This window comes from Ochotona princeps, chromosome X, assembly GCF_030435755.1.
Source record: "Ochotona princeps isolate mOchPri1 chromosome X, mOchPri1.hap1, whole genome shotgun sequence".
Lineage (NCBI taxonomy): Eukaryota > Metazoa > Chordata > Mammalia > Lagomorpha > Ochotonidae > Ochotona > Ochotona princeps.
Window position 1 is genome coordinate 93,645,412 of NC_080865.1, and position 71,674 is coordinate 93,717,085.

Here is a 71,674-nt window from a genome sequence, read left to right on the forward strand (position 1 = left end):
GCCAGAAGTGAGGCTGCAATGACCACACTGCTCTCCATTCAGTCCTTCAAATGTCACCAGAAGGGTATTTTTGTCATAGGGAAAGTAGAGCCCAGAGTGCCAAAGTAACTTATCCAAATTCAAACAGCTAATAGGCGGCAAAGGCCCTTTATAACAACTGCACAAGTTGACATTGCTGGGGCAACACTGCCACCCTGTGGATGCCAAAGGCAATCCTGCATGGTTTACGCATTTGATGGGTGGAGGCGGAACATCTGCAGGATGAATGTTCCAGACTAAACTATATTTACTTTATATATATATAATATATATGTATATATTTTTTATTAATTATTTTGCATTATGTGACAGTTTCATAGGCTCTGGGAATCCTCCCATCTCACCCCCTCCCCTCCCCCCTGGTGGATTGCTCCACCTTGATGCAGTATTACAGTTCAAATCCAATCAAGATTCTTTCCTTGCAAACATATACCAAGCATAGAGTCCAGCTACTTATTGTCCAGATGGGTTGAACAGTTTCTTGGGGAGACCATTTCTGGTCCGAAGTTAGAGCTGGTGGAATATCATCACAGTCAATTAAGAGTCCCAATATAACATCAACAACAATTTGCAATATTATGGAATTGACATGGTTTTGAGTAACCAGTATGTTAAAAAAAAAAAAAAGCAAGTCCTAACCACAACCTATGATTAGCTCATTGACATTTCAGTTTTAGTTTATATACAGGACCGTCTGCTATATACCTTAAAATGGCTATAAGGTACCATTCAGCTGTCTCGTGTCTATTTCATTTTCGTATTTAGCCATTTGTTGTGTTGAAGTATAATTTTGCTGATCTTGGCAGATTTTAGTATAATCTAGACTGGCTTGTAACTCTAACAAGACATTTGTCGACAATTAAGGTGCAGAACATTTTTCTGGGGGGGTATGTGCAGGAAAATCCTCAACACCATGGTGAGGAGTGACTAATCTTTGTGTCCCACCCAGCTAGGCATGAGCCAATCTACGCCAGCTCTTTCCTGTCAGATTCCAAGCTCTACTTTTTGTTGTTTGTCTATTTATTTTAGGTTTTTTTTAGTTTGTATGATTGTTTGTTTGCTATGAGGGGTTTTCGGAGCGATCCCGATGGTCACTGCGAGGGAGGGCGGGGGTCCAGAGGTGGAGCCAGGCTCGGACCAGAGAAAGCTCTCCTCCCTGGTCCCAAAGGACGTTTATTGTTCTTCTGTTTCTGTGGAACGCTCAGGGCTTCTGGTTGTCTTTCCGATGACGTTGGTTTCTGCACGGTAGTGTTTGGACTTCTTCCATCCCCTGCGGAAGCTCCGGTTGGGGGTAGGTGACCTCAGAGCACTCGGCCTCCTAGGGCATCCAATTCCCTGTGGCCTCCTTGGCAGTTGGGATATAGTCCTTGTTGCTCATATTAATAGTTTGTGGTGAAGGTCTGGGAGTCTTCATGGTTGGGATCCAAGCTTCCTCCTTACCACCTGCTCCACTCTGGAGTACCCCCCAACTACATTTACTTTTAACATATTGGCTACTTATTACTATGTCAATTAATTCCATAATGATGTAAATTTTTGCTGATGGTATGTTGGAGCTTTTAATTGATCGGGATGATACTCTGCTGGCTCTGTCTTCAGACCAGAGAGGGTATACCTAAGAAGCCGTTGAACTCGACTGGACAATAAGATGCTGGACTCTATGTTTGGTATATGCTTGCAATGGGGGAATCTCAACTGAACTTGAACTGTGGTCATGCAACAAGGTGGAGGAATCCACCATGGTGGGAGGGTTTGGGGAGGGGTGGGGAGAATCCAAGTACCTATGAAACTGTGTCACATAATACAATGTAATTAATGAATTAAAAATAATAAATAAATAAAAGAAAAAAGGAAAAAAAAGCAAAACTTGCAGATTTGAAAAACAATAAAAATAAAAACAAAAAAATCATTGGTCCAGATGAGGTCCACTCTGGTCAATCAAGAAAATCCTCATGGAGGGGAAACTAGTGTTGTGGGGCAATGCGATAAACTGGCTGCCTATACCAGCATTCCAAATGAGTGTGGGTTTGAGTTCCAACTGATGAATTACAAATCCATCTCCCAGCGAATGTGCCTGGGAGACTAGAAAAAGACCGTCCAAGCCCTTGGGCACCCACAACCGATGTGGGATAACCAGATGGAGTTAATCCAAGCTCTTTGGCCTTTCCTAGTCCAAGCCATTGTGGCCATTTGGGAACGAGCCAGTGAATAGAAGCACACTGTTTCTGTGCGTCTCTCCAACTCTGTAACTCTGCCTTTCAAATAAATAATACATCATTTTCTTTCAAAAATAAAATGTGCAAGAGAAACCAAAAAAGTCATCCCAGTGATAGGTCCAAATCAACTTCAAATAAAACCTTCATTTCACTCACCTCTTCCTTCAGTCTCCTGAGCTCTCTAAAAGAATTCCACAACTACTTTTCAGAAGCAGATTCTTCACAGCTCTCTACACACAGTTTCTATATCTGGCTGTGAACTCCTGCAATAAGATAGTGTCCCGGGTCCAGGATCTGCTCCACTAGCCAAGGCCACCCATGGCAAATTTCCAGGAGCTGCCGAAAGGTTTTCCTAGAACCAGCAGCCTTTTAGAAGCAGAGCATTCAGAAACACAAGTGGGAGGCCGCTAGGCTACACCCTAGATCACTTGGGCCAGGCACTGTCTCCACCAGCAGGAGGAACTCCTTGGTTTCAGTGTCACAAGGGTTCTTTCCCCCTTGGTAACCTGAGCCACAGCCTGTTGTCAGGTTCCTAGATCGCTTTGAGCCTGAAACCAGATGCAATTCCTGACAAAGGCACCTGAGGGTCCAGCAAGATAAACAAGCCTCAGCAGGAATCAGAGTTCTTGGGGCTTCAGGACCAAGTCGGTGAGCTCAACTTCATGTTGGGAAGAGCTGTCTCCAGTACATTGACCTCAGTGGGCTGAGTCACTGCAGCCTCTACCCCATCTTGCTTCCACCAACAGCACCCCAGAGGCCCAAGAACAGATAGGTTTTTTTTTTTCTCTCTGTATTGGACTCACATATGACTAGGTCCCAGCTCCAACACTATACTCACATAAAAGGGTTTTTTTTTGTAAGGTTTATTTATTTTTATTAGAAAGGCAGATTACAGAGAGAAGGAGAGACAGAGAGGAAGATCTTCCATCCGATGATTCACTCCCCAAGTGAGCACAACGGCCGGTGCTGCGCCGATCCGAAGCCGGGAACCAGGAACCTCTTCCAGGTCTCCCACATGGGTGTAGGTCCCAAAGCCTTGGGCTGTCCTTGACTGCTTTCCCAGGCCACAAGCAGGGAGCTGGATGGGAAACAGGGCTGCCGGGACTAGAACCGGCCCCCATATGGGATCCTGGCGAGGACTTTTAACCATTACACTATCGCGCCAGGCCCTAGCGTAAATATTCACAGAACGGTGCCAGCCTGAGACCAAGACGAGCACTGCCTTTTCGGGATGGCATCACTGTATGCAATGGTATCAAATGAACACTTGCCACAACACAGATGCAGAACTCAAAAGGAAAATCTTCATCTAAGGGGCAGAACTAGTAAGGAAACAATTGGAAAACAAGGGGGATAGAGCCAATGTGAGAAACTTTGAAACACAAGAGACCTCTGGTAGCTGTGGAATGTGGAGAAGAATGGGTGGAATCATTAGACTGGAACACAAGTAACCAATACAACAAATCATGCAACAAACCAAAGGCAACTGACCTGTGGACAGATGGCTGAAGTCAAAAGCCCTAGAAAATTTTTATTTAAAATGTAAATTCCTGTATATTGAAAAAAAAAAAAACAGTCCACCAAAAAATCTGTTAGAATACGCTGCTTTAGTAGCTTCCAGTTCCAAAGTGAACATACAAAAAAACAAGCTAAAATTTTTATGTAAATAATGAACCATCAAAACAGAAATGAGAAATTTCATTCATACTAGCCATAATAAACAAATATTTAGGAATAAATGTAGAAAAAGAAACAAATATCTCTATAAGGAAAATTACGAAGCATGGGTGAATGAAAACATCAAGGACAAAGGAAAAATGAGAAGCTAGTCTTTGCTCACTGATCGCAATAATTGATATAATTTAAATGTTTATACTAGCTAAAGCGATCTAGAGATTCAACGCAATCTCTGTCAAAATACCAATGACATTCTCTACAGATTTAGAGAAAAACATCCCGGGGCCAGCGTGAGGGTGCAGCAGACTAAGTCACTGCCTGCGACACCAGCTTTCTATATTGTTGTAGGCTAGGTTGGGCTTCACATTCCTTTTCTAAGGCAAGCATTCTAAGTATACACAAAAATACTACTAACACAGTTAAAAAGTTTACTTGATTTTTAAAGATTAATTTTTATTTTTATTTTTATTGGAAAGTCAGATATACAGAGAGGAGGAGAGACAGAGAGGAAGATCTTCCATCCACGGATTCACTCCCCAAGCGGCCACAATGGTCAGATCTGCACGAATCCGAAGCTAGGAGCCAGGAATCTCCTCGAGGTCTCGCACACGGGTACAGGGTCCCAAGGCTTTGGGCCGTGCTCTACTGCTTTCTCAGGTCACAAGCAGGGAGCTAGATGGGAAGTGGAGCCATATGGGATCCCAGCGAGGACTTCAGCCACTAGGCTACTGTGTTGGGCCCTAGATAATTGTCTAAATTAAAAATTTAAAAAGGGAAATGCCTGTGTGCTTCAGTATTGGTGCCAAAATTTGACAAACTTTGTGTCATATCTTTGTTAAACAAATGGCTAAGAATAACGTAGTACTGTAGTTGTAATGATATGATTCCATTAAAAGTTGTATATATGGAGTTCACATTTTATTTGTTTATTGTTTATAGCCCTTGCCTATATTCCTGTTGAAATATCATCCTTTTATCCTTTAATCGTTGAAGTCTTTATTTCGTAGAGCATTAAACTTATGACTTTGATGTAATTTTAAAATGTCATCTCAAGAACAATAAGTAAATAAATGGTTAAACACAAAAGTACCTACTCTATCATTTCTTCTTGCTTCATGGCTGCAGCACTAGTACTAACTGGGGCAGGAATTTATTCAATCAACTCATTATTTAAAAGCAACAGAATGCAAATTCCTTGGCTTGTGAGATCCAATATATCAGTGTCTTGCTAAGGCCAAAATATTTGAGCATTTAAGACACTCTAGGAAGAAACTGTCCCCGGGGAGGGTTAAGAATCTTTGACCCGGCCATAACATAACTAACGGAGGTTTCCAAATCGCTTTTAATACTCCAAGGCTGGTCCACCACAAGCCCTCTCTTGGCTCCTGACCCCAGGCTCTGGGACGAAGCAATGCTTTGACCGGAAACGGGAGCATTTCCAAAACAGTTTGAATTCGGCAGAGGCCAGAGAGAATCCCAGCTCCTATCGCGTCAGCATCCACAACGCGGTGGGCGGCGCGAGACGCGCCGGGAGCTGTAGTCCGCAACGCGGTCCCGCGCCTGCGCCCTGTGCAGTTGCGAGAGAGCTCGGAGAGCTGTGGGCGCTGAGGCGGTGAGTCCCGGGCGGCCAGAGGGCGTGGCCGTCCCTGGGGCGCGGGCGCGGGTAACGGGGCTCCCTTCACCGACCCGAGCTGTGCCAGCTGGTGAACTGCAGCTGTGCCCCGGGCGGCGGGCGCCGGCGGCTCTCGGCGGGTGCCACGAGGAGCGAGGGGGCTGCGGGCCCCTATCCGGGCAGGGTCTCGCCGCTGCTCCTCGAGACCTGGCGAGGCCTTCCCGGGAGTCCCGTGAGACTGGGCGCACCCCTCGGGGTGGTGGGGTCGTTATAGCTCAGAAGCACTCGGGGACCACGCCCGCGACGCCGGCTTCGAATTTTAAACCCGCTTTTAAGGTTCTTTAGGGACGTGTCACTCTTGCTGTTCCCCAAGCCCTCTTCGACACAAGGCTTTACTCATAGGGCCTGTGAAGGGGTTCATTACAGGGTGGCTTGGGAGATAAACCACTGGCCTTGTAGTAGAATGACCTTTTCATTGGAAAGGGCCCGTGGAAAGAAACGCGGAGTTTCCTCCTGGCTGGCGTGGGGGTGGGGGGTCTAGGTTTTGGGTTAGTTGCAGGAGAGCCGGCCAGTTGTGAAACTGGAAGGAATTAATGGGTGGATCCGCAGCCAAAACCAGCAGTTCCTGGACATTCTCCGGGCGACGGTTAGAAGCCTGGGCTCCGGAAATAGAAGCTTCCTAGGAAGGAATCCTGGGCGGGAGTGAACGTTAGTTCAGCATTTCCTGTGTGCCAGGTTTACAACTACTGGATTGCCATGCAGTTGCATTGGAACAGGACATTTTAGGAAGTAGCTGCATTGATTTTCCTAACACTGCAGGCGGGGTCCTGCGTGTCAGGATACACGGCTGGGCAGGTTATCAGACTTGAACTCATCTGCCTCTACAATTGGTCATGAAATGTGCTCAAGGGCCATGTCGGGGAACAGAGTGTGCAGTTTAGTAGAAAGCTTGGGAGAATGGGAGTCATGAATATTTTTTTGTCCGTAGTCGCCTTCAGGGGAAAGACACCAGCCTGCCTCAGCAAGTGCAGAGAGAGGAGCCACTGCGCAGCAGCAGGTACAGGTGTGCGCATGTGCTTTGCACTTTCGATGATTTCAGACATTTGATTGCAGGAGACTATGGTTTCTTATCTCTGCTTCATTTCTTTTCTGGCATGGTCTATGTGATCTTGGACAAATTATTCAATCTCCCTAAGCCTCAAACCTCAAATTCCCTGTCAGGATTCAAGGGATGATACTAGGACCCACAGGTAAAGGGAATTAAACTAATATAAGAAGATGCTTAAAAATAATACCTGGCTGGTGGTATAAGTGTCTTTCATTATGAATGAAGAGTAAATTCCTCATGGCCTGGTCTGCTGCAGTATGTTTTTATCATAGCAGAGCCTCTTGAAATACTATTGCAGAATGAGGAACTGCACATGCTTTACATGCAGACAAATGAAGACTTGGTGATTTTTCTATCCTTGCAAACATGAGTATGCCTAAATTCATTGTAATTGAAAACTATAAAGGGATATTTAAATGAGAACGCTTTTGGTCTAATAGTTAAGATACTCCTATCTGTATCGGAGTCCATGCTTTTTCCATTTCCTTGAGACACATACATTCCCAATACAAGACAGCTAGAACTAGACTGGGAGTAGGTTAGATGCCAGCAAATCTGTGTTTTATTTCTCAGTAGAGTTCTTAGATGTGCAACCATGAAAATCTGCACCAAGCAGTCCAAGAAAAGGTTCTTAAAGATTTATTTATTGTTTGAAAGGCAAAATGACAGCAGCACAGGAAGATGGAGAGAAAGGAACCAATCTGAAATCCAATGGCTCACTTCCTAAATGCCCGCAACAGCCAGGGCTGAGCCAGGCCGAAGCCACGAATGCAGAGCTCCACCTAGATCCACGCACATGGCAGGGACCTAAGTGTGCTGCTTTCCCAGGCTTATTAGCAAGATACTAGATCAGAAGCAGAGTGACCAGGACTCGAACCAGTACTTGAATATGGAACATGGGCATATGCATATACAGATTTGCAGTGGCAGCTTAATCTGTTCTAACAATAGAACTTTGAAGTGATACCTGTTCACCGTTTGGAATTTGCTTGTATGACTATGAAACTATGTTTTTAATTAAGCCTGAATTGTGACATGGGATGTTTGGATGTAATTTTAAACAGCATAATTTTGGATGGTTTATGGATGAGCTTCGATAAGTAAAACTTTGAAATCATATTTTAAAAATACCATTGTATGTATATTTTTTCGGGAAATAAGTCTGTAACTTGTTAGGTTAACAAAAGCATCAGAAAGATTTTATGAATTGCTCATATGTGTTTGATAAAAAAATACCTAAGTTAAGGACATCAAGTATGCCTTTTATAAAGTCTGCTATTTCCCATTTTTCCCTGTCCTCAGCTGCAGGTGACTCCCACAGGATTACAGAAAGAAATTGTAAGCTGAGACCTCAGGCAAAGATCAACTGTAAACTTCTGGAAAGTGAGAATGGCTGTGGCCCTGGGCTGTGCGATCCAGGCCTCCTTGAATCAGGGCTCTGTGCTTCAGGAGTACGACACTGACTGTGAGGTCTTCAGGCAGCGCTTCAGGCAGTTCCAGTATAGAGAAGCAGCCGGGCCTCACGAAGCTTTCAACAAACTCTGGGAGCTTTGCTGTCAATGGCTAAAGCCAAAAATGCGTTCTAAGGAACAAATCCTGGAGTTGCTTGTGTTGGAGCAGTTTCTGACTATTTTGCCTACGGAGATAGAGACCTGGGTGAGGGAGCACTGCCCTGAGAATAGAGAAAGAGTTGTGTCACTAATAGAAGAGTTACAGAGAGAACTTGATGTACCAGAGCCACAGGTGAGAAAAAAGTGGGGGATCTTTCTTTTGGGGCCAAAGGAAGTGGTGAAGGAAACATAGAGTAGGGCAGACCTTTTGTCTTTGTCTTTACCCAGCCTCCAGATAACGTTCACAGTCCTTTTCCTTTCTCTGTCTTGCTGGAATCAGCATGTCACTCAGTCTCCATACTGTCAGGCCCAACCCCTTTGTAGAACACATGCTGAGTAATGACCTCTTTAGTACCTTCAAGAAGTCTGTAGACTTCTACCCAGCACCTACTTCCTAATTGCATACCTACACCAAGCTGAATGATTACTGTATTGCTCAGTGGCCTGTGCACTGAATCTGAACAGTACCTGTTTGTAAGCATCCTGATAGCTGACAGTGGTCTTTCCTGTTCAAGGTTAGTTTTTAAAAAGTGAGAGAAATGACCTGCAAAGCCTTATGTGTTTACCCTCTGATTACGTACAGAAAAAGGTTGGGGACCCTGAATCATGCATGTATATTCAAGAGGGAACTAACGCAAAGGAAATGTAGTTGGATATGAATTAATACACACTTCTGCAAATATGTGATTGGGCTCAGCTATCACAGGAGAACTCTTGAAAGTTTTCTGTGGCCTGAATTTATGTTTATAGGCACTGCACATGCATAGCCAGTCATTCTGACTGCCCTGCTCCAAAACCGTGAGCGGTGTACCTGCTCCTCATCTGATTTTCCAAAGGGGCAAAAAAGTCTGGGTACATGCGAGCTGTAAGCTGTGAAATGTTCCTTTAATTGTCCTAGTACTACATTGCTAGAAAATTCAAGTCATGCTTGAATTGCTAGAACTAGCCCATCTTTATCTTATCAGCAGGTTGCATTCTTGGGAGGTTCTCATTACCTCCATGGATGTTTGAAGGGGACATTTCACAGTTTGTAGGGACCTGCAACACTTCTGTATTGTGGAAGATACTTGCATCTCTGGTGCAGTATATTCTTATTCTTATAACCTGCCAGTATATCCACAATGCCAAGGAGCTCAGAGCACTTCGCTCTGTTCAGAATACCTGGTGGCATAAGGCCCGGGAGGTTAAAAAAAAAAAAAAAAAGGCCCTCAGCTTCGGGAAAAGCTGGTCTTGCAGAGAACAGAGGTTCTGTGGGAGTTATTACCCTCTGTGCCGACAGCTGGCCTGAATGGGGGCCAGCAGAGGATTTAGGGGTTTCTTTCTGCCTTGTTAGTTTTGTTTTGTGTAGTTTTTATCTTCACATGGGCTAGACATGGATTTCCTACTATAGAAGCCACTAGTCATACATGGTTTTGGAGGAGTACAAACATACAGCACATGCAAAAGAGATAGTAAGAAAGAAAATATAGTGGGTAAAATATCTCACTAATAATTGCTTATGTTGATTACTTGCTGAATTCTTAATACTTTGCATTGGATTAGATAAGACACTAAGGTTGACTTCATATATTCTTTAAATTGTACTCATGTAACCACTGGGCAATATAAAATAATGTGTATAGCTCACATTAAATTTCTGCTAGTCTTAAGTTTCTGAGTTGCTATAAATGAGAGAATGATGGATTTGTGTCTCACAGGTGGACATGCAGGACATGCTTTTGGAAGAACTGACACCAGTGGGAATGGAACCTCTGCCGCCAAGTGTGCACCTGGAATCGCCTGAGCTCCAGGTCATGGCACCTGTCCAGGAGGCCGCAGTGACAGAGCCCTGGATCACACAGGCAGGACCTCAAGAGCTGAACTATGGTGCTGCTGAAGAGTGTCAGCCCTTTCTGGACCCTGGTAAGGCAAGAATTTCCTATCATTTCTTTTGTTTTTGTTTTAAAGAAAAGTCTTTTTATTTATTTGTATAAAGTGAACAGATTTCACATATTTCACAATGCATATTTAGCAGCATAGTGATGCTTCCCACACTGCCCTCCACATAACCCACATAGCTTCACCCCCCCACCAAAGACTTCTCTTTCCTTATATCTATTTGTTTTTTCTAATTTTTACAGTAACATATTTTCATTTTACTTCACAGTCACAGGCTAGACATTCCATTAGGCAAACGTATCAACATATAGCAAGTAGATGATTAAATGTGAAGAAAAATAGACCCCTGCTATTCCTCATGAGTATAGACATATAAGGCTTTTCTTCACAGCTTGTTAATGTGATGTATCGATTTATGTATGTTGAACCATCCCTCCATACCAGGAATAAATCCCACTCGGTCTGAGCGAATGAGCTCTCTGATGTGTTGTTGGATTTGATTACCTACAGTTTTGCTGAGGATTTTTAGATCTATGTTCATCAGGGATGATGGTCTATAGTTTCTCTTTTTATTCTTTTTCTGGTTTAGGATTCAGTGATGCTGGCCTCATAGAAAGAGTTAGGGAAGATTCCCTTTCAGTTGTTTTGAGTAGTTTGAGATGAACTCAAATTAGATCTTGAAGAGTTTACTATAATTCATCAATGAAGCTATCAGATCCTGGGTTTTTCTTTGTTGGGAGTGTCTTTAATATTGACTCAACCTCCAACTTGGTTATTGATCTGTTTAGGTTTTCTATGTCATCCTGACTCAACTTAGGTAGACTGTATGTTCGTAAATCTGTCCGTTTATCTGCATTTTCCAATTTGATGGCATGTAGCTTTCTGTTGTGATTCCTGATAAATCTTTGTATATCTGTGGTGACTGGTGACTGTTGTTTTATCTCTTCTGATTTTATTAATTTTGGTTTTCCTCTTTTTTTCTGGTTAATTTGGGCAATGGTCAATCAATTTTGTTTATTTTTCCAAAAAGCCAGTTTTTCAATTCACTGATTTATATATATATATATATATGTTTTTGTTTCAATATGTGTATTTCTTCTCTTTAATTATTTCCTTCTTCCTACTAACTTTAGGTGTGGTTTTGCTTTTTCTAGGTCCTTGAGATGCCTTGATTGGTCATTTATTTGATGCCTTTCTTGCATCTTTTTTTTTCTAAAGGATTTATTTATTTTTCTCTAGAAAGGCAGATTTATAGAGAGGAGGAGACAGAGAAAGATCTTGCATCTATTGGTACACTTCTCCAGTGGCTACAATGGTCAGAACTGAGCTGATCCTAAACCAGGATCCAGGAGCTTCTTCTGGGTCTCTTTATGTGGGTGCAGGGTACCAATGACTTAGGCCATCCTCCACTGCTTTTCCACACCATAAGCAGCAAGCTGGATCAGAAGTAGAGCAGCTGGGACATGAACTGGCACCCATATGGGATGCCCATGCCCCACTAGGAGATTTTCTACCTTCACAGTCTCTAGTTCTGTGTGTAGCATATCTTTATTATCATTTACAGGCTTGGGTGGGTGGTGGCAAATTCTTTAAATTTCTGTTTGTTTTGCAATGTGTTAGATTTTGTTTTTTGTGTAAATAAGAGATTTGCTAGGATGATCTTGAGTTGTTTTCTTTTCTTTAGGATGGGGACTGTGTCTCTTTATTCTCTTCTAGCCTGTAGGGTTTCTGATGAGAAATCAGCTATTAGTCTAATTAGGGACCTTCTGAAAGTAAACAGCAGTTTCTCCCATACACTTTTTTATAATTTCCTGTTTCTGATCCTGCCTAATAGGAATTCTTTGTGCTTCCTGCACATGGGTGTCCCTTTCTTTCTACATGTTAGGAAAGTTGTCTACTATTTTGCTGGATAGGCCTTCTAGTTCATTCTTTATTCACGTTGAGAAATTCCTGACATATAAATGTTTGGTTACCTGATGATGACCCATAAATCTTGAACACTGCTTTTCAAAAATCTTTTGTGCCAAAATGAACTTACCTTTTAATTCTGTTTTCCTTAAACTTTTTGAGTTCCTATATATGATATTGTTATTTATGTTCCAATCTTTATATCACCTACATTTCAAAGTTTGTTAACACATACTAAAAAATCTTTACTTGTTTATATGCTTTTGCCTGAAGAAAATAGTAAAACATAGCTAGTATTACTTAATTGCAATTCTGTCTGCTTTCAAGTCCGTATTGTTAATTTGCTCTTTTTTCAACATTGTAGGTAACTAAAAAGTATCACCAGTATTTATCTTGGATTAATATTTTGTGCTCTGAAACAAATGGAAATTAAGTGAATTTTAAAAAGGTAGATAGATTTATTAATGAATCAAGGATAAAATATAAATTTGGAGGGAAGGAAATTAACCCTACTGTCATAATTGTTTAAAGTAATATAATATGCTTTACAAAATAATGTAAATCTTGGTGTTCTTAATGTTAGCTTAACCTTTTGAAGTTTTTATTTTTTCTAATTAAAACATCTTTGATTTATGAGATACTTCTCAAAATTCCTGGAAACATGTATTATGGAAAAAGAATGCATGGATTTTGAAAACTTTCTGCACCAAAATAGGCATCTTTTACTTCTGTTTTTTCACAAACTTTTGAAATATATTCATGTGTCACATGAAGTACATTGTATTGTAAAATGAGTTCAAAACACAAGATCCTGAATGAGTAGAAAACAAACTTTTAAATAATTAAAGAAGGCAGTTGATTTTGTGTAAACATGTTAATGTTTTTCTGCCAACACAAATGTGAAATGTGCACACACACATCCTTACGTGTGTATAAGGGGATTTCAAAAACTTTGTGGTTGTTCATGGATTTCAAAAAATGTTTGCACTAAAATACCTATATTTTAATTACATTTCAATGATTTTTTTATAATATACTCATATATTTTTCACTAAATTATAATCATTTAACCTACAGCAAATATACACACATTCATTACAAAACAGAAAAGCACTTAAGTGAAAACTGCAGAGTGATCTGAAGAAATAATATAAAAGCTTCCTCATTTAAATTCAAACCAGATACTGCAGATACTGGATGTGTCCAATAATATTATAAAGTTTGCAGTCAGAAAGAAAAAAAGGACATGGGACACTGGTCTTAAGAATCTAAAATATACCATGTGATCTTTGAAAACATGGAAATCAGTATCAGAGAAGTAAAATTTGCACACATTTTCCATTGTCAAAGCTTTGGGTTTTTCATTTCACTTGATGATATTTTATTTGGCATATATGTGAAATATCATAGATGATATCTTTGGCGATGAACGATGAAAGATAAACATTAAAAAGTCAACCTTAGATCTGACAAATGCTATCTGTAAAACATCAGAATGTTCTTGTAATTTATATTTATTCAGTTTGTAACACCAAACAGTTTCCCATCAGGTAATATCTAACTCATTACTACTACAGTAATGGCTTTCTTGGTGCAGCAGAGACTTCATGATATAATCTCTGTTGATGGGGCTCAGTACATGTCATTCCTGAGCATAGGATACGGGGTGGTAGTCATCAACGAAGCACCTTTTTTGTTAAGCAGCAATTGCTCTTTGTTTGTAGTGAATCACGTAATAAATTACCCCTAAAACTTAACAGCTTAAAGTCATTAGGAATTTGGGAGTTCTGGGTGTTTCTGGCTCAACAGTTTTTCTCATAGTTGCTGTCAACTATGCTGTCACCTGTAACTAGCGAGAACCTTCAGTTCCTTGCCTAAGGGAACTTTATCACAGGCTGCTTGTTTGTCCTCGTGATAGATCAGCAGGCTTGCCCTGTAGGCCAAAAACTTACTCAAGAGGAAAGCAAGGAGCATGCCGCAATGCTGTCTTCTTCTTCTTTTTTTTTTTTAAGATTTTCTTTTTAATTGAAAGGCAGATTTACATAGAGAAGGAGAGACACAAAGAAAGATATCTTCCATCCACTAGTTCACTCCCCAAATGGCCACAACTGCCAGAACCGAGCCAATCTAAAACCAAGAGCGAGAAACCAGGAATTTCTTTCAAGTCTCCCACCTTGGTTAGAGTGGCCCAAGGACTTGAGCAATCCTGTGCTGCCTTCCTAGACCATAATCAGGGAGCTGGATTTGAAATGAAACCAGCCAGAACATGAACTGCACCCATATGGAATGCTAGTGCTTGAAGCCTGTTGATCCACTGCACCGGCCCCACAACAGTACTTCAGTAACTGAGTCATACACCATCGTTTCTGTCATGTTCTATAATTGGAAGAGAATTGCTAAGTCCAATTCACACCCCGGGGGGGGGGGGGAACGTAAAAAATAAATGTCCACCTATCAAAAGGAAGAATATCAATAAATTTGGGAACATGTTTTCATATGCACCCTGTGCTTCCATGGACCTACTGGGTTTTTTTTTTTAGATTGTTTTATTTCATTGAAAGGCAGAGTTAGACAGCAAGAAAGAAGCTGAAACAGAGACAAAGAGAAGTCTTCTATCCACTGCTTTACTCCCCAAATGGCTGTAACACCTGGGGCTGATCCAGGATGAAGCCAAGAGCCTGACACTCTATCCTGGTCTCCCCTATGGCTCTAAGAGGCCCGAGTACCTGAGCCAGCATCAGCTGCTTTTCCAGGTACATTAACAAGGAGCTGTGTCAGAAATGGAGCAGCTGGGCCCGGCAGGGTGGCCTAGTGCCTAAAGTCCTCGCCTTGAACGTGCCAGGATCCCATATGGGCGCCGGTTCTAATCCCGGCAGCTCCACTTCCCATCCAGCTCCCTGCTTGTGGCCTGGGAAAGCAGTCGAGGACAGCCCAATGCCTTGGGACTCTGCACCCGTGTGGGAGACCTGGAAGAGGCTCCTGGCTCCGGATCAGCGCAGCACCGGCCATTGTGGCTACTTTGGGAGTGAATCATCAGACGGAAGATCTTTCTCTCTGTCCCTCCTCCTCTCTGTATATCTGACTTTGCAACAGAAAACAAATAAATCTTTTTTAAAAAGAAAGAAATGGAGCAGCTGAGACTTAAACTCGAGTTCATATAGCATGCTGGCATTGCAGGCAGTTGCTTAGCCAGTGTACCACAACACTGGAAGGAAAGTGAAGCCTTTTGGAAATGGCATTAGGAGTATGATGCTGAGGGTGAGGAACCACAATGAAAATACCCGAGCCTTCTTGTTTGCTGCTGTACAGAAAATAGTAACCCAAAATGGAGACCAAACAGAATGTACATGAGACACACCTGCCTGACATTTTGACTAAGTTAAGTTTCCTTTTATCTCAAGAATCAGGGCTCTGGATCTGGTTTCAAAGCATCATTTAGTGAAAAATGCAACCTGACGACTTCAGTTGGGGAGTGAATCAGCAGATGGAAGATCTTCCTCTCTGTCTCTCCTGCTCTCTGTATATCTAACTTTGCAATTAAAAAAAAAAAAAACTTTGAAGTTATGCTCTGTAGGATAGGAATAGCCATATGGATAGTTCCTGTGATTCCCAAAATTCTTTTTCCTGACTTTTATATTGGTATCTTCTGGACTGCCATGGTTTTCTGCTACTCTAATGCTTTGCTTCTTTTTTTTTAAAGATTTATTTATTTTTAAAGTCAGATATGCAGAGAGGAGGAGAGACAGAGAGGAAGATCTTATGTCCGATGATTCACTCCCCAAGTAAGCCGCAACGGCTGGTGCTGCGCCAATCCGAAGCCGGGAACCAGGAACCTCGAACCTCTTCCAGGTCTCCCTCGTGGGTGCAGTGTCCCAATGCATTGGGCCATCCTCGACTGCTTTCCCAGGCCACAAGCAGGGAGCTGGATGGGAAGTGGAGCTGCCGGGATTAGAACCGGCGCCCATATGGGATCCTGGCACATTCAAGGCAAGGACTTTAGCTGCTAGGCAACGCCGCCGGGCCCCAATTCTTTGCTTCTTGATCTCTTCCTGCCTTCAGTTTCCTCTCCGACTTTACTTGGTAGATTTCTTTGATCCTTTATCCCTCAGTTTACTTTTTAACCTACACCACATGCCACTCTTATTTTTCAAATCAAAACATCTTATTTTTATAATTTGAAAGCTATTGCTTTTTCCCCTTGGAAATATAAAGTAATTTATTTTGAATTACTTCCTTGGATTTACTATAATGTAATTAAAATTTGATTGGGGGAGGGGGGTCCTGCATTGTGGTACAGCAAATAAAACAGCTGCCTGTAATGTTGGCTTCCCATTTGAGTGCTAGTTCAAGCCACAGGCGCCCTCTTCTAATCCAGCTCCCCACTAATGTGCCTGGGAAAGCAGGGGTTGATGGTCCAAGAATGCAGGTCCCTATCGTCCATGTGGGAGACCCAGATGAAGCTCCTGGCTCCTGACTTCTGCCTGGCACAGCCCCTGCTTTTGCAACCATTTGGGAATGAACTGGCAAATGGAAAATATTTCTCACTTTGGCTTTCAAATAAATCTTTAAAATTAACAAAAATTTCTTTCAGAGCAACTTGAATCATTCTGGTTTGCTAATATTATCTAATGATGTTAACATTTAAACATTTTCATACATTTGGATCTTTTTGACAGCTTTAATGAAATATATAATTCACATATCATACATTATCACTCATTTAGATGCATAATTCAATGTTTCCGGTGTATTCAAAGATGTATAGCTATCACCATGGTCAATTTTAGCACATTTTCATCACCTCAACGAGAAACTACTGTTTAGCTGCTACCACTTATGCCCCCATTTTTCCCATTCCAAGCAACTGCTAATCAGTTTTCTTTCTATATATTTACCTCTCCTGGACAGTACATATAAATGGAACCATAAATATGTGAGCCTCTGTGAACAGCTTTTTTACTTACTGTCATATTTTCGAGGGTAATCCGTACTATAACATGCATCAGTAATTTATCCCTTGATATGATTGAATAATCCACTGTGAGATTGTACTATTCTTTGTTTATCTATTTATCATTTGCTGAGCAAATTATTTCCACCTTACAATATCATGAGTGATGCTGCTATAAAAATTTAGGTGCAAGTATTTTCGTGGACATGTATTCTCATTTCTCTTGAGAATATACTTAAGAGATACTCAGTGTAGCTGCTGGGCACACCGATACCTCTGTTTAAACTTCTAAGGGGCTTCCATGCTTTCCAAAATGGTTGCAATCTTTTGTATTTCCCCCAGCAATGTGGGAGGATTCTGATTTCTCCACATACTGGACAATATTGATTATTATTTGGACATTTTTTTTCTATCCTAGGTGTGAAGGAGGTAGCTCATCGTGTTCTCTATTTGCATTTATTCAAATACTCATGATGTGGAACATCTTTTCATGTGCTAATTGGTCATGTGTCTATTTTCATTACATTCCGTTCCCTTATCCATTTTAATTGAATTATTTATTTCTCATTGTTGAATTTTATGTGTTCTATATAATGTAGGTAAATCTTCTGTGCTAGATGATTTGCATTCCACAAAAGTCTCTTAAAAACATGTTATGTTTTTACCATTATGGATCTTTTCGTTTTCTTGATAGTATCCTTTATGGCACAAGTTTTAAAATTGTTTTTTTTTTTTTTAGGTATTTTTTTTTATTGATTACATTGCATTATGTGACACAGTTTTATAGGTACTGGGATTCCCACCACCCCTCCCCAAACCCTCCCACCATGGTGGATTCCTCCACCTTGTTGCATAACCACAGTTCAAGTTCAGTTGAGATTCCCTCATTGCAAGCGTATACCAAACATAGAGTCCAGCATCTTATTGTCCAGATAAGTTCATCAGTTTCTTGGGGAGACCATCTCTGGTCTGAAGGTAGAGCCGGCAGGGTGGTTTTGATAGTTCAACAGCTCTGAATTGCTGCCACTCTCACCACTCCAAGCACGATGCAGTCGTTGGAGAATTGTTGATGAAGCTATATTTAACTGTTTGTCATTGTTGTCTGTGCTTTTGACATGTAATCAACTAATGTTCAATCCAAGGTATCAGAAATTTCCTCCTATATTTTTTCTAAGAGTTTCTTATTTTGTTTTTGTTTTATTTTAGAGTTTACATTAACAATTTTGATCTATTTCTCATTAACTTTTCTGGTGTAGAAGGTAGGAATCCAAATTTTTAATACCAGATCAAGCTAATATAATGTGTTGTTTCAGCATGATTTGTTTTAAGAATTGTTCTCTTCACATAGACTGTCTTTGTAACTCTTGTCAAAAGTCAGTTGACTCTTTCGGGGTCGAGCAGAGAGGCCGAGCGCGCTTCCCTGGTGTCCAGTCGGGGTTCAGCGTGGCCTCAGTGGGCGGCTTCCCGAGGTACGGCTGGGCGGGCCCACGGGGAGCGGCGCGGGGCCCAGCCTGTGATGAGTCGCTCTTTCTGACACCTCGTATGACAGCTGCTCCTGCAGCCTGATTACGCCGTGAAGCTGAGGCTTGAAAAAAAAAAATAAGTCAGTTGACTGCATGTACATGGATATTTTTGGATTGTCACTCCTATAGATGTATTTATTTATTCTTACAGAACTATTATACTGCCTTGCTTTGAAATAAATTTTGAAATCTGAAATCTTACCATTTTAATCTTACAATTTTATTTGGGTATGTGACCATTTCATATTTCATATAATATTTCAAGCCAGTTTATCAGTTTCGTTAAGGAGATAGATTGGGATAATGATAGTAGATATATTATGTCTGTGAATCTATTTGTTCAGTATTGTCATAATAGAAATTTTCAATTTTGTGATGTACAAACCTGAGGTGTTTTTCCATTTATTTAGATTTTTTTGATTTCTTACATTAGTGTTTGTAGTTCTCAGAATATAAATTTTACAGTGATTTTGAGATTTTAAATATTTAATTTTTGTTAATATTATTAATTGTATTCGTAACTTCATTTTTGGATTGTTCATTGGAAGCATGTAGAATTACAGTTGAGTTTTGTTTGTCAGTCTTGTAGCCTACAGACTCACTGAACTTGTTTTTTTGTTGTGATTGTTTCATATGCTAGATGACTTCTGTGAAGAGTCAGCATTACTTCCTTTGCCCCAAACTCAATGCTCAATACCTTTTATTTGTTTTGTCTCAATTTTCTGGTGCAATATTGAATAAAGGTGTCTAATTCTTTGTTTTGCTTTTGAGCTCAGAGAAAATGTATTTAGTCTTTCACTAATAATTATGTTGCTAACTGGATTTTTATTATTTTCTTTTATCAGGATGGGGAAGTTTCATTTGATTGCTAATTTGAGTGTTTTTTATTATTATTATTATTATTAATTATTTTGCATTATGTGACAAATGTCAATGAGCTAATCACAGGTTGTGGTTAAGAACTTGCCTTTTTTTTTTTTTTAACATACTGGTTACTCACAACCATGTCAATTCCATAATGTTGCAAACAGCTGTTGGTGTTATATTGGGACTGTTAATTGACTGGGATATTTTACCAGCTCTAACTTCGGACCAGAAATGGTCTCCCCGAGTGTTGTTTTTTTATTTGTTTGTTTTTTACACAAAACAAGGGTGAATTTTGGTTAAATTTTCTGCATCTTTTGATAGGATAATGCAGTTCTTACTTGCCATTCTATTGTAATGGGATAGTACACCATAATTTATGAATAGTAAACCTGTCTTGCATATCTAATATGTGAATCCTGGTGTATGTTTTTAAATATTTTAGTGTACATGACTTGCTAGTATTTTAAGGTTTTTGCTTACATATTAATAAGAAATATTGGTCTAGTTTCCTTTTCTTTTACTCTTTGTATGGTTTTGTTACCATGGTAATAACTACCTCATAGAATGAGTTGGGAAGTCTTTTCCCCAGTAGTGTTTACATTTGTGAAGAATTGTGATTTTCGCTTGCATTGCTTATCCTATAGACATACTATTTAAGAAATTGTGGTGTTTTCCAAGATCATAAAGATTAGTACATATACTGACATCCAAGAGTTTTATGGCTGTATTACCAATGTTGGAATCATCAATCCACTTGAATTAATTTTTGTACGTGTTATGACATAGGGGACCGATGTCAGTGATTTGCATGTTGATACCTAGTTGTATGAGGATCCTTTGTTATAATAATAATTCTTTCCCCATCAGATTTTCTTGACACCTTTATTAAAAATCTATTATAACTACAAATGTAAAGACTTATTCCTGGAACTTCAATTCTCTTCTGTTTTTTTTCTTTCTTTCATTATGCCAGAAAAGTAAGTTACAAAGTCTTTAGTTTCTTCTTACTGCAAGAAGATACGATTTAGAATCAGTGTTAATTGTTTAAATGTCTGACAGAATTCAGCAGTGAAGCTATAGTGTTTCTTTTTGGATGTGTTTTTATTATCATTTAAATTATTTTACTTGTTTGAGGTCTATTCTATACTTTCTGTTTATTCTAAAAAAAAAAAAAAATTATGGGCCCGGCATGGTAAAGTCGGCCTTGCGTATGTTGGGATCCCATATGGGCACCAGTTCATATCCTGGCTGCTCCACTTCCCTTCCAGCTCCCTGCTGTGGCCTGGGAAAGCAGTCAAGGATGACCCAAAGCCTTGGGACCCTATACCCACGTGGAAGATCCAGAGGAGGCTCCTGGCTCCTGGCTTCAGATTGGCTCAGCTCCGGCTGTTGCAGCCATTTGGGGAGTGAACTGGAAGATGGAAGATCTTTCTGACTTTCCAATGAGTAAAAAATAAACCTTTTTTAAAAGATTTATTTTTATTGGAAAGTCAGAGTTAAAGAGAACATGAGAGAGAAAGAGAGAATCTCCCATTCCCCGGTTCATTCTGCAGATAATCAGTGTCTTTCACACAAGTAGCAGAGGCCCAAACATTTGGGCCATGTTCTGCTTTTTTCAGGCCATTATCAAGGAACTAGATGGGAAATGAAGCAGCTGGGACATGGACCAGTGTCCATTTGGGATGGCAGCAGCTTGGCCTGCTGTGTCACAGTGCTAGCCACTTTCTTTATGTTTTCTGCTAGTAGTTTCCTAGTTTCAAATCTTATGTTTAGATCTCTGATCCATTTTTAGTTGATTTCTGTATCAAGCGAAATGTAGAAGTCTTATTTCAAACTTTAGTACATGGAAATCCAGTTTTCTCAGCACCATTTATTAAATAGGCTGTCATTTTTTCCAGGGAGTGTTTTTAGCACCTTTAGCAAGATAAATTTGCAACAAATGCATGGATATATGTCTGGTATTTCTGTTCTGTTCCATTGGAGTGTGTGTCCATTTTTATGGTTATACCACTGCATTTCACCACTCTTTTAGGAAGAACTAACAACAGTTCTTTCTTCCAAAAAGCCAAAAGGGGAAGATCGCTTCCAAACTCATTTTACAAAGCAGTGTTACCTTGCTTCTAAAACCATACAAAGACACAACAGCAAAACTATAGGCCAATATCCCTGATTAACATTGATGCAAAAACTCTCAAGAAAACAGAATCAGCAACCCATCAAAAACATCGTGCGCCCTCACCAAGTGGACTTTTTCCCAGGGGGGCAGAGATGTTTTGATATATGCAAATCAGTAAACATAATGCATCGTATCAGTAGATTGAAGGATAAAGCATTTCAGTCTTAAAAATACAGAAAAGGGGCCCGGCGGCATGGCCTAGCGGCTAAAGTCCTCGCTTTGAAAGCCCCGGGATCCCATATGGGCGCCGGTTCTAATCCCGGCAGCTCCACTTCCCATCCAGCTCCCTGCTTGTGGCCTGGGAAAGCAGTTGAGGACGGCCCAATGCATTGGGACACTGCACCCGCGTGGGAGACCCGGAAGAGGTTCCTGGTTCCCGGCTTCGGATTGGCGCGCACCGGCCCGTTGCGGCTCACTTGGGGAGTGAATCATTGGAAGGAAGATCTTCCTCTCTGTCTCTCCTCCTCTCTGTATATCTGGCTGTAATAAAACGAATAAATCTTTAAAAAAAAATACAGAAAAGGCATTTGGTGAAATGGAAAAATCCCCTCATCATTAAAAAAAAACTTGAGCAAATCAAATACAGAAGAAATATACCTCAGCACAATAAAGGCTCTAGTTGACAAGCTCACAGCAAACATTAAATTGAGAAAAGCTGAAATCATTTCTACTGAATAAGGATGTGAATTCTTATCACTCTTAATATAGTTCAGATAGTGTTATCCAGCGCCATTAAGCAAAAGGAAGAAATTAAAAGCATATAAATGGGAGGAAATTAAATTATTCTTGACTGAAGATGACATAATTCTATTAAGAGAAGAACCATTAGGACTCCACCAAGAGACTATTAAAACTGATAGGCGGGGCCCGGCACTGTGGCCTAGCGGCTAAAGTCCTCGCCTTGAAAGCCCCGGGATCCCATATGGGCGCCGGTTCTAATCCCAGCAGCTCCACTTCCCATCCAGCTCCCTGCTTGTGGCCTGGGAAAGCAGTTGAGGACGGCCCAAAGCCTTGGGACCCTGCACCAGCGTGGGAGACCTGGAAGAGGTTCCTGGTTCCGGCTTCGGATCAGCGCAGCACCAGCCGTTGCGGTCACTTGGGGAGTGAATCATCAGATGGAAGATCTTCCTCTCTGTCTCTCCTCTCTGTATATTTGACTTTGTAATAAAATAAATAAATCTTTAAAATAACCTAATAAGTGAATTTAGAAAAGTTGCAGGATAACAAAATTAGCACACAAAAATAATTGGTCTTTTTATATACCAAAAACAAGCTCACTAATGAAGAACTTAGAAGAACAATCCTACCCACTATAACTACACAAATAACTGAATACCTAGGGATAAACTTTACCACGATGTGAAAAAATCTAGACAGCATTAATTACAAAACACTAAAATGTAAACACATTCCATGTTCATTGCTTGGAAGTTCATAGATTACTATTATTAAAATGTCCATGCAACCAAAAGCAATTTACAGGTTCATTGAAATCCTCATCAAAATGCTAATGTCATTCTTTACAGAATTAGGGGGAAAGTCTCAAAATTTATATGGAAAAACAAAAGACCCTGAAATAGCCAAAGCAATCTTGAATAAGAACAAAACTGAAAGTATTGCAATACCAGATTTCAAGTCATGCTTCTACAACCAAAACAGCATTGTTCCGCTATCTAAAAATATTTCTAATTTCAGTTTTTATTTTTTCTTTGGTTGGTTAGGAATGTGTTATTCAATGTCCACATTATTCATGAGATTCCCAAATTTCTTTCTGTTATTACTTCTATTGTTCTATTTTAGTGGGAGACTTTACTTTGCAATTATTGTTTTATATTCAGAACCTTTGTTCTATGATGTTGCACCATATGCGTCCTGGAGAATTTTCTGTGTGCACTTGGGAAGAATGGGCATTCTGCTGTTGTTAGTGGAGTGGTCTGTGAATATCTATTATATTTAATTGGTTTATATTATTTTCTATAACTTCTGTTATTGATCTTCTGTTTTGATTTTCTATCCATTGTGCAAGGGTTGTTCAAATGTACACCTACTATTTTTGAATTGTCTAGTTCCATTTCTGTTGGTTTTGTTGCATGTATTTTGGTATTCCATGATTAAGTATATTTGTGGTTATAATTATTGTATCTTGCTACTGTGTTGGTTCTTTTATCATTTATAAGTACCCTTTTTACCTATAATAACATTTTACATGGCTGTCTTATGGTATCTGTTTTGTCCCTTTGCTTTTAATCTGTTTGTAACTTAGAGTCTAAACGTGTCTTGGGGCCTGCGCCATAACATAGTAGGCTAAGCTTCCGCCTGTGTTGCTGACATCCTATGTGGGCACAGTACATGTCCCAATTGCTCTACTTCTGATCCTGCTCTCTGCTAATGTCCTGGGAAAGCAGTGGAGGATAGCTCAAGTCTTTGGGTGCCTGCACCCACTTGGGAGACCCAGAGGGAGCTGCTGCTTCCTGGCTTTGGATCAGCTCAACTCTGGCCCTTGTGGCCATTTGGAGAATGGGTGGAAGATTCTCTCTCTCTCTCTCTCTCTGCCTCTTTTTGTCTCTCTCTCTCTCTAATTTTTCCTTTCAAATAAAAATCTTTAAAAAGTGAAGTATGTCTTGTAGGTAGTATATAGTTGAAACATTGTTTGTCCAGTCCAATATTCTCTGCCTTTTGTTTAAGTTATTTAATCCATCTCCATGTAAGCTTATTTATTAATTTTTCTTTGAGACAGAGATTAATCTCCCATCTGCTGGTTCACTCCCCAAAGTGGGAGTGTGAATGGAGACAGATTATGAACCTGGGATCTAGAGACTCAGTACAGGCTTCCCATGTGGGTGACAGAAACTCAGTCATTTGAAGCACAATTCCTGCTTTCCAGGATCCACATTAGCAAGTGCCTGGGTTTAGGAGCTGGAGACAGCTACTAAATCCAGCTGCTGAAGCAGGTACTCCAATGTGAGATGCAGATGCCCTAACCAGCAACTTAACCGCTAAGCCAGAGGGCTGTCCTTAATCTTATTTATTGGATTTGCATCTGCCCTTTTTTATTTTCTGTATATATCATGTCTTTCTTCTTCTGTTCCTCTTTTACTACTTTCTTTTGCATTAAGTAAATATTTCAAGTGTAATATTTTGCTTCAATGAATTTTAAATATTATAAATGTTGTTTCATTAGTGACTGGTCTGGGATTTATATTGTGTATCTTAACCCACAATTGGTTTCAGAGTTATATTAACTTAATGCCATCAAGATATAAAAATATTGTCATATATATATCTAATCCTCCTTTCCCCCTTATTTGTGGTATTATTATCATGCATGATAAAGTGTCATAAACCCAGCAAAACACCATTATTATTACTTTATAAAATTGCAATCGTTTTAAAGAGCGTCTTCGAGAATTCTTTCTTTTGAAAGAAGAGTCTTTAAAAGTTGGTTCTCTTGAGAGAAGATAGGAAAACAACTATATATGAAAGGCTTTGTTACATTAACATTATCATTTCTGCCTTTTTTCATTTGTTCCAAAGAAATTGGGTTGCCCACCAGGCTCATTTCTCTAGGCCAATGGACTTTGCCCTTACACACCACACCTTATTTATATTTTTATTGGCAAATATATTACATTTTTATATGTTATATGCACAGAAGACACTATCTACACAATTTTATTTAAATTGTCCTTTCAAATTGCATAATTACCTCGACTTTTGCTGGGTTTTAAATTTTTTTTAATGTGAGTTCAAATTACCATCTGAGGATACTTGCATTCTGACTGAGAAAGTTCTACTAGTATTTCTTGTCAGACAAAGCTCATAGCAATACATTTTTCAGTTTATTCTCTCAGGAATATCTATTTCAAACTGCCTGCAAAAAACAGCTTTTCTGGATAAAAGATTCTTGGTGCATGATTTTCATTTTTCTTTAAGCACTTGGACTATGTTATGTTGCTATCTTCTTGCCTCCCTTGTTTCTGGTGAGAACTTTTAAAATCTCATTGGTATTTCCCTATGAGTGATGAGTCACGTTTTTCTTGCTGTCTTTCAAGGGTTTATCCTTTTATGTAATTTTTAGAATCTGTGGGTCTCCTTGTGGTTATCCTACTTGGAACTCATTGAACTTCTGAAATGTGTAAATTCATATTTTTTCAGTACGTTTGGTGGAATTTGAAATCAGTATTTCTTCAGATATTTTTTCTGGTCCCACAAAACCAACTGTTACTCCAGAATGACTTAATCATGCCAAGAGGGATAACATATTAACATAAGTAATGCCTGGCAACACACAAGCTCTAAATAAGCACTCAAAGAAATAACAATAAAAGTCCCTGGGGATGACACCGGATTAGAATAATATCCAAGTTAAATGTTCAGTTCCCAACAGAAATTATGAGGAAGGCATGATGCCAGGAAAGTCTGATCCATAAATTGGAAAAACATAAAAGGTACGGGGGGGGGGGGCAGAATGTGTTTGTGAGAGTTGTTAGACTGCATTGGTAAAGACTTTGTGACTGCAGACAAAATAAAAATACTTGGAAGGCAAGTTAATGTTAATATGCCATGTGTTCAAAAAATCAGCTTAAAATTTGGAACAACCTGTGATAAGTCAAACTGCAGTTTTTCCCTTTTTTTGTTGTGGCCAGAATATCCACTACCAAAGCTTGATGTGAACTTCCCATTGGAGCAAAGAGAAGAACCATGGGTTAAGGAGCTAGAGGATTCCAAAGAAATGAAGCAATTACTTGATTCTAAGATAGGTAAGTAATGGCTCATTGATATGGTAGGGAACAAAGTAGAATTAACCTTACTCAGTCTACAGTTTGGATTTTTGTTTAGCAACTGTTCTATTCCTTCTTAGTCATTTACTATAACTCTTCATTTTCCCTTTCTCCGTGGAGATAATAGCATCTGCAATTTCTATTTCCTCTCCCAGGTTTTGAGATTGGGTTGGAAAACGAAGAAGATACCTCAAAACAGAAAAAACTGGAGAATATGTATCCATTTATTGTAACTTTAGATGGGAATGCTCTCCAGGGTCCCATTTTGGAAAAAGAATATGAGCAGTTAGAAAATCAGTGGGAGCCCCCTCCAGAGGACTTACAGCCGGATTTAACCAAGCTTGTAGATAATCAGACCCCGACTGCAGGAGAGGCAGCTGAGAGCTCCAACTTGGAAGAACCTCTCAACCCTAAATCACCTAAGAAAAAGACCCCAGGAGAGAAACCTCACCAATGCCCGCAGTGTGAAAAATGTTTTGCTCGGAAGTCACAGCTTACTGGGCATCAGAGAATTCATTCAGGAGAGGAACCTCACAAATGCCCTGAATGTGGGAAAAGATTCCTTCGTAGTTCAGACCTTTATCGACACCAACGGCTTCACACAGGGGAAAGACCCTATGAGTGTACTGTGTGTAAGAAGCGCTTTACTCGGCGCTCACATCTTATTGGGCACCAGAGAACCCATTCTGAAGAAGAAACGTACAAATGCCTGGAGTGCGGGAAAACTTTTTGTCATGGATCAAGTCTTAAAAGACATCTGAAAACCCATACAGGTGAAAAACCGCATAGATGCCCTAACTGTGGGAAAAGTTTTAGTCGACTGGCAGCACTTACTCTGCATCAGCAAACACACACTGAAGAAAGACCTTTCAAGTGTAGTTACTGTGGGAAAAGCTTTAGACAGAGACCGAGCCTTGTCATCCATCTAAGAATTCATACTGGAGAGAAGCCATATAAGTGTAGTCATTGTTCAAAAAGCTTCAGGCAGCGAGCAGGCCTTATTATGCACCAAGTCACTCACTTTAAAGGACTTCTTTAAGAATTGTTAAGGGAAACAGATGCTACAGATGTTAACACTAACTCAAAAAAAGAAAATCTTAGCCTATACTGTAGCATATTTGTCTTGCAAGAACCTCTTTGACCTTTATAGCAGGCTTTTTTTTTTTTCTTTTGCTGTTTTTAAAATCCTATCTTCCAAGGTATTTGAGTTTAAGAGTATCCACCTAGTCTTACAACTTTCCTATATTTTATTTTTTCTGTCTAGAATCCTTATTTTTTTATTACAATGAAAAACCTTGTGTTCCAAGACAACCATTTCACAGCTTTAGCATAAAGCCTGTGACTGGTGAGAATTTTCAGAAACCATTTCTCTCGGACACCTCTGTTATAGCAGTACCATAATTTTTTTAAAGATTTGTTTTAATTTTATTGGAAAGTCAGGAATACCAAGAGGAGGAGAGACAGAGAGGAAGATCTTCCGTCCGTTGATTCACTCCCCAAGTGACTGCAATGGGTGGAGCTGCACTGATCTGAAGCCAGGAGCCAGGAAGCTCTTCCAGGTCTCCCACAGGGGTGCAGGGTCCCAAGACTTTGGACTGTCCTCGACTGCTTTCCCAGGACACAAGGAGGGAGCTGGATGGAAAACAGGGCTGCCGGGATCTGAACCCAGGGCCATATGGGATACTGGAGCGTGCAAGGTGAGGACTTTAGCCACTAGGCTACCATGCTGGGCCCAGCAGTGCCATAATTATTCTGTATCTTAGTAAAGTTAGTTGTATTAGATGAGATCTTTAAGTGTGCCTGATGTGACAAAAGGGAAACCTTGAACTTTGTCAAGCAGGATAAGTGTGTCAGGAACACAAGGATGAAGGATGTATGTGATTTGTTAGGTTCTGAATTATTTCTATTGAAACATTTTTATATTTAAGGAAATTAAGATTTTTACTTTTATTTTGGGATTTTATAAAGTTTTATACTCTGGTTGAAACAGTTTCGATTTGGTAGTTGATTGTGCTCACAGAGTAAGTAAGATCTCTGTGGAAGAATCTACTTGACAATCTTGTATCAGTAGAATCTCATTTCAGTTAGAATCCCTGAAGAATGCACAGCTTTTAACTCTTCTTTGGTATGCAGTGCATTGAAGTTTTATCCATTCCAGTTCTACGTTTCCCTAATAACATATCGTAGAACACATGGTTCTATAAGAGAATTTTACAAATGTTGGGAATCACTGCCTGCTGTTTCTCCTTCCTAGACCCATAGTGCACATTAGCAAATGAGAATATCTGTGAGGTCCTCTAGGAAAGGGAGGAAATGTCTTTTGGCTCAGTGTTTCTGAAATCTACTTGACCCCCATAACCTTTTTCATATACACCCAGTACCAATCCAGAGAGCTAGTATTCTCCAGATAACCCTTGGAGCACACTGCCTTAAGCAAACATTTCTTTCATTCTCAGTATATTTCTGTTATTCCCAAACCTAGTTATCTCCAGTTGTTTCAAGGGTATTATAAAACATTTTTAACCGTATATGGCTTTGGTATCATATACACACACAGACACATGATTTTAGGGAGGTAAAGATCACTTATTCAGATAATTTATAAGCTTCTCAGTGATTTTTACTCTTTGAATTTTCTTATACATACACTACTACTTATATAAATGTCCTTATATATTCATGTTAACAACTCAAGTTCCCGTAACCAAGGAAAAATTCTTACTATCAGTTAAAGCTGTTAATATGTGAAAATATCCATTGAGCCTTCCTTGTTTGTTATAAAATGCAAGAATTGGGCATTTAAGCATTTTCCCTTTGTGAAGGTATATAGTCATCCAGTCCTTGAATTAGAGTTATGGAAAGTATATCTATTCCATTGAACTTCTTAGGAATGAGATATAAGTATTTGGGAAGGGATATATTATGTGCCTAATTAGTCCTGTTCTAGACTTAATGATAAAGAAATATAAAATATGTCAGGCTCATAAGGAGTTTATATCATTAATTAAACAAGAGTTGGGAAACAAATGGAGAACAAAGCAAGAGAGTTTATAATAAAGTGCCAAATCCTATCAAGTGCTAGAGCCAGGATGTGTCTTTAATTCTTGACATCTAGGTCCCTGTATAATGCTGCTATAATTCTGGGGTTAAAACTAAGATCCCAGTAGCAATAAACCTGTAACATGGGAGGAGTCTGAATGTAGACGTAAAAAATAATACTGAATGTAATGGCTTCTCTTTTCTCTCTTGTGGACTTGCATTCAAACCATAACAGTGCCTTAGAATGGATGTGCCCAACTGCTCTGTATTTATGCAATTTATACAATATTTTAATAAAGTGAAAATGCACATGCTCTTTCTGCTTTGTTTGCATTAATTCATTATTTCACCAATATAGGACTGCAAGCACCACAATTGACTTTATTTTATTTTTGATCATGTTTACATCGTTGATTGGGGTGGCGAAGGTTGAGAATTATGGGAAAGTGGATGAGACCATTGTTTCTAATTTTCTTTTTCTTCTTCCTGGATTTGGGGAAAAAGAGTAGATAAGGGGAGAAGCCTCACCTGGTCTCCCTTCCACCTCAGTACCCAGGGATGGGGAACGGTCACCCAGTATCCCAATGTCCCCAATGTGGATCATGCTCCAAGGGTTCTGCTGAAGTGGTTTTGATAGTTCTGAAATGCTGCCGATCTTGCTGTACCAAGGATGAGGGAAACTTTCCAAAGTCCATTGCTGACATAGTCCACCTAGAGTCTTCGTTTGCCCAGATAGTTGCTATCAACGCTTGGTTGGGCTACTTGGCCAATTGGTTCTGCCCTCCTTCCTCTGTTGTGGTACCAGATGTCTTCTGCAGGCCCCAATGAAATATCATATCCTCTGCCAAGATCAACAAAATTATACTTCAACACAACAAATGGCTAAATACTAAAATGAAATAGATATGAGACAGCTGAATGGTACCCTATAGCCTTTTCAAGGTATATAGCAGCCGGTCCGGTCCTGTATATAAACTAAAATTGAGATGTCAATGAGCTAATCATAGGTTGTGGTTAGGACTTGTTTTTTGTTATTTTGTTCTTTTTTTTTTTTTTTTAACATACTGGTTACTCAAAACCATGTCAATTCCATAATGTTGCAAATTGCTGTTGATGTTATATTGGGACTCTTAATTGACTGGGATGATATTCTACCAGCTCTGACTTCGGACCAGAAATGGTCTCCCCAAGAAACTGTTCAACCCATCCGGACAATAAGTAGCTGGACTCCATGCTTAATATATGTATGCAAGGAGGGAATCTTGATTGAATTTGAACTGTAATACTGCATCAAGGTGGAGGAATCAAGGGGGAGGGGAGGGGGAGGGGGAGGGGGATTCCCAAAGCCTATGAAACTGTCACATAATGCTAAATATTAATTAAAAATAAATAAATAAATAAATAAAAATTAAAAATAAAAACAAAAAAACAAAAAAAAAAGAAATATCATATCCTCCTTGAGCATCAGGGTATACCATCCACTTCTACATCTAAGCCACTGAGAAAACCCAGTTCTGACACATGTTTTCCACAGTCAGACCACAGATGCTACAATTTTCCCCTGGAGAATGTTCTGAGTTGTGAAGTTCTGAGTCTAGCAGTTCCGTGGGGGAATCCCCAAAGAAACCTCATCTGAGGTTATCTTGACCCAACTGTGTATGCTTGCCAGTATGGGGTCTGGCTGTGTCTATCACCCACATCAACCTATGCACACACTGGTAATTGCAATTGCTGGATCAGTTCTGTCTCCAAACCCATCCCTTACGTAAACCAGCAGATGCTGCAGTTCACCCCGCTCTGCCCCCGACACACTCGGCCTTCACGTACACCAGCAGGAGCTGTGACCTAGTCAGAGTGACTCCCAATAACCCCTACTAGGCCTGCCCCAACCCTGGTTCCTGTGCTTGCTGGTACGTGCAGCAGACTAGTCCAGTCTATCCTACATCCCATTCAGCTCTCCTGCATATCAACAGACACTGAAGCCTAACTCAACCCAACCGACCCCACTATCCAGCCCATATTCATGCTGGCAGATGTTACCATCTGTCTAATCAGGCCTGCCCCCAGTCCTGGTTCTCATGCTCACCAGTGGGGAGTTCCAGCCCATCAGAGAAGTGCCCACAGTTTTCCTACTGGGCTCACTCCCAGTCCCAGATCTTGCACTCTCCAATTGGTTCTGCACTCTAGCTTCACAGGGTTTGCCCCAGTCCCAGCACTTGCCAACTGATGCTGAAGCAAAGCCCACCAGCCTGCTGTTACTCTGACCTTTGTATACACCAGTGGGTACAATCAGCCCAGCCTGGCTCTCCCCCAGTGCAGTTCACATGCAGGCAAACAGGTGTTGTATCCCTGCCCAGGCTGGTCTGTCCATATCCCAGTTCACATACTTGCCTTTGGGGGCAGAGGCCCAACAGGGGAGTCCCCCCAGCCCCACAGTCCACCTATGGACTCACACCCCTGCCCTAGGTCCCACATTTCCTGATGAGCGCTGTGGCCCAATCTGGCATGGCCCGCCTCACCTCGGCATTAGCTGGTTGCTGCAGCCTGGCCAAACCTGGCCTACCCCCAGTTCCAGCTCATGCTGATGGATGCTGCAGCCTAGCAAAAACCAGCCAGCCACCAGTCCCAGCCCTAATATGAACTGGCTGTTGTTGTGACCCAAGTCGGCCTGTCCTGCACCCTGTTCTGCTTCTCAGGTCTGCCAGTGGGTGTTTTGAATTGGCCCACTCCCTGACCTGACCTATAGGTTGCCAGCAGGTACCATAACCTGGCCTGGTCTGGGCTGCTCCCAGCCTTCGTTCTTGCACTCACCTGCAAGGACTGCATCCTGACAGAAGTTTCCCAAGCTCATCTATCAGGCCTCCTCCCAGTGGCAAAACGTGTGCACACTGGTGGGTCCTTGGCCCAGCCTAACTTAGTCCACTTCCTGTCCTGGCTGGAACAGTGGCCTTGCCAGATTGACCTACACCCATTCTGATTCTTACTGTTGGTTGCTACAGCGCACTTACACCAGGTCCAAACCCAGACACAGCTCTTGCATGGTCCAGTTGGTACTGAGACCTAGCCCACCCTGTCCTATACCCTCTCTGCCTCATTTAGCCCAGCCTTGCACACCCCAGACCAAGCCCATACCCATGATGAGGTACACTGCAGTCTTGTCCAGCCCAGAACTCCACCCCCATTCTGGCTCTCACACTCACCAGTAGGAACCACAATCCAGCTGAGGTGTCCCCTAAGCTCCACAACCAGACCTGTTCCCAGCCACAGATCTTGCACATGCCAGTGGTTGCTCTGACTCAACTTGGCATAACCCATCCCCCCATTTTGGCCTTTGCCTTAGGATACTGTAGTCTAGCCAGTCAAGGTCGGCCCCCAGTCCCGACTCTGGCTGACGAGTACTGCAGCCTAGCCCTGCCCAGTCTGCTCCCACACCTGGCTCATGCAAACTGGTAGGTATGGTAGCCTAGCTTGGCGTGACCTGCACTCCAGGCTAACTCCTGTACATTGCAGTGAGTCAAGGCTGGCCCAGCCCTGCCCGGTTCCCGCCTTCTAAAACCAACCCACACACTTGCTGATGGGTGGAATTACCTTGCCCAGCCTGACCTACAATCAGGCCTGAATCACATGCTACCTAGTGGGAGCTATGTCCCACCAGGGGAATTTCCCAAGTTCCCCCACAAGGCCCACTCCCAAACCTAGATCTCACATGTGCTGGCGGGTACTAGGTTCTTAACCAGCATATTGTGCCCCCTCCGTTCCAGCCTTTGTATGAACTAGTGGATGTTGCAGCCCGGCCTGCTCCACACCCTATTCTCTGGCTTCACCCTTCCAGACTGCTCAGTCTCAGCCCCCTTGCTTACCTGTAAGTACAGTGGCCTTGTCAATGGAAATCCCCCAGAAGTCATTGTTCACCTGCAACATACTCCATCAACGGTCCTCCCTCCCACATCTCCATATCCCCTTCTCTGAGCAATTCATTGTCCCTGTGCCTGGGAGCGCATGGGTTCCCCAGGCCAGTCTTCCCAAGCCCAGTCTTCTGGTGAGGTGGCATGCTGGCCTGAAACTTTGCCCACCCACCAGAGACCCAGGATCATAGATGAGTTCCCAGACCCAGTCCTCTGGCATGCGTGCAGGTCTGGGACCTTACCTCTCCACTTGCCTGGGTCACAAGTGCATGTCCAAGGCCCCACACACAGCCTAAGGACACACCACGCTAGCCTGGGGCCTTTCATTCTCCCTTCACCTCCCACCCTTGAGATTGAAACACATGCGTGACCTTAGGCCCACTCCGACAGTCCCCAGTGAGAGTCCCCAGACCCCAGAATTCACCGAAGAAAGTGAAGCCCCCGGCGGCCCTGGCTCCACAAAGGCACTACAATTGACTTTAAAAAAAAAAAAAAAAAAAAAAAAAAACCTTGTTTGAAGGAGTTACAGAGAGAATGAGAGATCTTCCATCTGCTGGTTCACTCTCAGGTAACCAGAACAGCCTGAGCTGAGCCAGGACAAAGCACTCAGGCATGGACTGGTACCCATATGGGATACTGGCGTCATATGCAACACCTTTCCTCACTACCACGATGCTGGCCCCCATAGCTGACTTCTGGTCACATTGCAAGTTAGGGCAACTTTTCTGTCTGCAATCATAGTACTATAATTATGCATCATTTTTATCATTTAATACAGTCAATTTTAGCTAGTAAGATTAAGTTGAAATCATAATGTGAGCTGTATGCTCATCTATATCATAACACACCGACTAGATGTTTGCAGGATACAGAATATCTGGTGTTCATGTATATATCATAAATATTAAATATATATGTGGCATTGAATCAAGAAATACATCAAATAGTCCTTGGAAACACATAGCATATTTAGAACTTTGCATGAGTACGTGTTATACTTCTGAGCTTTTCAAAAAGGGCAAAACTTACAAAAAAGGTGAAAAGGCAGTGCCTTGCTGTAAAATCTATAAAGAATAAATGAGGTATATCATGTTCACACCCTTCACAATGTAAGCTTTCCATCAATATCCAACATATTATATTTTCATTATTAGTTGTGCAATGATAAATGTATTCAAGGCTACATATTTTCTAAGTATGACTTTCATTACATTTCACATTATTTACATACAATTTTCTTATTGAGAATTTCAATGTTGCTTGAAAATTTTCTATTTTAGTTTCAATTACAAGTCTTTTACCCAAGAGCTGTACAGCGTTACCATTTTCCTTGCACTTGTTGTGATTAGAAAAGAAGTTCCATTCAATTTCTACCTTGAAAGCCAATTTAGGATTTTTTTAAGGTTCCTATTTTATAGAATTTGGTGAATATCCTAAAATCCCTACAAAATAGGAACTCACTTGTGGTGCACATATTTAGTCTTGAACCTTTGGCTTATATTGATGTCTTAGGACTATAACTGATATTTACAAAGGGGCAGTGACCAGAGAAGTTGCTTCCTAGTCTGCCTCCCTACCTGTTTGTATTCCCCCTTCCCTCAGGAAAGGATGTTTTTGGTTTTGTTGTTGATATGCTCTGAAGATATTACTTAGTAATTACTGATATTGTGTGGGTATGGAGACTGGCAATTAAAAAAAAAGTACACTGAAAGACCTCAGAGTCCTGGCCTCTAAAAACGGTTGGAACCCAGGCTCATCCTCAGTATGCCATTGTCATTTTTTTTCCTGAGAGCAGAGAGAACCTGCAGCAGTCCCACGAAGGATTTTACAACTACGAATTTCCTTAATCTGCAGGGATTGTTTCCTAGTGTACCCCGGGTGTAGGCCAGGCTACACTGCTGGACAATGGAAAACCTACAAGGACAGCAAACTTCCCTCTCATTGGCTCACCAGTAGGGAGAGAAAGAGAAGCTTCCAACAGTGCCACTGTCTTGCATGTGCAGTTCCTGCGGCATTCTGAAAAGGGGGCTCAACTCATTCATGAGCTTCAATCCTGCCACCCTCTGTCCTTCCTAGATTAGAAATACGGGCTGAATAAGCTCATAAATAACCGAAGCTGACTCTTAAACCCTGGGCCCAAAACTGCCTGCTTCTTCTGATCTAGTCCTGTGGACATTTTGAGAAAAGAGTTCATTTCCTGGGCCTGGTGTGATGGCTCAATTGGCTAATCCTTCACCTTTAAGTGTCAGCATCCCATGTGGACACCAGTTCCTGTCCCGGCTGCTCCATTTTCCATTCAACTCCCTGCTTCTAGCCTGGATAAGCAGAGGATGGCTAAAACCTTGGGACCCTGCACCTGCATGAGACACCTGGAAATGGCTTCTGTCTCCCGGATCCTGGCTTCAAATCAGCTCAGCTCTGGCTATTATGGTCATTTGGGGAATGAAGTAGTGGATGAAAGATTTGTTTCTCCTCTCTGTAAATCTGCCTTTCCAATTACAATGAATAAATCTTTAAAAATAGTTCCTCTCTTAGCCTTTCTTTAACTTTAGTGAGCAATTTGCTCAGCCTCTGGTTCTGGGACGTCAATCACAGAGATTGGGGTGGTGGTTTCTGTGCTCACAGGCACATGTATAGATTAGCCTCTATCTAGTCTTTTCCAGCTGGCATTATCAGACAAGTCATCTCAGGGACCTAAATTGACCTTTTTCAAAAAAATTCTGAGCATCTTAAAATAATACAAAACCTTTTTTTTCAAATATTTATATTTAATTAACTTTATCACCTAACACAAGACTGTTATTATACACCTCACTGAACATGACTTTAAAAATCTCAGGTTTCAGGTCTTTGCTGAAGAGTAGACCATGTGGGACCTGTTTATCCCCTCCAGAAAATATATTCCACAGTAGTTCTTAGCCCTCTCTTCCCAGCCACATGCCCACACTGTGAATGTAGGGAGGCAGAAGGGGAACAATGAAGAACTAGAAGGCCTTTCTTTTTGCCTAGAACGGAGGGAGAGAAGCTCCTGCACTGTTTCCTGAGAAGGCAGAGTTCCTTTTCCTAAAATGCTGCTTGCCGAATTTTTCTCCAATTTCATCCACATAAACTGCTGAACTCTGGAGTGATTTGCTGCATAGCAATAGATAGTGGTAATGCTTTCAAGACAGATGCAACATTTGGCAAGACCTTGTGTAGGCCGAGAATTAGCAATGCAGAATTAGATTTTAAAGCCTTTAGAAAACAAAAAAATTAGACTCTAAAACCTTAATTTCATTTTTAAAGGTTTTAAAGGTTTTTTTTTTTTTTTAATGTCAATCTATACATCTATCAGCAAGCACAGAATCCACCACCCCAAATCTCTGTGATTGAAGTCCCAGATCAGGGGCTGAGCAAACTGCTGACTAATGTTAATGCCAGGCCTTTAGCAGGTAGCTGGATGTAAAGTAGAGCAGCAGAGACGCGAACCAACACCTATGTGACATGAGAGTATCTGGCCTCAGATTCATTTCTCATAAAAGACAAATAAAATCAGAATGAAGCAAATATGTTTGTAATTGCTAACATAGCCCTAAAATACACAAGAAAAAACGCACAAAATCGAAGTGTAAAGTAAAGACTTCAATAAAAATAGTTGGAAGGGAGATTGAATAACAGGTACCAAAACATGCTCCAAAGTAACAGTTTCTAGTATTTCACAACATGGAGCAGGGGGTCATCATAGTTCATAATGACATATTTTATTCTGTGTAAATTATTGGAGAACAGGGATTATTAGGCTACAAACATGAGGAAAAGATAAGGAGACACAAAGGCAGGTCACCAGGCTTGATTGGTTTTTGCTTTGAATACATATTGGAACATTGTGCCACACTCCATAAAGTACACAAGTGTTAAATGGTCATAAAAAATAATAATAGTTGGACACTTCAGTATCCCTACTTCAGTTATGAGTAGAACTAGGAAATGATCAGCAAAGGAACAGTAATTTTGAACAGCTTATCACCCAACAGTAAGAAACAAAATTCCTCTCAAGTGTACCTGTAACATTTTCTATAATGATCAGATACTGTGCCCGGCACTGTAGCCTAGCGGCTTAAGTCCTCACCTTGCACGCACCGGGATCCCATATGGGCACCAGTTCTAATCCTGGCAACCCTGTTTCCCATCCAACCTCCCTGTTTGTGGCCTGGGAAAGCAGTTGAGGACGACCCCAAGTCTTGGAACCCTGCACCCCTGTGGGAGACCCAGAAGAAGCTCCTGGCTGCTGGCTTTTGATTGGCACAGCTCCTATCATTGTGGCCAGTTTGGGAGTGAATCAATGGACGGAAGATCTTCCTCTCTGTCTCTCCTCCTCTCTGTATACCTGACTTTCCAATAAAAATAAAATCAATCCTTAAAAAAGTTCATATACTGGGCCATAAAATAAGCTTCAACAAATTTAAAGTAATGAAATCATTACAGCCACTTGGTGAGTGGACTAGCAGATGGAAGATTTTTCTCTGTCTCTCCTCTCAGTAGATCTGCCTTTCCTATAAAAATAAATAAATCTTTTAAAATAGAAGTATTAAATCCATGAATTCCATGTAGACTGAAACCACAGCAATTATCCCAGGAACCCCTGGACTGCCACCCTGAAGTAGAATACCTCTGTATGATTTGAGTGTTATTTTGTGTTTATTTGAAAGGCAGAGCTATACAGAAAGAGGGAGAGGCAGAGAGAGAGAAAGACCTTCCCTCTCCTAGTTCTCTCCCCCAAAATTTGCAACAGCTGGGGCTGAACCAGGCCAAAACCAGGAGCCTGGAGCTCCACCTGGTCCCCCACATGAGTGGAAGGTGCTCAGCCCACCCGCTGCTGCCTTCCAAGGCACATCAACAGGGAGCTGGATAAGAAATGGAACACCCAGGACTTGAACTAGCACTCATATGGAATGCTAGTGTCACAAGTGGCTTCTTAATGCGCTGTGACACAATACTGGCCCCTTGATATAATTTTGGATCAGTTAAAAGTAAAGCTAAAATCCTACAAGTCATTTTAAAACATGTATTGTTCAGTTCTTGAAGGGACAACAGCATCACAATACAAAGTTTAGAAGAGAAAGAGAACTGAATAAGTCTACAGTTGAATGCAGAAGATCAGTGTCAGAAAATAAGTATGAAAGCAATTGCTGGGGTGGGAAGAAAATTCAGTGTAACTACAATCATGACGAAGGCAATAAAGTACTTTACATGTCAGTGTAATGTACCATGCATGAAGATGACTGTTACAATAGGATTAATATTCTGCATGACACACTAAGCCTGAGGATGAGCATCTAGGGTCAGGAAAGCAAGCACAGGAAAAGGGTTAAGATTCGTGTGAGAAAATAAACAGGGAAATGATCATCATAATCTCTTAAGCTTTTCTGTCAGAAAGCAAATGCAAATTTGACAGCTGGAAGTATATTCAGATGCAATATGAGAAAACATGAATATTACCAACAGAATGCAGTTACGGTTCAGTATGACAAAACAACCTTAAATAGGACATTAATAAGGGAAACAATCATGAGGATAGCTACTGAACTGTGGTTTTGCATCAGTGTAAGACAGCAAGCATGCAAACGGCTACATGCATTAGGATCAGGTTTCATGTGAGACCATAAGCCGAACGACAACTGCTACAACAAGATTAATGTTCAGTATCAGATAACAAGCATGAGGACAGTCACAAAATTAGATGAAGATCAGTGCACGACACCAAGTGAAAGACATGACTTCAGGAATCAGGTAATTCAGGGAGAGACATTAGACATGAGCGTGGCTATTGAAAAGGATCACACTCTAGTGTGAAACAAGAAAGAAAACCACAGCTGGAATAAGGTGACATTTCAGAGTGATGAAGACAGCTGAGAAATGTTAAGGCTCAGTGTCCTTAAGAATACGATAAATAGTGTTGACTGTTGGAATATAGTTTTGAGTTAACAAGAGACAATAAGTCACTAAAAAAAAGTTAAGATTCTGTGAAGTAACACACATGATGGTTGCTGGAATAAGGTGACAATTCGGTGTTAAGAGGAGAAGCATAAAAATGACTACTGGGATAACTTTTATGGTTTAATACAAGACTACAAGCAAGAGTATGAATTCTTAGATAAATAGGAACTTAAATTTGTGACAGCTAGCAGAAAGATACCTGTGATGAGGTTATAGTTCAGTGCTAGAATTAAGCAGTTTCAATTTGAGTTTGCAAGTATGAAAATGATCACCATTTTTAAAAGATTTATCTTAGTTTTATTTGAAAGGCAAAATCACAGAGTAGGAGAGACGGAGAGAGGTCTTCTCTGCACTTCTTTACACACTGAATGCCTCCAGTGGCTGGAACGATGTCAAGCCAAGAGCTAGGAACTTCCTCCAGGTCTTCCACGTGGATGGAGGGGCCAAAGGACTTGAGCCATCCTTAGATGCTGCTTTCCTAGGTCACAAGCAGGGAGGTAAATCAGAAGTACAGCGGTTGGGACTTGAACCAGCACCTACATCGGATGATGGTACCCTGGATGAAAGACTAGCCTACTATGCCATGGTGCCAGCCCTAAAGTGATCACTTTTATAAGATTATGGTCTTCATAAGACCACAAGTATGAAAATAAAGATGGTTAATAAGGTTAATGTGTGTGATTACAAGCATGAAATGTAACATTAAAAGGTAAAGTTAGTATGAACATGGATAATAAAAAAGTTAAGATTACATGGGATGGGCTGTTTTGTGCTACAATAGGGTGAGCTTCTGCTTGGGATAGTTGCATCCCATATCAGAGTTCCAGGAATTGAGACCTGCCTCTGCTTTCAACTCCGCCTCTTACTAATGCACACACCAAGTAGCAGCAGATGGTGGATGAAATACTTAGGTTCTGGGGCCTGGCATTGTGGCATAATAGGTAAAGTCATCGCCTATAAAACCAGAATCCCACATGGGCATCAAATCATGTCCCAGCTGCTGTACCTCCTGTCCAGTTTCTTGCCAACAGCCTGGGGAAAGCAGCCAAATATTACCCAAATGTTATGTCCGTAAGAGTCATGTGGGAGATCTGGATGAAACCCCTAGCTTCTGGATTCAAGATGTCACCACCTTAGCTACTGTGACCATTTGAGGAGCTAACAAGTGATTGGAAGATATCTCTCTGTCTCTCCCTTACCCTCATCTTCTCTGTAACTCTTTCAAAATGAGTAAATAAATGTATATGTGTTTTAAAATTCTTGGATCTCTGCCACCCACATGGGAGACATGGATGAAATTCTGGGCTCCTAGATTTCTCTTGGTCTAGCTGGCCATATGGGCATTTAGGGAGTAATGCAACAGATGGAATTCTCTCTCTCTCTCTCTCTCATTAAATGTGAAAAAGAATACATTTAGGAAGAGTATATGTGAGGCTTTAAACATAGTTATTACATCTGGAATAATGTCAGTGTTCAATGTGAGGCTGAGTCTGAAGAAGATCTTGGAACATTCCAAGGGTAAGTCTGGAACAAAAAGCATTATGATAGGCAGTGATGTTTAAAAAGTTAACATTTTGTGGGACTCAAAACCATAAAAATGACAGCATATAGTGTTTCCAAGCACCAACAAAAAGCTACGAAATGACTGCTTCAGTAAGCAGTAAGCAAGGAAAAGGAAAAAGGGTCAAAGTAAGAGATAGGCAATTATGATTATGACAACTAGAAAAAACAGATAAAACATTTGCGTAACTGCTGGAATAGGAATAATATTTGTTTTTGAACAAAGAGGCATGAAGATGACCTCTAGAATAAGGATAAGGTTCCGTCTGAGAACAGAAAGCACAAAAATTATGGCTGGACATGTGGGAGACCCAGAAGAAGCTCCTGGCTCCTGGATTCGGATCAGCTCAGCTCTGGCAGTTGTGGCCACTTGGGGAGTGAATCATCAGACAGAAGATCTTCCTCTCTGTCTCTCCTCCTCTCTGTATATCTGACTTTCCAATAGAAAATCTTTTAGAAAAATGATGGGTGGAATAAGTTCTAACTCAGCGTAAGGTAAGGAAGATGAATATGACTGCTGAAATAAGTTCCTGGTTCAACATTTCCAAGATGATGAAGGGAAATGATGGTAAACTCCAAGATGGCAGGAGGCTAAGGCAAGTGCATTAGATTCTGCACCGACATTTGGATTAAGAAAATCGGAAGCTAATTATGGAATGAGGTAAGAAAGACACTACTTCTTGGGTGTCAGACGCTCTACGAAGATAATCCCTTGTGACTGCTGAAGCATCCCTGGTAGCAAGACTGGATTCTGTTCCACGACTGAGGTTAGTCAGTCTTGATGGTCAGAATAAGAATGATTCAAATGTCCTTCCAACTCAGATCAGAAACTTTACTATGAGTGAAACAGGATTTGCAGTTCCAGCTGTGTCTGCAAAGCAAGCAACTGGACCACAGTGTGAGGGAGATGGAGATTAGGAGTACTCAATCCCTAGACTCCTGCAGTTTACTTTCTATAATCTTGTCCAGTTCATTCTTCGCATATGGCAAAGTCTTTGCTAAAACGATACATAGATCAAAACGAGGAGAGAGACGGAGCAGAAAGAGGTTCAGAAGTCCCATACTTTAACTTTACTGCTGTTTTCTTTTTTTCCTTTTTATTTTTCTTTTTTTTTAATTTTTTTTTTTGAAAAAAAAAAAAAAGTTCCAAATAGGCTGATTGCTAGCAAGGTAGCAGAGAGAAAGCATGGTGGGATATTGTTTTATGGTCATGTCCACAAGTACTTGTGTTCCTCCCACATGCTTGGGAAATCTGAGTGAAGCTCCAGGCTGGTCCTCGCTTCTGCCTGGCCTGCCCCCAGCCATTGTGGCCATTTGGAGAGTAAATCTGGGATACAGAATCAATTTGTCTCTCTCTCTCTTTCCTCTCTGTCACTCTATGTTTCAAATAAATGAAATGTCTTTAAAAAGTTAAAGATCAAACTTCACTTAAATGAAAAATAATATTATATCATGACTGTTTCGTATAATATGCAGACATACCAGCTTCTCACAGTAGCATTCCACCACAGGGCAACATTTCACTCCCACACTAGGTCTCAGATGCTCTCACTTCTCAAGAGTCTACCTCCTGGGGCCCGGCGGCGTGGCCTAGCGGCTAAAGTCCTCGCCTTGAAAGCCCCGGGATCCCATATGGGCGCCGGTTCTAATCCCGGCAGCTCCACTTCCCATCCAGCTCCCTGCTTGTGGCCTGGGAAAGCAGTTGAGGACGGCCCAATGCATTGGGACACTGCACCTGCGTGGGAGACCCGGAAGAGGTTCCAGGTTCCCGGCTTCGGATCGGCGCGCATCGGCCCGTTGCGGCTCACTTGGGGAGTGAAACATCGGACGGAAGAACTTCCTCTCTGTCTCTCCTCCTCTCTGTATATCTGACTTTGTAATAAAAATAAAATATTTAAAAAAAAAAAAAAAAAAGAGTCTACCTCCTGGGATTCCTTCATCATCTACTCTTTTCCACTTTGAATCAAGATATCTTTCTTTGATATTCCTAATTAACTTTCTTTTCCTTCAGATCTCAACTAAAGCTTTCAAATAATGTACCACAGCTATGTAGCAGTTACTCTGAGATGATCAAAGTGGTTCCATATTTAAAAATCAAACAATGCAATTCACCAAATTAGTAGTTTAAAGAAGAAAAATATTGGAGCCAGCGAGACGGCACACTAGGCTTGCCCTCTGTCCTGTGACACCAGCTTCCCACATGGGCACCTATTCATGTCCCAGCTGTTCCACTTCTAATCCAGCTCCTTACTTGTGAGCTGGGGAAAGCGAAAGAGAATGGCTCAAGTTCTTGAGACCCTGAACCCACATGAGCGACCCCGAAGAAGCTCCTGGCTTCGGATTGGCTCAGGTCTGGTCATTGCAATCATTTACAGAAGAAGTCAGTGGATGGAAGACTTCTCTCTCTGTTTCTCCTTATCTCTCTCAATCTGCCTTTCAAATAAAAATAAATCTTATTTTTAAAAGGAAAAATATATGATCAAATTAAAGGGGATGTGAATTTTCCACCTCAAAACATACCATTTCAGCATAAAGAACAATGTCACAGAGGAACTGTCCTCCCTCCCTCTATCTGCACTAAAGCAGGGCGTATGAGCTCTTTTGTAAAGGAGATTTCCATTTGTAAAGATGCCCCACTCTTCTGTACTAGAAAATGCAGAGCATCACCTAATCACCAGAGAGGAAATCAAGGTGAATCTGCATAGGTAACCCTACTAAGCAAAAACCTTTATTTATGATACATTTCCTAATTTTCTTGCCACAGTATGCCACCCCTAGGAGTTCAAACCTCAGTTATCTGTAACTTCTCCACAATTAAACACACTTTGTTAAAATTATATAAACCTCCCCAGTCTAGACATGTCTTTGGGTTTCTTTGTTTTTACCACTTTCATGAGAAGCCCTCATACATATGAAACTTAAACTGTCAACAGCAGTAAAATCTGTACCTTTTTTTCTCCTGTTAAAACTATCTTTAGTCATTTAAATTTATGGGGCCCAAAGCCCAGAATCTAAGAGGATAGAGTAAAGTTTTCTTCTAAACTAGCAATAAAAGTATAAAATGCATTTGAAAAAATACAATGGTCATTCATGATTAAAAAACTCCATTGGGGCTGGCTTTGTGGCCAGTGGGCTAGATTGCCAGCTGTGACAACAGGCTCCCATACGAGTGTCAGTTTCTCTGGCTGCTCTGTTTCTAGCCCAGCCGCCTACTAACACACCTGAGAAAACAGCTGAAAATACCCTTGTTCTTTGGCCCCATGCTATTAGTGTGGGAGAACTGGAGGGAGTTCCAAGCCAGGATCCAGCCCTGGCCATTGCAACCATTTGGGGATTAAACCAGTAGATGGAAGATTCTCTCTCTGAAATCCTGCTTTCCAAATAAATCTTTTTTTAAAAAATCATTAAATGAAAGGGAACTTCACCAACTTGGTAAAGAGCATCTGCAGAACATTTATATCTAACATCAGGCGTAGAGAAATGGTCTTTGAAATAACTGATATGCCACTTCACCTGACTAGAATGGTTGAAAGTAAGAGGAAGTCATTAAAAAGTTTTGCTGTGGGCCCAGCATGGTGGCCTAGCGGCCAAAGTCCATGCTTTGAATGCACTGGGATCCCATATGGGTGCTGGTTCTAACATCGTTGTAGCCACTTGGGAGTGAATCATCAGTCGGAGGATCTTCCTGTCTATCTCTCCTCCTCTCTGTATATCTGACTTTTCAATAGAAATAAATAAATCTTAAAAAAAAAAGTTTTGCTGTGGGCCCAGCACAATAGCCTAGTAGCTAAAGTCCTCGCTTTGCATGTGCCAGAATCTCATATGGGCAAAAGTTCCTGTCCCTCTTGCTCCATTTCAATTCCAGCTCCCTGCTTGTGGCCTGGGAAAGCAGTCGAGGATGGCCCAAAGCCCTAGGACCCTGCACCCGTGTGGGAGACCCGGCAGAAGTTCCTGGCTCCTGACTTTGGATCAGCTCAGCTCCGGCCACTGTGCCCACTTGGGGAGTGAACCAGAGGATGGAAGACCTTTCTCTGTCTCTCCTTCTCTTTGTAGACTGACGTTCCTTTAAAAAGAAAAATATTTCAGATGATGCTTACATAGTTGATAAGCATGGGAAGGATTAGCGGTCAGGGAAAAGTGGGTGTGATCATTGTTTCCAAGTTTTCCATTTCTTTTTCCTGTGTCTGGGAGGAGGGGAGAGGTAAGTGGAGAAGCATGCCCAGCCTCCCGACCTTTCCAGTACCCAGCGATGGGAAACAGCCACCTGATATCAACCCAGGGCCCTGATGTGTACGCTCCAAGAGTCTGGCCAGGTGGTTTCGATAATTCTGAAACGTTTGTCAATCTTGCTGATCCAAGGATGACAGAACATGTTCAAAGTCCATTGGCTGACATACTTGACCTTAGGGTCTCCATTTATCCTGATATTTGCTGCCATCGTTTGGCTTGGGTGGTTGTCCAATTTGTTCTGTCATCCTTCCTCTGGCATGGTACCAGATGTCCTCCACAGGCCTCACTGGGCTGCCATATCCTGCATGTGGATCTGCGCCAGCCGCCCACTACTCTGTCATTTCCAATGAAGACGATCAGTGCTCGCAGGTGGGTCCTAGGGCTCGGGCCTGGTGACCCGGACCCAGCCAGACCCCCAGCCCCAGAGCCTCACAGACCTTGCACCCACCACACAGGCAGGCTCAAGGACCCAGTACTGGCGACCCAGGCACAACCGGACACCCCTCCCCCAGGGCTCATGGACCCAGCACCTACTGCACGAACCCTTAGCTCCCCAACCAGGCTTGTTCCGAGCCACAGATCTGTGTGTGCCGACGGAGAGTGCTGTTCCACATGGGTGAGCCCACATACTCCCCCACAGATTTTGCCCCAAGACCTGATTCACTCCCGTGCTGGTTAGTGTCACAGATCAGCTTCACACTGCCCGTTCCCTGTTCTGACTCTCACTGGTGGGCTCCATGATGTAGCCCTGGAAATACGGTCATTTTGTCCATGGAAGACCCTCAGAAGTCGTTCCTCAACTGAACATGAACCCTCAGGTCCCTGCTTGCCATCCCCTAGATCAAAGGTAAGTCCACATCCCAAGTCCTGAGGTCCCACACTGCTAGGCGGCCTGAGGGCCTCCCCCAGGGAGTCACACCAGCCAGCTGATGAAACTCAGTTGAGACGGGAGAGCTTTTTCCAACAACTTGTGCTCCAGTAACTAGACACCCACCAGGCAAAAGTTGAAACTAGGCCTAAATCTGAGCCTCGCAAAAATTCACCTCAAGGTGGACAAGGCCACACAGAGTGATACTACCAACTGCTGGCAAGAATGCAGAGAAACTGGCTGTACTTGTCAGTTGCTCCCGGGAATACAAAAATGCTGCAGGTACTCTAAAGGCAACAGTTTGGCAGTCTTACACAATCTACTTGGCAATGGAATTTTGTGTTCATAAATGCAAGCAAATATTCACGTGGTCAGAAATTAAAGATGTTCCTGCCGTGCTTCACAGGTGAATGGTTTAACGACCACACCAAGGAATACTACTTATTAGCAAAAAGAAGTGAAATATTAACATTTGACTTTACCAAAAACTTTGGTGACTCCCGGGGAATGATGCAGTTGGAAAATAACGAATTCAGAAAGCTTTGTATTTATGTATCTCAAAGATACTGTAGGTTCCACTTGTATAACATTCTTAAAATAATAAAATAAAGAAAAACCCATAATGTTAAGAGAGAAGAGCAGGCTGATTTGGTTAAAACAAGACAACAGGAGGGAAATTTGAGTAGGGCAACTGGATTGTGACCATACCAAGATCTTGGTTGTGCTATTGTATCACAGCTTTGAAAGACTATTACCACCATGGGAAACTGGATAATAAATGTATGAAATATCTTTGTGTTTTTCTTATAACTGCATGTAAATCTGCAGTTTTCTTTAAAGCTTAGTTACAACATCAATTTCAGTTCACTTTTTTCTCAGTTACATATACTTTATTAAGTAGGTAGTAATTAACACTCAGCAATTTTTCTCTTCATCAGATGTTTCATCCCCTTTCGCAACTTTTGGTCCTCGAGCTTGAACTTAGAGCTTTACTCATAATGTGGCTTTCCTAGTGTGTTGCATTCTGAAGTTCTTCTTATGAATCTAGCCCATACCTCTGTCTCTTCGTCAAAAGGTACAGAACACTTCTGCCAAACTGTGCAAATTCTTCTCTTGGCTCCTTTAAGGATGGGCCCCAAGGAATTTTTCTGACAAAAGAATCTGGCACCCTTCATTGGAGAGGCTTCCAGCTTTAGTCAATCTCAGGTCTACATAGTAACAACGAGCATCTGGAGAACAAGCAGTTAATGTGTATTTGTTAACCACACTATAATTTCCAGTCACTCCAAAGACGATGAAATAGATACAAATTTAACAAGATATGTACAAGATAATTGAGTGTAAGCACTAATAGGTAGACTAAAACAGTCCCTTTGAGTAATGAAATGCTTTTGTATTTTCAAGTGTGGTGATGGTTACAAACAACTTTACACAAAATTATAATGCTAGAGTTGTACATGTACACACATACACGAATGCATTATTGCAAATTTTTAAATGATGAAAGCGGTAGTATGTCTGTAGTATAGTTAACAGTAATGCGCCAGTACCAATTACTATATTATATCTCCAAAAAAAGGCATAATTGGAGGAAACAGGATGAAAGGTACAGGGCGTTTTATGTAGTGTTTTTGCAACTTCATGTAAGCTTACAATTATTAAAAAATAAAATGTTGAAAAATAAATGACTCAGTGGCTAAACCCTCACCTGTAGGCACTGGGGTCCAATGTGGGCACCAGCTGTTCCACTTCCCATCCAGCTCCCTGCTTGTGGCCTGGGAAAGCAGTCGAGGACGGCCCAAAGCCTTGGGACCCTGCACCAGTGTGGAAACCTGGAAGAGGCTCCTGGCTTCGGACTGGCTCGGCTCCAGCCACTGCGGCCACTTGGGGAGTGAAGCAGTGGATGGAAGACCTTTCCCCCTCTCTCTCCTTCTTTCTGTAGATCTGTCTTTCCAGTAAAAATAAATATTTTTAAAAACTGCTTGGCTTTAAAAAATAAATAAATATGTAAATAAATAAATAAGAAGAGGTCAAGGAGAGGTTATCAGAATAATGTGAGGGCAAGTTTCTGAAACTTCTGCTTAAGGCAGTCTGGAACAAAGGTTTTCTATGAAGCATAAGGCAATTTGTGTACCTTTTTTGGAAATAATTTTACATTTTATGGGTAATATATAAGTATGGATACACATACAAATACATAAAGTGTCTGCATTCTTACTCCCTTAACAGAGGCGAGCAACGTTTACCAATTTAATGTATATCTGCCCTAGAACTTTTAATACATTTATTCTCACGCACAGGTGTGCTGTAGATAAAATCATGATGTCACCTAATAACTTGGTGGCTCTCGAACTGTTCATTTTATGGAAAGTAAAGGAAAGGAGGAGAGGGAAGGTAGGCAGGCAAGAAGGAAAAAAAAAAAAACTTGATCAAACTTGATCATGTCTGCCAGACAATTGTTCAGTGCGTGTCTGTGTTAGCTGGCTCCCTTACAGGCACACAGAAAGCACTGAGCTGTGCAGCTCCGAGGATAAGCAAGCACTGGAAGACTTAGTGAGTCGCCCTGGTGACCACTGTAATGGGTCACAGTGAATTTACTTCTTAGTGACTTGTTTTCAATATGACGGTAAGGAAGAACAACAGTTGCCTTCTTCATTAAACAGCCTGCAAAAACCTGGTGGGCAGGTTTTGTTGTTTTCTGTTGCTTTCATCTCTTCAAAACACTTTCTTCTGATTAAATCATCCAATGACTCATAGATCATACAGCAGCATCATTTTCTTCAAGAAGGTTCTTGATTTTCATTTCTTCAGCTACACGTTAGTCATTTAGTAGCATGTTATTTAACTTCATGGTGTTGTTAATTTCTTTTTTTTCTCCCTGATGTTGATTTTGTTTTGTGGCTTTTCATTTAATGGGACGGACAGTAGCTGTGTAATGGAAACTGTCATATCTAGAAACATGGTGTTTAACTCCATGGCATTGTAAATTTCGATTTTCTTTCTATTGTTGATTTTGTATCATGACTTTTCATTTGAGGGGATGTACAGTAGCTGTGAAATGGAGACTAACATCCAGTTGTGAGGATGCAGTGTGGTATGCATTTCTACTTCCAAAGATGGACTCCCAATGAAACTATTTACTATGTCTTGACAATAGGATGCTGGACTCTCTGCCATTGTCCATGCCCGCAATGATGAACATATGACTGTGTATGAAGAACTATATTTTAGCAATGATATAGAGAAACTAGGTGGGGGGAGGGAGTTGGGGAGGGGATAAGGAAAGTGCCAGTAGTCTATGGAACTGTATCATAAAATGATAATAATAATAATAATAATAATAAAATGTTTTTAAAAATTTAACAAAAAACGGGTCAGGTTTCATTTGGGTTTCTATATAGATCAGATGAAAGCACGAATGGCCATTTAAGTACAGCAACAAAAATGAGGTGAGTAAAAGCAAAGGGAAGATGTCAAAGAACAAAGGACCCTGGGAAAATTCACCAATAATGACGTGCACGGAGACAGTAAAGACGCCAGAAAGCGGAAATGCACGCGCGTGGCGCTCGGTGCTGCTGACTGCTCGCGGCCAGTGCGCGGACCAGAAACGCGAACAAGGACAAGACAGAGCGCTGGGCCACCCAGAGAGCAGCTGTTCTAGGAGAGGACGGCGGGGACCCTGCGGCGCCGCCCGCCCCGCACCTCGCGGGCTTCCTGTTCCCAGAGAGGACGGCGGGGACCCCGTGAGGCGTGAGCGCGGGGCCGCCCAGAAAGCTTTCCGCACAGAACCCGGAACCCGCACCGCGGTCCGGGCCCTGCGGCACCGCCTGCCCCGCACCTTGCGGGCTTCCTCAGAGTCCGGACAGCAGCTCAGTGCGCAGGCTCGGAGAACACAGGCCCTGTGGGCGGGGCTGTGGGCGGAGCGGTGTGAGTGGGGCGGGGCTGTGCTAGTGGGGCGGTGCAGTGTGGGCGATGGGTGGGGAGATGGGCGGAGCCGTGTGGCCGGGGCTGAGCCATGTGGGTGGGGCGGGGCGATGGGCGGGACTGTGTAGGAGGGGCGGGGCCCGGACCCTGCGGCACCTCCCGCACCGCACCTCGCGGGCTTCCTCAGAACTAGTCCGGACAGCAGGTCAGCGCGCAGGCTCCCAGAACACAGGCCATGTGGGCGGGGCGATGGGCGGGGCTGTGGGGGGAGGGGAGATGGGCAGAGCCGTGTGCCGGGGCGGAGCCGTGTGAGTGGGGCGGGGAGATGGGCGGGCTGTGTGGAAGGGAGAGCCCAACAAGCAGGGCGGACCCAACAGACGGGACAGGGCTGTGTGAGAGGGCGGGGCTGTGTGGGAGGGAGGGTCCAACAGACAGGGCTGTGTGAGTGGCGGCGAGGGGGCGGAGTGCTGAGGGTGGCTAGTCGGGCAGGAGGAGGAGGAGCCCGGGAGGAGGCAGGGCCCGGGGAGGAGGCGTGGCCCGGGGAGGAGGCAGAGACCGAGTTGGAGGCGGGGCCCTGGGAGGAGGAGGCGGAGCCCGGGTTGCAGGAGGCGGAGCCCAGGGAGGAGGCGGGGCCCGGGGAGGAGGCGGAGCCCGGGTTGGAGGAGGCGGAGCCCAGGGAGGAGGCGGGACCCGGCGAGGAGGCGGAGCCCGGGTTGGAGGTGGCGGAGCCCGTGGCAGGCGGGGCCCAAGAAGAGGCGGGGCCCACTAGTAGGTGGAGCCCTGACTGGAGGAGGAGGGGCCCAGGAGGAGGCGGAGCCCAGGCAGGAGGAGGCGGAGCCCGTGGCAGTAGGGGCCCAGGAGGAGGCGGGGCCCGGGGAGGGCGGGGCGCCCAGTCCTCCCGGCGCCCACAGGGGTGTGCACGGCGACCCTGGCGGCCGCCCTCTGGGGTCCGGGCTCCCGCCGGGCGGACGGTCAGTGGGTGAGGACGAGGGGCGGCCCGGACCCATGGCGACGTCGGCGGCTGTGCCTGCGGCGGCGGCGGCGGCCCTGTCTGGCTTGGCGCTGCGGCTGTCGCGCTCGGCCGCGGCCCGCGGCTCCTATCGCGCCTTCTGCAAGGGGCTCACGCGCACGCTGCTCACTTTCTTCGACCTGGCCTGGCGGCTGCGCGTCAACTTCCCCTACTTCTACGTCGTGGCCTCGGTGATGCTCAACGTCCGCCTGCAGGTGCGGATCGAGTGAGCGCTCGTCCCGCCCCGGCCGCCGCAGGAAGCATGGCGGAGTTGCAGGGGAACGGCCCAGGACGCAGGCTGGGCGGCCCAGGACCCCCGGACTCCGGGTCCCCGCGGCTGGGGCGCGCGCCGCCACGGGCCACGGATCGCCAAGAAGTTCGAGGGCCCAGGTGCTTCGGGCTCCACATCACCGGAGGTCCCGCCGACCTGTTGCCACACATCGACCACGCTGGACAACCTGGAGAAAGGAATTCAGCTGCTGTAAACCCTGGGCCTGCCAGGACCGGAGCAGAGAGGTAAGGCCACCGGTGTGTGTGGGGGGGGGGGGGGCGTCCAAAGGCCTCAGGTTGGTGGGCGGTGAGACGGATTGCAGTGGGAGGGTAGCTGGAGGCCTGAGATTGGGGGACGATGGGAGGGGACAGATTGGAGTTGGGGGTAGCGAGAAGCCTCAGATTGGGGGGGTGAGAGGACAGATTGGAGTTGGTGGGCAGTTGGAGGCCCTAGATTCAGGAGGGTGGAGAGGACAGATTGGAGTTGGGGCAGCTGGAGGCTGCAGGTTTGGAGGGGGTGGGAGAGGACCGATTGCAGTAGGGGGGTAGCTGGAGGCCTCAGGTTGGGGGGCTGGTGAGAGCACAGATTGGAGTTGGGGCAGCTGGAGGCCTGAGGTTGGGGGCAGTGGGAGGGGACAGATTGGAGTTGGGAGCAGTTGGAGGCCTCAGGTTGGGGGGCAGTGGGAGGGGACAGATTGGAGTTGGGGCAGCTGGAGGCTGCAGGTTTGGGGGGTGGTGGGAGAGGACAGATTGGAGTTGGGGGCAGCGAGAAGCCTCAGGTTGGGGGGGTGAGAGGACAGATTGCAGTAGGGGGGTAGCTGGAGGCCTGAGGTTGGGGGGCTGGTGAGAGCACAGATTGGAGTTGGGGAGCAGTTGGAGGCCTCAGGTTGGGGGGCAGTGGGAGGGGACAGATTGGAGTTGGGGGGGTGAGAGGACAGATTGGAGCTGGGGGGCAGTTGGAGGCCCTAGATTCAGGAGGGTGGAGAGGAAAGATTGGAGTTGGGGCAGCTGGAGGCTGCAGGTTTGGAGGGGGTGGGAGAGGACAGATTGCAGTAGGAGGGTAGCTGGAGGCCTCAGGTTGGGGGGCAGTGAGAGCACAGATTGGAGTTGGGGAAGAGTTGGAGGCCTGAGGTTGGGGGGCAGTGGGAGGGGACAGATTGGAGTTGGGGCAGCTGGAGGCTGCAGGTTTGGGGGGCAGTGGGAGGAGGATAAGCAGTGGAAGGAGCTGACAGGTTGGGATCACAGTGCTGGGGAGAGGTGATAGGAGGCCATAGGTTGGGTGGGGGCAGCCTGGGTGGTGGGAGGAGGCCACAGGCTGGATTAGTAAGGAGGCCGTCAGGGCTACATTGGGTTGGGGGAGCGAGCAGTTATGGTAGCAGCTAGAGTAGAGTTGGGGGGCAGCCTGAGAAAACCAGCCTGCTAAGCTTCCCGGATGAACTGGGGGAAGGGGAGGCAGCCTGGGTTCTCCTCTGCTCCCTGTTAAGAGTCCATTGAGAGTGAGGGGAGGCGGTGACCTCAGCATCTTGATCACCAGCGGACAGATAGGGCCTCCCCTCCTGCCCATAGCACGGTCCCAGGGGACCAATCCTGTCACTTAACCCCCAACAAGGAGGGCAGTGGATGGGGGTGGGGACGGAAAGGGCTTGGGGGAGGAAAGAAGAACCTGCCCTTCGCCTGCACACTTTGTGAGTGGGATAAGATAAGAAGTGTGGTTCTCTTCTGAACCAAACCCCAGATCTGTCTCTTCTGAGCCCTCAGGCCCTTGACGCTCCCTGCAGCTCCCCCACAGTCCTTCACAATCTGCCTCCTGTCTCGACTTTGGGTCCTAGAGATGGACAGATGTCCACCTGCTCCTGCTGGTTCCTTTTGCAAACCCTCGCCCCTGTCTGAGGGCATCCTCCTAACCAAGGCACTTGAAGACAGGGAAGAGGCAGGTTTCTCCCTATCCCCTCTCCTGGTGGCCGTGTCTACCCCTGCTCCCCACAGCTCCTGACAAGATTGCCTAGCACCCTACAGGCCCATCCTACAGCCCTGGGTGCCCGAGTAGCCACTCTGTACTGAAGGGACTTGGGGAGATGGGAGGAACCCCTTGAACAGACAGCAGCTCTCAGGCGCGGCAGGGGGAGCAGTTGGAGAAAGGAGATGACAGAGAAGGCAACATGCAAACAAGACCATCTCTGGGCAGCCTGGCAACTTTAAAGTCTCCATCTCTTTCTCTTTCAGGAATTGGCTTTTGTATGTGATGACCAGCTGCTTCTCCGGCCCTGGCATGTGGCAGGTCCCTGCCCATGGGTGTCCCTGGCCTGGCCCTGCGTTCAGAGCAGCTGAGTGAGGGTCTGCCCTGGAAGAGGGGAAGGACCTCCTGGGTGGAGATCCTAGCCTGGACAGGCGCCCAGAGTGATGGAGTGGTCTGGGAATCAGGTCCTGGCTTGGGGAGGATTGACGTGTTCCCTGGGCACCAAGGTCTCCTAGCAACTCCCTGGAGGAGTCATGTTCTCCCTTCCCAGTGACTGGGGAATCAGGCTCTGGGATGGCGTGGGGTTTGCTCTTGTCACAGTACAAAGAGATGGAGCTGAGGCTGTTTCTGTGTCTTCTGTGCCCCGCCCTCCTCCTCAGTTCTCCAAGCTCTGGCATTGTACGGTCAGGAGGGGAACACAGGGCTCCCAGGGGACCCAGGACCAGGTGTAGGAAGTCCAGGGAACTGCCTTTCCTGGGATTGGTATAGACAGTCACAGGCAAGGCTAGAAGGGCAGTGCACTGAGATGGGCGGGGGTTCGGGGAGGGCAAGAGAGATGGGTCTCAGAGCTGCTGGGGAGCCAAGTGCCACCAGAAAACCTAAGCTTCACACCCCAGCCTTGACCAGAGACTTTTCTGCAGTTTTGTAGCACAAGCCGGTCAGCAGGGACAGTAGTGGTGGCATGCTTCCTGGGACCTGATGTAACGGGGAGGATCAAGGGTGAACTGTGGGGTGTGATGAGATTGGGACCCATGGCATGACTCCATCTCTCTGTCCCTGTCCCCCAGGCTCAGCTCCACATTCCCGAAACCACACAGGAGAGCCTCATCCAGATGGGCCTCGATGGGTGCTGGAGGTGCAAGGTGTGCTGCACAGTGGCGTCCCCGAAGGGTCACGTGCGGCCCAAATGCAAGCCAAGAGAGAAGAGACCCTGGCCTTCACCAGCCGTCCTGGGTTGGTGGCTTGAAGCCCCTGTTCTGAGTTCCTGGGATGGAAAGCTGCAGCGCCCTGCTCAACTCTAGGGACAGAGTCATCCAGGGATCAAGCCCTGTGCCCAGAGCTGGGGTCCTGGGCGAATTTCTCTGTCTGCCTCAAGAGTGGGTAGTGGCTGGCTGCCACATGACCCCGTGCAGTTGTCCATAGCCACATCCTGATGACATCCTTCCTTTTCTAGTCCTTCTGGCCCCCTCACCCATGGCTGCCCTGCCCACCAAGGGTCACCTCTGGGAACCTCTCAGCACAGCTGTCTGGGGGCAGTTCCTGAGGGACAGAAGTGTCAGAGGGCTGGAAGGGAGAGGAAGAGCCAGGGCCTTCTTGGGGCTGCTACATTGATGTGGCCCCTTCAGAGCCCTGCCTCACATGGGGGACAGGGTCACCGACTGCAGCCGTTCGTGGGCCAGCCTGGAATGGGGAGGACGGCTTTCCCCTGAGTGTGCATGCGCTTAGTGTGAGAGTGGGGGAAAGGAGCTGTCAGGGTGCCCCAGCCTTCCTCCTGCCAGGGGTTTGCCTAGGACCAAGGCTGCTGTTCCCCTACGGGAAGGAAGGGGTGCAGCCTCAGGAGCCACACCCCAGGGCAGCCCACTGCATGAAGATCCTAACCCAGTTCAGAGTGGCACTGTGCTCGCAGTGGCTTTGGCCATGGCTGTCTTGACCAGAAGCTCTTGGCCCTCTGAACATCGTGTTCCTGCCTCCATTGGGCAAAGTAGTTAGCAAGCCTCTGCCTTCCTACGCTGTTCTCGCCACCGCTTTTCCCGCGGGGCCCTTGCCGCATGGCAGGGTCTCCATGCACTTTATATTTATTTGCAGTCAGTTTTCCAGGCGGTGGAGCTTTGCACGTTCAGATACCAGCCTGAATGATGTCTGTGTTCTGTGTGTGAGTAAGTATGTATTGGTCTGTCAGGTGTTCTTGTTTCTGTTGTTGTTGCACTGTTGTCTCTAAGTTACAAAGAAAAGTCCTGAGTCCAGGACCCTGCAGTACCATCTCGAGGTCTGTTTCTGGTTGGGTGAGATGCAATAGCCTTGGAGGAGGGAGGCCCAGTGGTGAGCTGTTTCTCCCATGGCCTTGGGCCAGAGCTAGGGGCTAAGGCGGAGCCGTGGCAGGGACAGCCCCCTCTTCAGTCTGCTGCCAATGGCCCAGCCTTGACAGCAACCACTACCCCATGAGAAGCAAGCAGCCCAGCCACTGGCTCGGGAGGTGGCAATTGGCCCTGCTCACTTCCCATATTCAAACACCTGAGATCTAAGTCTTTTCCATTGTTGAGTCTGACAGTCAGTCAGACCCCAGAGTGGGCAGGGGTGAAGGGAAGTGACAGACCCTCCACAGGCACTTTGTGTGTCTCAGAGTCTTCTATAGCAGCAGGTGGTCAAGTCCCCACTGCCCTCCGGGGACAGGCCTCGGGGTGCCTTGGGGAACATATGCACCCGTGGGTCCTGGAAACCTTTGCTTTCCTACCTTTCACCTCAGGCCCAGACACCCAGCCCCACTGCCATCAGCTCACTAATGAAGCAGGCCAGGGACTCTGGGGCTGGAAGAGTTGGCCAGCAGGTAAGAGACTGGGGAGGGGGCAGGAGAGAGGACTGGGGAGGCCTGTGGAGGAGAAGGGCAGGACATTGGTGGGACATTGGGGTACATTGGAAGATGGTCGATGGGCTCCCAGTGTGAGACATCTTGAAGAGGCAGGACCAGGTTCAGATAGGAACACAGCCTGAGGACGGGGCCCTGGGAATACTCATTGTCACCACCAAGGGCTTTCCAGAGGGACAGAGCACCCTAGAGAAGAACTTTCCAATAGCACTGGTGGCCGTACTCAGTGACACAGTCCTTGAGTTCCTGGTCCTGTGTTCACACTGTTCTGTTCATCCCCAAAGACCTCACCCCCAGCCCAGGGATCAGATCTCCAGCAAACTGAGGTGGGAGAGCAGTGTGATGACAGGGACCGCCTCCCACACCCTCTGCCCAGCTGGTTGGTCCTGCACTGGTGAAGGACAGCACCCAGGCACCCCTAGGCCCAGTCCTTACTGTGTGGCGCTGGGCACACCATGCGCTTCCATGTGTTTGTAGTAAGGATCTGTCAAGTGTGTGTGTGCATTAGGTGGGAGAAGTCGGGTCAGTAAGGGTCATCTGGTCTTCCCTGGAGCAGCCTTATAAATAAAAACCAGGTGACAGGGACTGACAACCAAAGGGAGCCTGCCATATGCCAGGCACAGGTACTTGTATCCGTAATCTCAGCATAATCCCGTTATACTCATTTTACAGAGAAACCGAGTCTCAAACAGATCCCCGACCGGATCTCTTCTTGCTGCTGCTGCGGGGCAGAGGACAGGGCTGGCAGCACAGCAGGTTGGCAGGAGGGACCATGTCTTTTGTGGATGAGGTCCAGCTGACAAGACATCCAGGCGCTGGGATGAGGGGCAGTTCTGGAGGTCCTCTTCATATTGAGCTCCCTGCTGGGAAGAGCTGGGACCACACTGGGATGAGCTGACCTCTCTCTTCCTCTCCATCCCACTGCTGGAGACTGAAGTGGGAGCTGAACAATGGAGTTAGGAGGGGGCAGTTAGCTGGGAGGACAGTTTCAGGGGCACTGGAGCACATACAGTCAGAAAGGCAAAATGGAAAGAGGACTGGGGGTCAGCACTGTGGCACAGTGGGTATAGCCTGCCAGTGATGCCGTTACCCCATAAGGACACCTATTTGAGACCTGGCTGCTCTATGTCCAGTCCAACTCCCCAATACACCTGGGAAAAGCAGTAGAGGATGTCCCGGAGTGTGGGTCCATGTTCCCACATGGGAAACACAGAAAAAACTTCTGGCTGCTGGCTTTGGCCTGGCCCCACTCTGGGCATTATGGCAATTTTACTATTATTTTCTAAACTCAAAGCTGTACTGTATCTTTAAAAAAAAGATTTAGTTATTTTTTATTTGAAATGCAGATAGTGAGAAGACAGAGAGAGCTTAGCTGATCCAAAACTAGGAACCTCTTCTGGGTCTCCTACACGGGCAGAGTCCCAAGGACCTGAGCCCTCCTCTGCTGCTTTCGCAGTCCATAGACAAGGCGCTGGATCAGAAGTGGAACAGCTGGGACACATACCGTCACCCCTATGGGAAGCTGGTACTTTTGCAGGTGGAAGATTAGCCTGCTTGCATCAGTCCCTGTGCCGTCGCTCCTGTATGGCAATTTCATTGTGTATTTCTAAGTGAACTCATTGACAGAGTAAGCTATTTGGGGGCTTGGTTGTCTTTTTTTGTGTTCATTTTGTTTGTTTTTATTATTTATCTGCATTGTTGCAGGAGAGACACTGATATGTTATTGTGGATAAATGCTGTGGCAAATCATGATGTATTTCTTAATATATATTCCTAGAGACAGAGGACACTCACGGCACGATTGACCCCCTCCACAATCCTAGACCGGAGATGCTCTCCAGTTGTGAATTGGAGCTTTCTGAGACCAGCATGCCAATTTTATGTTACAACAGGTTTTTAAAAATGATTAACTACCATTCATTGCCTCAAGCAGGGTTCATTGCTCTCTCGGAGTTTAATGGAATGTAGAATTTAACACTGTGACTCTCAAAGGCTTTCCCCTTCCCCATCAACTCCCATTCATAACTAGAGTTAAAGCCAGTCTCCCAGGATGGAGCACATGATGCTCTCCTCCCCTCCACTTTACCTGGACTTAAGAACCCCAAATTTGTAACTATCTCAATTTGACATGTTGAAACAGTCTAATTTGACCTTTTACTTTGCATTCCTTTCAATACAAATCAGGACTAAATATTTTATATGCCTACTGGCCATTTGTACATCTGCCTAACTATGGGCCTTGGGGAAGGCTGATAAGACTTGGTGCAATACCGGCATCCCATATGAAAGTGTCCACTTTTAATTGCAAACACCACTCCTGAGTTAGCTTCCTGCTGGTGCGCACACTAAGACAGTAATATCTCAAGTGATTGGCTCCCTGCCACCCATGTGGGACACCCACACTGAGGTCTGGCTTCTGGCTGTGCTCTGATCTAGCCATGATTCTTGAGGTGATTCCAGAGGTGAAGAGCTGATGGGAAAACCATCCCTCGCTCCTTCCTGCTATCAAACATATACAATAAATTTTAGCTTTTTTAAAAAAGCTGTTTGTAACTGGTGATGGGAAGTGATTTCAAATTAGGATGTCAGCTTGAGCTCACGCTTTTATATTGTTTTCCAACATTTTAGGTAACATCATTTGAATGAATGTCTTATTTATTGTTTTAATAATGTACTTTTCTTTTTTGGGATTTATTTAATTTTATAGTTACACAGAGGAGAGACAGAAAGGTATTCTGTCTGCTGCCTCACTCCCCAAGTAGACACAATAGCAGGAGCTTCCTTCAGGTCTCCCATGTGGGTGCAGGGTCTCAAGGCTTTGGGCTGTCCTCAACTGCTTTCCCAGACCACAAGCAGGGAGTTGGATGGGAAGTGGAACAGCTGGGATTAGAACCAGTGCCCATATGGGATCCTCGCACGTGTAAGGCGAAGACTTTAGCCGCTAGGCTACCATGCAGGGGTCTTTCTCTTTTTCTTTTAAGATTTATTAATTTAGTTGAAAGAGTCACAAAGCGGAGAGGGAGAGATAGAGGTCCTCCATCCACTGGATCACTCCCCAGATGGCCATAACAATTGGCTGAAACAGGTCAAAGCAAGGAGCTGCTCCTAGGTCTCCCATGTGGGTGTCAGGAGCTTAAACACTCGCGCCATCTTCCACTGCTTTCCCAAATCATTACCAGGGAGCTGGATCTCAAAAAAAGCAGCCAGACCTTGAAGTAGCACACATATGGGATGCCACTGTCATTGGCCGCATCTTTACCTATTACACCACTTTGCCCATACTTAAAAAAAAAAAAAAACTGAAAAAAGGGCCCAGCACAGTAGCCTAGCAGCTAAAATCCTCACCTTAAATGCACCAAAATCCCATATGAGCATCGGTTCTAATCCCAGTGGCCCCACTTCCCATCCAGCTCCCTGCTTGGGCCTGGGAAAGCAGTCAAGGACGGCCCAAAGCCTTGGGATCCTGCACCTACATGGGAAACCCGGAAGAAGTTCCTGGCTCCTGGCTTCAGATCAACTAAGCTCCGGCCATTGTGGCCACTTGGGGAGTAAACCATCGGACAGAAGATCTTCCTCTCTTTCCTCCTCTTTGTATATCTGACTTTACAATAAAAATAAATATAAAAAAGAAAAAGTACTATCTCAATTCTCTTTATAATTGCAGGCTTAAAGCACTACTAACCATTCAACTAAATAAAATAAAAACAGTATCCACAGAAATATAGACAAGGGCTAAAAACAATAATCAAATCATAAGACACCTCAATTTTTATTGTACATTTTTAAAATATTCTGTATTAGTTACCACATATCAGGAGAGCATATGCTTTTGGTCTTTTGGGGACCAACTAATCATAATCATTTAGAATTTCATCCATTTTGTTGCAAAAGATATAGTTTTGTTATTTTTAAGGACTGAGTGGTATTTTTAAAACACATGTATACCGCATTTTCTTATCCATTGGATATCAGTGCTGATTGCATGTCTTAGCTGTTGTGGATTGCACTTGCAATGAACATGAAGGGAAAAATAACTCTCGTATGATCATTTCATTCCATTTGGGCAGATTCCCAGGATTGGGGTGGCTGGGTCATTCGGTGAGTCTATTTTCACATTTCTGAGGAAACGTGAATATTGAATTAATAACAACTAAAAAGTTTCCAATTTTTTTTTAAAGATTTATTCAGTTTATTACAGCCAGATATACACAGAGGAGGAGAGACAGAGAGGAAGATCTTCCGTCCGATGATTCACTCCCCAAGTGAGCCGCAACGGGCCGGTGCGCGCCGATCCGATGCCGGGAACCAGGAACCTCTTCCGGGTCTCCCACGCGGGTGCAGTGTCCCAATGCACTGGGCCGTCCTCAACTGCTTTCCCAGGCCACAAGCAGGGAGCTGGATGGGAAGTGGAGCTGCCGGGATTAGAACTGGTGCCCATATGGGATCCCGGTGCGTTCAAGGCGAGGACTTTAGCCGCTAGGCCACGCCGCCGGGCCCAAAAGTTTCCAATTTTTATAAAAGGCACTAATATAAACACTCAAGAATCTCAGTAAGTTCTAAGAAGAACTAAAAGAGACCCACATAAAGACAAATTATAATAGCACTTTAGAAATATATGTAACTTTAGGTTACATGTTTTGCTCGATACAGATGTCCATGCGTGGGTGATCACCCTTCTCTTTCCCGCTACGTCCTCCATATAACTCCCTCAGGATTTGTCCCCAAGCTTTTACAATGGTATTATCATTCATTTCACCATTACAGGATTAACTTTCTGATATATAAATGTATTATGACATTACAGCTGCAGGGAAAAAAGAAAATAAAGTAACACAGAAGTATAATTAAAAAATAATAATGGGAATTTTATAACTATCTGGTAATAAAGATGTATGCTGTATACATGTGTTATTTCCCAGCATGCTAATCTCCCTAGCCTAGTGGAGGTTATAGTTGTGCGTGTATGTGAGTGTATATGAGGTGGGGAGAAGAGAGGGAGAGAGAGAAACAGAATCTTGAAAGCAGTAAGAAAAGAAACTTGTCATACGAAGGATCTTCAACATAATTGTCAGCAGATTTCTCATCAGAAACCTTGGTGTCCATAAAGCAGTGAGCTGAAGTGAAGTGCTTTATTTAAAAAAAAAATTTAAGATGCCCAGTGGGTTAAACATCCAGTGGGTTAAACCTCTGCCTGTGATCCTGGCATCCCACATGAGATTCAGTTAGAGTCCTGGCTGCTCCAGTTCCAGTCCAGTCCAAATCCCTGTTAATGCACCTGGGAAAGCAATGGAAGATGCCTCCAAGTATTTAGACCCCTACTACCCATCCGGGAGACCCAGATAGAGTTTCAGGCTCTTGACTTCAATTTGGTCCAGCCCCAGCTTTTATAATCATTTGGGGAGTAAACTACCATATGGAAGATTCATATATTCTCTCTCTCTCTCTCTCTCTCTCTCCCTGTCTATCTACATATCACTCTGTGTCACTCTCATTTTCAAATAAATAGCATAAAGCTTTTAAACTAGACGCCCACATTCCATATTGGAGTGCCTGGGTCCAATTGCTGCCTTCGCTGCCCTTTATCCTGCCTGCTAATAAAGCACATACTGGAGGGACGGGGGTGGCGGTTCAAGTACATAGCGCCCAGCCGCCCGCGTGGGGAAATTAGATTGGCTTCCTGGTTCCTACATTCAGCCTGGTCAAGCCTCAGCTGCTCGTGGACATTTGAAGAGTAGATAGAAAACTAATTTCTCCTCAATCTCTCTCTTCTCCTTTCAGATAAATAAAATAAATTTTAAAATGAAAAACTATAATAACTTGGATTGTTATAGCTATTTTATTATAACTGTTTTATTTTAATTCCTCATTTTGTTTCCTACATAAGATCAATGCATCAAAGAAATTATCAGCTTATACTTTGGGGCACACAATGTACAAGGATATAAATTTGTAACATCAGCAATCAATGGGGTGAGGATAGAGCTGTAATGATGAAGTTTTGTACAAGTAGTGAGGTTTAACTGGTATAAATTCAGGGTTTTTTTTTTAAAGATTTATTTATTTTATTACAAAGTCAGATATACAGAGAGGAGAGACAGAGAGGAAGATCTTCCGTCCAATGATTCACTCCCCAAGTGAGCACAACAGCTGGTGCTGCGCTGATCTGGTGCTGCGCTGATCTGAAGCCAGGAACCAGGAACCTCTTCCAGGTTTCCCATGCGGGTGCAAGGCCCCAAGGCCCTGGGCCGTCCTCAACTGCTTTCCCAGGCCAAAAGCAGGGAACTGGATGGGAAGTGGAGCTACCGGGATTAGAACCGGCGCCCATATGGGATCCAGGCACGTTCAAGGTGAGGACTTTAGCCGCTAGGCCACGGCGCTGGGCCCAAATTCAGGTTATTTTAAAGTGCTACAATTTTAAATGTTACATTCTCTATGGCCAGCACAAAAACAAAATCTAATGAATATACACAAAAGGAAATGAATGAATTCACACATTTAACTCAAAAAATCAATCAGATGTTAATACAGAAAATAAGAACCAAAAAGGCTATAAGGGATATACTAAACAAATATCAAAATAAGTCTTTCTACATTCATAATTTCCATAAATTTAAATGGGTTATATGCCCAAAGACAGAGATTAGCACAATAAATAAAAATGCACAGTGGAAATGAATATTGTCTACGAAAGACTCACCTTAGAACCAGAGCCCAATTTGTTTAAAGTGAAATATTGAAAAAAGACGTTACATGTAAGCAGTAAGAAAAAAACAGTAAGAGTGACTGCACTGTTTGAGATGCACGTTACATAAAGGTCCAACCCACTAAGCCAGCACTTCTTTCCTGAAGTTCAACTTACATCAAATATCAAATCCTTCCTCTTTTGAATGGGTATCTAAATCTAACCGAAAAGAGTATTGAGTCAAGTGGAGTCTATTTAGTTATTGTGAACAAGCAAAGTTGGAATGTGATATTTTGGGACCTGACCCCAGGAAATCTGCCAGTATTAATCTGAGCTCTGAAACACAATGCCACATCTCCCTACTTAGCAAATTTGGTGAACTGATAGAATGGCTGGAAAAAAATCTTGATAACAGTAGATTATGTAAACAGAGGCGTGCAAACAAAAAGAAAACAGAAACCAAGAAGCTGTTTGCTATACTACAGGGAAAAAAAGACGAAAGCTGAAGGAGAGAATTGCCAGTCAGGCCCAAGTTTTTCCAAAAAAAAAGTGGAAAAAAGAGCAATGCTGGAGTGGGATTTCTGTTAAAAGCTAAGTAAATAAATAAATACATAAATGCATACATTCATACATACATATCCACCACTCTATGGCAAAGTTTGCTAAGATTCGGCCAGCTCTGCTGGGGGTTCCAAATCTGCTTTCAGAGAAGCAACAAGGACATGTCAGCACAGGTAGGGAGGATTAATGAAAGAAAACGGCTGACCACAAGGGGGAGTCTCTTCCACCTCACCCTCTTGAAGGTGCAGGAATCTCCCCTTGTGGATGGCGGTGCCTTCACAGCTGGGAGCCTGTGGGTGGAAAATGGCTGCAGGACCAGTGTGTGGATGTGAGTCTTGCTGGACCTCAAGCTAGTTGTGTATTTCCTGCCGTCCCCAGGTGTGTCTCCCTGACCCACTGTGAAATCACCATGATAATCCTACTACCTCCATCACAGAGTTTGCCTGCCCTGGGTGCCTTTGGCCAACGTGGGGCACACCAAAGTGCTCTACCTAGACAGAAATAATACAGTCCAGAGCAGGGATGTGATCTACCCCAGCAAACCTTCTCACACATAACTAGACTCCCACCACCAAAATTCACACTTCCACATTTCTCTTAATGTACAGTTGGTGCTGGATTCTAGGGTACTCTGGTTACAAAATAAACAAGGTGACTATGTCCTCTGCCCCCGCCCCCCCATGGGAACAGATATGTGAATCATCCATTTGGCTGCAAATACTCACTCATGTGACATGCAAACCAAGCTCACTCACAACTGAATGAGTTTCACTTCTGGAAAGGTAAAAAGGCACCTGCACCAGAAGATGCAGGAAAAGACACTCCAGAGTCTTCTGTTTCAGCCCCTTTCCGTTTAAGAGGAATAAGGAATGAATCCTTGGATGCTGCCAGCCTAGCTGAACTTGTCCATGTGCGACAACCTAGATATGCACACACATACATAACGCACACATACACGATGCCCCAACATGTGCCCATTCCAGCACCAGTGTTCCTATGCCAGGGTTAGGAGAGCCACCGCTGGGAGGATCCTTGTGAGGGAACCATGGGGCACACAAGAGGTACTTTGTGGGGACCCTGAGTGCCCCTGGGTAGATTTCTGGCTCTTGTTATGAAAGCGGGTTACTATACAATTCAGAAGTTTGAACACAGTTCCGTCATACCACAGCCCTGGGTGCTATACAAGGCTGATGAATTGCCACAGAGCCCCCTCTCTTGCTTGGGGTCACAGTGGCCCTCAGGTAGGTGCCTCCCACTTCACTTTCTAAGGCTCTGGCCCCTGGGAGCCACATTCTGGGAGTGAATCCACCGGAAGCCAGAGGTGCCAACTCAGACACCCCCAGAAGTTATGCTGTACCCCTATTGATCCCGCTCCTCACTGCCAGTCCTCTTGGAATTGGATTCTGTTGCTGCCATACAGCCAATAGGAATACAACACATGGTAAGTGGTCCCCTGGGGCCAATAAGAGGCAGTGGTTGGGAACATCATGTGTATTCCTATTCATGATGAGGACGTTATTAGGAAGGTTTCAATAATAATATGACCTAGGGGCACAATCTGCTCAGAAGATAACAGGTTCTCCTTGGGGGCAGAGCTGTGCCTTGGATATGTACAAGGGAAATAAAAATTCCCAGCCCTCTCTACTGTATTTCTGCTGTTCACCTTAAATCCTGCCACCCATCACTCGCACCAGCTGGGCACTGAGACCTGCACTGTGTTCGCTGCGAGATCCTGTGTGTATATAATGGTTGAAGGATACCAAGTCTCGGTCACCTCCTTGGCTAAATTAAGTTCCAGTCATTTAAATTTTTTATAGTTAGGGCTAGCACTGCGGCTTAGTAGATTATTCCTCTGATTGCAATGTTGGCATCCCATAGGGGTGCCAGTTTGTGTCTCAGCTGCTCCACTTACTGTGCAGCTCCTGGCTTACGGCCTGGGAAAGCAGTAGAGGATAGCCCAAGTTCTTGGGTCCCTGCACCCATGTGGAGAACTAGAAGACTCTTCTGGCTCCTGGCTTCAGATCAGCTCAGTTCTGGCCAATATGGCCATCTGGGGAGTGAATGTTGATGGTAACTGTCTGTATGCTTCTCTCTGTAACTATGCCTTCAAATAGAAATAAAATTAAAATTTGTTAGCAAACATCAATAGTGCTTATTTTACAAATTCTTTCTGGGCTATGCCATTGTCTATGTATTCAAGGGTTAATTTAAGGAAAATTATTTATTTGTATCTGAAAAGCAGATTTACAGAAAAGAGAGAGAGAGATTTTCCACCCTCTGGTTCACTCCCCAAATGGCTGCAAACAGCTAAGCTTGGAGCTACAGCTTCTCCCAGGTGTTCCATGCAGATGCAGTGTCCCAAGGACTTAGGCCATGCTTTGCTGCTGTCCCAGGCCATAAACAGAAAGCTGGATGGGAAGTGGAGCAACAGAGACACAAACTAGCCCCACAGATAGCCAGCCCCAGGCTATTTATTTTTGTTTGTTGATTCTATATCCTGTAACTTTAACAAAATGTCATGAGTTTCAACAATCTCTTAATGGAGACTTTGGCTTCCCTATATATAAGATTATTTCATCTGCAAATAAAGATAGTTGAACTTCCTCCTTTCTAATTTGTATCATTTTGTTTTTGTTTCCTTCATAATAGCTCTGGCTACAACTTCCATAGTTCTATGGAGTAGCCATGGTGAAAGTGGCACCCTTGTCTGGTTATAGGTAACAGCAGAAATGCTTCCAGTTTTCCTCATTAACTGTGATGCTGGCCATGGGTTTCTCATATATTATGTTGATTGTAGCAATCCCTGATGACTTTTTATTTTTATATCAAATGTAATATTTCATTTTTCATCTGTAATTTTATCAATTTGAATCTTTTACTTTTTTGGTTAGCTGAGCAAATTGTATAGTAATTTCATTTATTTTTCAAAAAAGCTAGTTCTTCATCTAACTGTAATTTTTATGGTCTCAATTTTGCTTATTTCTACTCTAATTTTTTCTTTCCTCCTCCTAATTTGGATTTGGTTTGTTGTTTTCCTGGATACTTAAAATGCACTGTTAGACCATTTATTTGATGCCTTTTCAATTTGTTTATGTGGGCACTAATTGCTATAAATGTACCTCTTTAATGCTGTTTTTGCTGTATTCCATAAGTTTAATATGTTATGTTGTCATTTTCATTCATTTTCAGATTTTTTTTTGGTGTGGTGAAAAAAGACATAGAACTAGCCATCTGGATTCAGTTTAAATTTTTAAAAAAGGAAGTTTTAATTTTCCTTTTGATTTCTACTGTGACCTCCTGTTCATCTGGGAGGATATTATTCAGTGTCCATATATTTGCATATGTTCTGGAGTTTCTCAAGTTGTTAATTTTCAGTATATATATTCAGAATATATACATGGTGGAACTTGATTTTTAAATTTTTCTGATGTTTATTTTATGGCCTACCATATGGTCTATCCTACAGGAAGTTCTAGGCACTGATGTAAAGACTGTATTCTGCAACCATGGGATAAAATATTCTGTAGGTATCAATTAGGTCCATTTGGACCATAGTATACAATAGCTCTGTTGTTTCTTTTTTCTTTCTTTTCTTTCTTTTTTTTTTTTTTTTTTTTTGAAATGAACTTCCAATTGATGAAAGTGGGGTGTTGAAATCCCACATTAGGGCCCGGCATGGTGGCTAGAGTCCTTGCCTTGAATGCACAGGGATCCCATATGGGCACCAGTTCTATTCCCGGCAGCCCCACTTCCCATCCAGCTCCCTGCTTATGACCTGGGAAGGCAACTGAGGACAGCCCAGGGCCTTGGGACGCTGCACCTGCATGGGAGACCTGGAAGAGGTTCCTGGCTACTGGCTCCTGGCTTCAGATTGGCTCAGTTTCAGCCATTATGTTCGATTGGGGAGTGAATCTTCCTCTCTGTCCTCCTCTCTATGTATCTGACTTTGCAATAAAAATAAATAAATCTTAAAAAAAAAAGAAATCCTACATTAATACTGTATTTTAAAATACTGTATTAAAAATATTGTATTAAAATCTATGTCCCCATTTAGACCTATTAACATTTGTTTTACACAGTCAGGCACTCTGGCATAAAGTGCAAATACATTTATTATGATCACACCTTCCTATTGAGTTGACCCCTTAATCATTACATAATGCCCTTCTCTGTCTCTTTTAATAGTTTTTGCGTTAAAGTTTATATTGTTTTATATCAGGATGGCCACTCTTCTTCATTTTTGTTTTTAACTATTTTTACATTTACTATGTTATATACATTATATTTTATATAATGTATTTATATTTATACACTTATATAATTTGTATAAAATAGAAATTTACAAATACTATGTAAATGTATATAATATCAATATTATATTTTGTAATATTTTACACTTAGTTTGTTTTTAGTTATTTGTAGAACCAATTAGTTTTCTCCTCAAAGGGCTTTTATCCTCGAAATACACCTTTGTAACTTAGTGGATTTTCTGCTTCTTCAGTGGATATTCAGGAGTGTGTGCTAGGTCAGACCAGGGAGCTCAGATCAGTGCTTGGGTATGGTGCCAAGTGTCCAAGATGACTCCCATTTTGGAAGCTGTAGGTCTCCTCTGTTGTCAGCCAGGGAAGGGTATAATCCCATCAACTGGTGTTATCACTGCTCACATCATCTCAGTCAAGGTTATCGATGTCTGGGGAGAGCCCATTGTGGCTACAAGCCCTGTACATGCATTTGCAAGAACTTTACAGAGGATCTGTGTGATCTTCAGTGTGAGCACAGAACCTCCTGCAATCACCCACCCTGGGTACTTAGGGAGCTCTGAGACTCTGAAGCCAGACACAGTGATTGCCCAAAGATCTAGCTATGTTCCATGTCCCATCCTACAGTCGTGGAATTGCTAGATTTCTAGTATGCAGGGCTCGCACGGTCACAGGGAGCAGGATCCACTCCATAAGCTCCGTAAGGCTGCCCTGTCCATGGCAAGAGCCAAAGCATTCCCAGAGCCAACACCTTAGCAGCTGGAGAACAGGAGCCAGGGACCTAGAAGCGAGAGGAGCGAGCTCCTCACATACTTAAGCAGGCACCCTGTCCCTTGCTAACCCTGCAAGAACTTGATTCGGAAAGATGAGTGGAATAAGATCTTTTCTTCACGTAAGAAAAAAAGCAGACATGAAACAGAACGGTGTGATAGGCAAGGTGATGAAGTTTCATGGGGGTAGGTCATCCATCAGAATTGATGAGCACCTCTCCAGACAACATTGGAGAGTGAATATACAGTTTACATGAAAACTAAGGTTCCTAAGAGAATGGGGTTCAGTTCTTCTTGTCATTTTCCCCTCCCTCCCTGCTTCTTCTTCTAGACAACCAATTTAGGTAAAATTCCTCCCAAGAATTTACTACCAAATGTTATTGCGTAGCACACCTGGTGCCAGGAAAAATGATCCCCTTTGGGGAAGGCTAGGATCACCTGCAAAGCTCTTGGGGTTTGACCAGGACTTTGTAGTGGTAAAATACTGGACTGCTTCTAAGATGTGCTTTCAAGGCTGTTAAATTCCTTTTTATAGAAACTTCGGCTTTCAGGCTCTCACTCACACGTAGGGTTAATTGGTAACTTCCTAACAATAACAATTTCAACTGTGTAACCTCCCCCTACCCCTTTTCACCTGCCCAACAACATCCATTCCCCATTGCTTCCCCCTCCACTTGGCATTCTCATGTTATGTGTAGACTGTGCCTTCTGAAGTTGCTCAAACTGCAGAGAATCAAATTTTGGATGATAGGTGTAGAAAGAATTAAAATTCTGAACTAAACCTGCTTCCATTATCTGTCCATTTCTGTTGAGACAGGGTTTCAGTGAGTGAATTGCTTTCTACTCTCTTCCTGTCTCTGAGTCCATCCTGTGATAGGTACATGGTCGTTAAACCAGCAGCACAAGCTTAAGCTGGCTGTGTGCTTTTGATTCCTACACACAAGGGATCCCCACACACAGCACGGCAATGATTTGATGCTGACTGGGAATCCTATTTTTCCAGGTTATGAATAGGGTGACTTTACCCAGATCCCTTACACTCTTTCTGCTTTACTTCATGAGTTTGAAAAATGACAATTATTAAATCAACAGAGTTCTGTGAGGAGTCACTGAAAATGGCATGTGAATAAGTAAGCTTGTAGCACAGAGTCTGACAGGAAGACACAGTCAGGCAGTGAGTCCTGGTATTTCTTAGCTGTTTTATTTGCAGAGTCCCAGAAACATGTGAGAAGCAGTGGATGGGAGGGCTTCATAGCACTCCCCTGAGCGGTAGATAGAGCAGCTCTCCCACATTAGGTCTTGGTAACATCACATACTGTCTCTGAGCCTCAGACTCAGGTCTGATGAACCAGGATGTCTGATACTCACTCTGCAAGCTGCTGCTGTGGAGAAAGATGTGGCCAAGGCGTAAATGTTCAAAATACAGGGAATGATATTCATCAGCATTTTGGGTTGTTTTGGAAAGGTCAGCTGTGTTCCAACGTTGATGGCTGTATTGCTTAACTCACCAGTGAGCTTTCCTGAAGCTCATAGCTTCTTCTGCTGGTCTAAACTCTGCCAGAATCCTCTAGAAGCTTTGTGTGTCTATGTCTTTGGCTTCTCACAGCTGCAACAGCAAATGTCTGGGTGTTGTCTCTCATCACAAATTCTTCCTGGAAGGAGACTGAAGAAGAACTCCGCCGTGTGCCAGCCTCGGTGTATTCCTCCCTATGACTTGGATTCCTTCCCTACCAAGAAGGAGACTCTGTCAATACCTTCTGTGTTCTGTCCCTTCGTTCTGATAACTCCTTACACCTGGCCCACTCATTCTCCACTTACACATTCAGCCCAGGCAGTGAAGAATCTCTGAAGCCAGGGTGGTTTTAGCAGGGAGAATTTTCAATCTCAGCATTCAGGAACACAAAGATGGATGCATTTCTTTTCACTGTTTAAGTTCCTATCACCTGGATATGAAATGAGATTTCCAGGCTGCTGGTATTCATTGAAGCTGGATTGAGGATACATGGGACCTAATCATATTTTCCTTGAGAATTTGCTATATACTTGAATATGCCCATAATAAAAATGGTTTAAATTACACCTCCACACACACACATCTACAGACAGATACAAAGGACTGTAGCTTTCAATCTCTATGAAAAATGACTGCTTTTAATTTTTCAAATAAAGTCTTTGAAAGTAGAAGCCTAATATGTAAAAGGAATAAAAGGCAAACTGTTGTTGCATAAGCTGAGAAAGGATCATTCCTCACCAAGATGTGGTGCAGAAACCAGTGGCAACATCATCATCTAGAAATTTTTGAGAAATTCAGACTTTGAGACTTCCATCCCCTGACCTACTAAATCAAGATCTGCATGTTATAAAGACACCCTGGTCATTCAAAAACACATTAGAGTTTGAGACAAAGAAGCTCTTAGGAAAAGGCAGAACTGAATTTTCTCTAGTTTTTAATCATTTAGAAATATATTTACTGGAAAGGTATAGCAACATAGAGAACGATAGAGGGAGATATGAGGGAGAAATTTTTTTATCCATTAATTCACTCTCCAAATGGCTACTATAGCCAGTAGCAAACAACTCTGTTCATATGTGCATCATTTTCTGGCTTCCCAGGTGCATTAGCAAGGATCTTGGTCAGAAGCAGAGTAGCCACTAAGATACGGCATGCCAGCATCCCAAGTTGTGATTGAACTTGCTGTGTTATTATGTTGCCTCCTCAGGCCCCAGTCTCAATATGCACTTTGGTGGAGACAAAATATTTTTAAATCATAACATCCAGTTACATAGGCACAAAATTATCTGGGAATTGAGTTCATATTATATTTTTGTGGCTTTTCTGATATGTTAACTCATCTATGGTGCAGTTCCCATTTATTTATTCAATCTAATAGTTACTATAATGAGAATTTTTCAATGAAGTTAAATTCTGTGATCAGTTAATTTCATATGAGGAAGATTATTCTAATCAGTCTTGGTTAGCATAATTCAATCTGTGGTAAGGCCTCAAAAGCGGAGCTGTTTCCTCAAGATGTAGAAGGAATACCAGCTGCGAACTTTAGTCTCAGCCTGTGCCTATGAATTCTTGCTTACCCACAATCTTCCTTTCCTGACTGCTTGCCTTATAGATTTGTTTAGATTTGTTTATCCAAGTTTAACAGTCATCAATTCCATGTAATGCATTTGATAGGTAGAAATATGGGTACAGCTATAGTTAATGATACAGACATAGACATTTTCCAGCGCTTTTATTTCTCTGGTTGAACCCCTACTGATGTTTTCAAAAGATACTTGAACTAGGTTATTTTCTAAGGGGACAACTCTAGAGGATTTAGAATTACGGTTAAAGAAAATTGATTTCTTGAAGCCAATTGTACATATACTTGCAAAAATGTAAGCAAGGATCTACTAGCATATAGAATTATTGAAGAACTGGAAGCTGGGAAAAAAAGAAAGCC

At 43.5% G+C, this 71,674-nt stretch overlaps 2 protein-coding genes and 1 non-coding gene across 4 annotated transcripts; all 3 read left to right on the forward strand.

Moving 5' to 3' along the window:
- The first annotated feature begins 5,513 nt into the window (after positions 1-5,513).
- Positions 5,514-29,701, forward strand: ZNF449 (zinc finger protein 449). The gene is made up of 6 exons (XM_058658990.1): positions 5,514-5,544; positions 6,533-6,601; positions 7,955-8,395; positions 9,960-10,164; positions 26,212-26,325; positions 26,502-29,701. The coding sequence occupies exons 3-6, from the start codon at positions 8,042-8,044 to the stop codon at positions 27,383-27,385; spliced, it is 1,557 nt and encodes a 518-aa protein (XP_058514973.1). The 5' UTR covers positions 5,514-5,544; positions 6,533-6,601; positions 7,955-8,041; the 3' UTR covers positions 27,386-29,701.
- On the forward strand, positions 18,508-18,587 carry LOC118760545 (small nucleolar RNA SNORD60). Its single transcript, XR_004996848.1, has one exon. It is a non-coding gene; the product is annotated as a small nucleolar RNA SNORD60 (small nucleolar RNA).
- Positions 29,702-50,728: 21,027 nt separating the features above from the next.
- SMIM10L2A (small integral membrane protein 10 like 2A) lies at positions 50,729-55,443 on the forward strand. Of its 2 annotated transcripts, XM_058658498.1 has the most exons (3): positions 51,106-51,373; positions 53,351-53,405; positions 54,158-55,443. In XM_058658498.1, exons 1-3 carry the CDS (start codon positions 51,120-51,122, stop codon positions 54,383-54,385), a joined length of 537 nt encoding a protein of 178 aa, XP_058514481.1. In that variant the 5' UTR covers positions 51,106-51,119; the 3' UTR covers positions 54,386-55,443. The 2 variants fall into 2 exon arrangements, with proteins under 2 accessions (XP_058514483.1, XP_058514481.1); XM_058658500.1 differs by lacking the exon at positions 54,158-55,443 and having other exon boundaries at positions 50,729-51,373; positions 53,351-53,703.
- Positions 55,444-71,674: the final 16,231 nt, after the last annotated feature.

Coding starts and splice junctions, on each gene's coding strand:
- SMIM10L2A (XM_058658498.1), top strand. CDS start 51,120: ATGGCGGAGTTGCAGGGGAACGGCCCAGGACGCAGGCTGGGCGGCCCA. Junction 51,374..53,350: donor GCCAGGACCGGAGCAGAGAG/GTAAGGCCACCG, acceptor TTTCTCTTTCAG/GAATTGGCTTTTGTATGTGA. Junction 53,406..54,157: donor CCGGCCCTGGCATGTGGCAG/GTCCCTGCCCAT, acceptor CCCCAGGCTCAG/CTCCACATTCCCGAAACCAC.
- ZNF449 (XM_058658990.1), top strand. CDS start 8,042: ATGGCTGTGGCCCTGGGCTGTGCGATCCAGGCCTCCTTGAATCAGGGC. Junction 8,396..9,959: donor TTGATGTACCAGAGCCACAG/GTGAGAAAAAAG, acceptor TGTGTCTCACAG/GTGGACATGCAGGACATGCT. Junction 10,165..26,211: donor TCAGCCCTTTCTGGACCCTG/GTAAGGCAAGAA, acceptor TGTTGTGGCCAG/AATATCCACTACCAAAGCTT.